This window comes from Aethalodelphis obliquidens, unplaced genomic scaffold (assembly GCF_003676395.1).
Source record: "Aethalodelphis obliquidens isolate GAN/ISIS:26980383/991018 unplaced genomic scaffold, ASM367639v1 scaffold28, whole genome shotgun sequence".
NCBI classification, from domain to species: domain Eukaryota; kingdom Metazoa; phylum Chordata; class Mammalia; order Artiodactyla; family Delphinidae; genus Aethalodelphis; species Aethalodelphis obliquidens.
The window spans coordinates 7,431,605-7,501,512 of record NW_020837972.1 but is presented as its reverse complement, the minus strand read 5'-3'; the positions used below and the strand labels follow the sequence as shown (position 1 = coordinate 7,501,512).

General features: G+C 49.4%; 3 protein-coding genes and 2 non-coding genes across 8 annotated transcripts; 2 read left to right on the top strand and 3 right to left on the bottom strand.

Annotated features, from left to right (window-relative positions):
- Nucleotides 1-13,573: 13,573 nt before the first annotated feature.
- TRNASTOP-UCA (transfer RNA opal suppressor (anticodon UCA)) lies at nt 13,574-13,646 on the top strand. The gene has a single exon. It is a non-coding gene; the product is annotated as a tRNA-Sec (tRNA).
- A 1,826-nt stretch (nt 13,647-15,472) lies between these two features.
- TRNAW-CCA (transfer RNA tryptophan (anticodon CCA)) lies at nt 15,473-15,545 on the bottom strand. Its single transcript has one exon. It is a non-coding gene; the product is annotated as a tRNA-Trp (tRNA).
- A 3,894-nt stretch (nt 15,546-19,439) lies between these two features.
- Nucleotides 19,440-45,966, bottom strand: CUNH12orf43 (chromosome unknown C12orf43 homolog). Of its 4 annotated transcripts, XR_003436691.1 has the most exons (9): nt 44,559-45,966; nt 42,391-42,433; nt 42,113-42,211; nt 39,275-39,348; nt 39,170-39,181; nt 38,643-38,733; nt 36,960-38,130; nt 29,182-29,365; nt 19,440-22,888 (listed from the first exon to the last, which is right to left on the bottom strand). XR_003436691.1 is itself a non-coding variant. In XM_027124546.1 (7 exons), exons 1-7 carry the CDS (start codon nt 44,680-44,682, stop codon nt 37,782-37,784), a joined length of 792 nt encoding a protein of 263 aa, XP_026980347.1. In that variant the 5' UTR covers nt 44,683-45,966; the 3' UTR covers nt 36,575-37,781. The 4 variants fall into 4 exon arrangements, 2 of the variants coding, with proteins under 2 accessions (XP_026980347.1, XP_026980348.1); XR_003436692.1 differs by lacking the exon at nt 29,182-29,365; XM_027124546.1 differs by lacking the exons at nt 19,440-22,888; nt 29,182-29,365 and having other exon boundaries at nt 36,575-38,130.
- HNF1A (HNF1 homeobox A) lies at nt 20,420-35,649 on the top strand. The gene is given in 10 exon segments (XM_027124548.1): nt 20,420-21,261; nt 27,833-28,032; nt 29,480-29,666; nt 30,108-30,349; nt 31,277-31,428; nt 31,560-31,761; nt 32,527-32,718; nt 33,855-34,004; nt 34,007-34,204; nt 35,522-35,649. Coding segments are annotated over 10 exon segments (1,980 nt in total). The 5' UTR covers nt 20,420-20,932.
- Nucleotides 45,967-46,710: 744 nt separating the features above from the next.
- On the bottom strand, nt 46,711-64,533 carry OASL (2'-5'-oligoadenylate synthetase like). The gene is made up of 6 exons (XM_027124540.1): nt 64,243-64,533; nt 58,463-58,745; nt 56,865-57,040; nt 52,675-52,916; nt 50,290-50,437; nt 46,711-47,717 (listed from the first exon to the last, which is right to left on the bottom strand). The coding sequence occupies exons 1-6, from the start codon at nt 64,438-64,440 to the stop codon at nt 47,166-47,168; spliced, it is 1,599 nt and encodes a 532-aa protein (XP_026980341.1). The 5' UTR covers nt 64,441-64,533; the 3' UTR covers nt 46,711-47,165.
- Between the last annotated feature and the right edge of the window lie 5,375 nt (nt 64,534-69,908).

Genomic DNA, 69,908 nt, shown 5'->3' with positions numbered 1-69,908 from the left:
CCCCTCTATCTGGGGAGGGGAAGCTGGGGGCGGTGAGATGTAAATCATACACATTCAAAAGGCAAGATACTTGGGGCTTCCCTGGTGGCGCAGTGGTTGAGGGTCCGCCTGCCGATGCAGGGGACGCGGGTTCGTGCCCCGGTCCGGGAAGATCCCACATGCCACGGAGCGGCTGGGCCCATGAGCCATGACCACTGAGCCTGCGCATCCGGAGCCTGTGCTGCACAACGGGAGAGGCCACAGCAGTGAGAGGCCCACGTACCGCAAAATAAAAATAAAATAAAATTTTAAAAATGGCGAGACACTTAAGAAAATACACATGGGGGAATTCCCTGGTAGTCCAGTGGTTAGGACTCGGTGCTTTCACTACTGGGGCCCAGGTTCGATCCCTGGTCAGGGAACTAAGATCCTGCAAGCTGCCCAGTGTGGCCAATAAATACGTTAATTAATTAATTAAAATGATTGGGTTTTTTTAAAAGACATATGCTTATGTCACAGGATCACTTGAAGGTCTGAGCCCAATAGTTGCCGACAAGAGCATCCAATTCTAGGTAACTTAGGCAGAAAGGAGTTTGTTGGAAGGACGTCTGGAGGCTTAGAGAATTGATGGGTGGGACAGGATCTGAGAATTGGCAGAAACCCTCAGGAGCAGGATGGCTGGAACCACAGCTAAGGATTTCCCCACAAACAGCCTGCTGCCTCTTCTGGACACTGGCGGCCACCTGAAGTCCAGACCACCTCTCCTCCTGTGTAGCCTTCAGCCTGTGCTTCGAGGGGTTCCCTCCAAATGATCCAGCTTGGTGAGAACAGTATTTGATATTTTTGTTCCACACAAAATCTGATTTGATCTACAAGTTGGATCCTCCAAACACAGGAATGAGGTTCCCGTGCTGGAAAGACAAAGACACACACACACACACACACACAAGGTCCAATCCATGGTCTAAGCTGGAAGGGGTCTTGAAGAGCCTCTTATCTTTCAGTTTCAGAATGGAGAAACTGAGGCACAGGCCAATGACTTGCTCAAGGTCACAGAGAGAGCTTGTGGTCAATCCACATGTTGAACACAGACCTCCTGACTCAGGTTTTCCAACTGAGCTGTAAACCACTTCAGAACTCATGAGAAAGGAGACAAATGTGAGGTATGGCAGACAGGAAGCCCTCTTGACAGAGGAGGATGGAGAAAGATGGAGAGATCTCTTTTTTTTTTTTCTTCAGGCTGCACCTTGCAGCATGCAGGATCTTATTTCCCTGACCAGGGATTGAACCTGCACCCCCTGCAGTGGAAGCGCGAAGTCTTAACCACTGGACCACCAGGGAAGTCCAGGAGAGACCTCTTAAGATGGCTAAAGCTGGGATAGGCCATAATAAAGAAATGAAAATAATAATATGAAAGCCATATCTTTGTTGTTGGAAATGCAAAGCCTGAGGCCTGGCTTCCATTTCGACCAGATTACCAGGGGATTCCAGAGCACATTAAAGTTTGAAAAGCAATGTCTATTCAGTGTGGGGAAAGCAATGCAAAAAAAAATAAAAACAAAAATAATAGCTTCACAAGAGATAATGTTCTAGGTCATAAATTAGGAGGTGGGTTCCCGGAAGATGTTTATTTTGTGATTAAGTTTTATAACATATTTCAGGGTTTTGCTCAAAAATTACCTCCTCAGTGAAGCTTTTAAAGGTCATGCTCTGTAAAATTATACCCCCTATCGCCCGCTCTGTGCTCCTTTACTTCGTCCCTACTTAATATTTTTCTGGAACGCTTATTACCATGTGAGAGATGAAAATGTTAGTTGTTGTTTGTATATCATCTATAGCTCTTCCTACAAAGTAAGCTCTGCAAAAGCAGCAATGAAATCTCAGTCCCTGCTGTACCCCCAGCATCTACAACAGGGTCTGGTACCCAGCAGGTCCTTCATAAATGGTTTCGGAATAAATATGTTATATGGTATGTGTTGAATATTATATAGTAAACAGTTACTGGGGTTGCTGTGTACCATGTTGTGTGTTGAACACTTTATGTACAGTAAGATCTCCTTGAATCCTCACACGTCCTCGTTATGCAGATGGTGAAACCGGGGTTCGAGAGCCTGGTCTTTGCCCAAGCTCATAGCTAGGACGCGGCAGAAGTGGGATTTGAACACAGCAACAAAGACAAGGGCCTGGAGTAATCTGGAGGTGGACTGGGGACAAACCTGGGCTCAAGAAGCTGTGGAGCTGAGGTGAGGTCCTGGAGGGGGAAAACGCTCTCCTAACGCGAGCTCTGTTGTTTAAGAGCTGGGGTTGGCCAGGCGAGCTCAGGTATTTACCTGGGGACTCTGAAGCCACTCGGAGGAGGCAGGCGGTGGCGTGGGGACTCCTGCCATTGTCAGCACAGCCTGGGGCTTGTCATGATGCGCTCAGAGTACAACGTGCTGCGTAATGCTGAGAAGGCAGCTCAGAGCCTCACAGCCTCATCTCCTGCAGTCCATCCAGAGGCTCAGAGGCCCAGAGAGGGCAAGCTATATGCAGAAGGATACACAGCCAATAAGCCATTGAGGGGAGGCATCAAAATCTGAGTCCCAACGCTGCAAGGTCTCTCCATACCCCAAGCAGCTCACACTGGGGAGCGAGCGACTCTGCTACAGGCTCTACAGTTGCGGCTGCTTCTGCTTTGCTCCCAATAACAGTTTTTTTTTAATAAATAAATTTATTTATTTATTTATGGCTGCATTGGGTCTTCACTGCTGCGTGCGGGCTTTCTCTAGTTGCGGAGAGCGGGGGCTACTCTTCGTTGCGGTGCACGGGCTTCTCACTGCGGTGGCTTCTCTTGTTGTGGAGCACAGGCTCTAGGTGCACGGGCTTCAGTAGTTGTAGCGCATGGGCTCAGTAGTTGTGGCGCACAGGCTTAGTTGCTCCACGGCATGTGGGATCTTCCCAGACCAGGGCCTGAACCCGTGTCCCCTGCATTGGCAGGCGGATTCTTAACCACTGCACCACCAGGGAAGCCCCCCAATAACAGTTTGAGGGAAGCAGGGACTCATACAGGGCCATCCCCTGCTCTTCCCTGTCCCCCTAAGTCACCTATCTTCAAAATACAACCCCAATTCAACCACTGTCCTCTGTTGGGTCCTCCATTAGCTTTCTGCATCATGTCCACAGTTCTTTGGTTTCTAGAATGTGCCTTGCTCCTGTGTGCCTCTGGGTTTTCCACTCTGCCTTCCACTCCACCGCCCCACCCCCTTCCTTTGCTCACCAGCACTTCCTCAGGAAAGTCCCTTTCTCTGACTCCCCAAACGTAGACAGGGTTCCACTTCCCTAGGTTTGCATAACTCCCCAAGCTTTTCCTCCACGGAGATGATAGAAATTTGTAATTTGATATCAGTCTCTCTCACCAGACTGTCAGCTCAGGAGGGTTGCTTTATTTTTCTCATCTATAAAATGCAGATGGGAACTGCTATGGGCCGAATGTTTGTGCTCCCCCCCACCACTACCACCAAATTCACTTGTTGAAGCCTTAACTCCCAATGGATGGTATTTGGAGATAGGGCCTTTATGGAAATAATTAAGGTTAAACCAGGTCATGAGGGTGGGGCTCTGATCCAATAGGATTAGTGACCTTAAAAGGAGAGACAACTGAGAGCTCACCTTCTCTGTCTCCCAGAACACGAAGAGGTCCTATGCGCACACAGTAAGAAGGCAGCCACTTCTAAGCCAAGAAAAGGGATCTGAGAATGAAATCTACCTTGTTGACACCTTGATCTTGGACTCCCAGCCTCCAGAACTATGAGAAATAAAATTCCTGTTGTTTAAGTCACTCAGTCAATGGTTATTTTGTTATGGAAGGCCAAACGGACTAAGGCATAACAGAATCCAGCAAAATAATTGTTTTTTCAGGACTAATTTTTTTTTTTTTTTTTTTTTGCGGTACGTGGGCCTCTCACTGTTGTGGCCTCTCCCGTTGCGGAGCACAGGCTCCAGACGCGCAGGCTCAGCGGCCATGGCTCACGGGCCTAGCCTCTCCACGGCATGTGGGATCTTCCCGGACTGGGGCACGAACTCGTGTCCCCTGCATCGGCAGGCGGACTCTCAACCACTGCGCCACCAGGGAAGCCCCCAGGACTAATTTTTAACACCTGTAAAGCACTTAAAACTGAGCCTGGCACGTAGTTAGCCCATCAGCTGTTAAGATTGTCACACACCAGGTGTATTTGCAGAATGAATAAACAAGTCTATTTTGCAGTTTACATTCTTACATAATGGTTTTGGGTTTTTTGGGGGGGGAATCCTATCCTTTTGTGTGATGAATGGTGCTATAATCGGTATGTTCGTGGGCCCCTCAAATGCACATGTTGGAAATCCTAACATCCAATAGGATGATGTTAGGAGATGGGGCCTTTGGGAGGCAGAGCTCTCATGAGTAGGATTAATACCCTTAAGTTTCTCCTTCCAGTTTTCTTGAGATATAATTGACACAAAGCACTGTACAAGTTTAAGGTGTACAGCACAATGATTTGACTTACATACATCATGAAATGATGACCACAATAAGTACAGTGAACATCCATCATCTCCTATAGATACAAGAGTAAAGAAATAGAAAAAGGGACTTCCCTGGTGGCACAGTGGTTAAGAATCCGCCTGCCAAGGCAAGAGGCACGGGTTCGAGCCCTGGTCAGGGAAGATCCCACATGCCACGGAACAACTAAGCCTGTGTGCCAAACTACTGAACCTGTGCTCTAGAGCCCACGAGCCACAACTACTGAGCCCACGTGCCACAACTACTGAAGCCCACGCGCCTGGAGCCTGTGCTCCGCAGCAAGAGAAGCCACCACAATGAGAAGCCTGCACACTGCAGCAAAGAGTAGCCCCTGCTCACCGCAACTAGAGAAAGCCCGCACGCAGCAATGAAGACTCATCACAGCCAAAAATAAATAAATTAAATAAAAATAAATTTTAAAAAAGAAATAGAAAAAAAAATTTTTTTATTGTGATGAGAACTCTTAGGACGTACTCTCTTAACAACTTTCATATGTAACATACAGCAGTGTTAATCATATTTATTGTATTGTACATTATATCCCTAGTACTTATTTATCTTATAACTGAGGTTTGTACCTCTTTTTTTTTTTTTTGGCCATGCCCTGTGACTTGAAGGATCCTAGTTCTGCCACCAGGGTTCTGGGTCCTCAGCAGTGAAAGCGTGGAGTCCTAACCACTGAACCGCCAGGGAATTCCCTGAGGTTTGTACCTTATAACTGCCTTCATCCAACTCCTCCTCTCCCTACCCCCACCTCTGATAATCACAAATATGATCTCTTTTTCTATGAGTTTGTTTTTGCAGTGTAATTGACCTACAACACTATGTTAGTTCCTGTTACACAACTTAATGATTCAATGTTTCTATACATTTAAAAATGATCACAATGATAAGTCTGGGTACCTGGCTCCATATAAAGATATTACATAATTACTGACCATATATAATAGTTTTCTTAAAGTGAACTTACCTGCATTATATCCTAGGATATTCACAGATGAACTCCTTATAAAAAGAGTTTATTTTAAAAAAAAAAAATTGGGAGTCGTAACAGGCAGTGCGTTTTCAACTCTTTTTTTCCTGGAACGTCCACCAGAGGGCTTCTTGAGCTCTTTCTCCTTCCAAAATATCCTCAGCCCCTGAGGTGACCACCATGGGAAGGAAGAGACAGTGGAGTTTCATCCACAGGAGTAAACAAAGCTAATACAATCATAGTTGTAGCTGGGTGGGGAAAAAACTCAGGCTGGGGTGAGACGCAGCAAGGGGGTGTCTTAGTTTCACTGGCCCTGGGTGGGAGTCTTGGTGACTTCTCTGAACATCAGTTTCCTCATCTAGAAGTGGAGATAATCCTCTCGAACATACAGCGTTGTCAGGAGGACCAAATATTGATAAAAGCATTTTGTAAGATGTCACCTGTTGCTATGGAATCACTAAATTTCATGGACCTACTGGACCTGAGGTATCTTGTCTTAGGGATAGTGCAGGGACTGCCCCCCCAACCCCAAACTTGCCCAGTTCAGCCCACCAATGTCTGTTGTTTAACACTTAGAACTTGGATGCATTTGGACTGGACATAAATTATTTTTGCCATGGTCTCTGCCATATATGCTTGTCTCACTCCTGCTTTAACTCACCTGCCTGGCCCCTAAAGTTCTCTGAGTGTGCAACTTCTGGTCTAAATAGAGAATTCTGTGCCGGTCAGATGATACCTGGAATGCTACATTAATAATTCCAATCACTGCTATTTATTGAGCCAGGAACCAGGCTTTCTGCGTAATATATGTAAACCAAATATACCCAGGGCTTCTGGTGGCCTTGTCTCTGCATGGTGACTTATTTGTCAGAAAAATGGAATTAAAATCTTCTCCCAATCTCTCAAAGAATGCAAAGGGGTGAGTCCATTTTAACAAAAGCTTTGTTGCAGTATAATTGACATACAATAAACTGCACATATTTAAAGTGTATAATTTGACAAGTTTTGACATAAGTATACACCTGTGAAATATACACAGGCAAGATAATGAATATACCTGTAACATCCAAAAGTTTCCTCCTGTGCTTTGTAATCCTTTCCTCTTGCCTCTGCCACTCTCCCTCCATACCCGATAACCACTAGATTGTCTTCTATCACTGTGGATTACCTTGCATTTTCTAGACTTTTATCTAAGTGAAATCACACAGTATGTTCTCTTTTTTTTTTTTTTTTTTGGCCGCGCTGTGCAGCATGCAGGATCTTAGTTCCCCAATCAGGGATCGAACCCGTGGCCCCTGCATTGGGTTCGATCCCTCGTCAGGGAACTAAGATCCTGCATGCCCCACAGCCAAAAAAAGAAAGAAAGAAAAGAAACTACAAACTCCAAAGTATTTGCACCACTTTACATTTCTTGTGTGTGTGTGTGTGTGTGTGTGTGTGTGTGTGTGTTTGGCCGCGCAGGGTCCCTGGCAGTGGAAGCACAGATCCCTAACTACAGGACACCAGGGAATTCCCCCACTTTACATTTCTAACAGCAGGGCATGAGAGTTCCACTTGCTTCACATCCTTGCCAGGGCTTGATTAGGTTAGTCTTTTTCATTGTAGCCATTCTTATAGGTGTGGTTTTGGAAGGAGCTCATTTTCGATGCAGAGTAAGACTTCTCCAAAACACTCCTTCTTCCCTTACAGAGGTCTCCCTGGGAAAAGCAGTCCCTTGGACCCATACTCAGATCTCAAACTCCCTGACCACTTTTCTCCCAGGCTGTAAACCGTGGCTGGGATCTTGCAAAACAAAGGGACGGTATCATGGAGCTGAGTTGGCAAGAATCCTCTCCCCTTAGAGGGTGGGGAGGGAAAGAGTATGAATAATCACACCTAGATAAAAATAAGTTAGCTCATCTGATCCTCATATTAATCCCAAGAGATTATAAAGATCCTTAATCAAATTGTAGAGATGAGGAAACAGGCTCAGAGAGAAAATGACCTGCCCGAGGTCACATGGCCACATCCTGGATTTGCATCCTGGCACACCTGATTCTAAAACTTGTGTTCACTCTCCTCTCCTGCAGAATCCTCCATTCTGGATGCCACAATCTTAGAAGATCTCCTCTAGGCTCCAGGAGTAACACTGGGCAAGTGGACTGTCTGAAATGCGTCAGCTGAGGAGTGGACAAAGGAATTAGGGCCATTTAGCCAGGAAGAGAGAACTCTCAGCAGTGGCATGAAATAGTCTTCAGACATTTGAATAATTGTACTCGACCCAGAATAGACCGTCTTTAACACTCTCCTCCTCTAGGTGATAAAAATATTTTTCAATATTAATCATGTAACAATCAATCATCATCATCATTTTCTTGATTCATTCTTTCATTTTAAAACCACTAACAATTAGGAAGTAGGTATATATTTCAATTTTAAAGATATTATTGATGGGCTTCCCTGGTGGTGCAGTTGTTGAGAGTCCGCCTGCCGATGCAGGGGACACGGGTTCGTGCCCCGGTCTGGGAAGATCCCACATGCCGCGGCGCGGCTGGGCCCATGAGCCATGGCCGCTGAGCCTGCGCGTCCGGAACCTGTGCTCCGCAGCGAAAGGCCACAGCAGTGAGAGGCCCGTGTACCGCAAAAAAACAAACAAAACAAACACACAAACAAAAAGGTATTATTGAAATTCAGTAAAATATTTCATGCATGAACCACAATTAGCATTGACTGACCGAAAGTATGACACTTTGTCACTTACATGCTGTTTCACTGTTTTAAATTTTAAACACAAATAAAAACTCCAAGTGGCCATATAGATTGATAGAATTGAAGTAGGCTAGGTTCTGTTTCTTCATCTTTACAATCACTGTATTATTATTTGTTTTTAATCTACTGTTTAAATGAGGAATATGAAGTACCATAGGGCTTGGAGTCATAAACCAGGTCCAGTGATTTCATATTATTATAAACTTGCTTTTGAAACCAAGATAATTGAGACCAGCTGTGTCAGGGACCAGCTGTATAACTGGGAATTCTCTGAATTAACTTCTTACATGGAGACTACAATGTTTATTAAAAGAGGAGTTATTAAAAAGTGCTCGTTTTTAATTTGTATTATTTGTGTTATATTTTAACTTCTATCATTATATCATCTTTTTTTCTTCTTTCTTTCTTTTTTTCTTGCCACGCGGCTTGTGGGATCTTAGTTCCCCGACCAGGGATTGGACCCCGGCCCTAGGCAGTGAGATTGTGGAGTCCTAATCACTGGACCACCAGGGAATTCCCTATGTCATCATTTCTATTATTAAAACTCAACAGCAACCACAGAAATTATTTAGAACCCAAATTGTTTAGAACCCAAACCAACTCAGGGGAGAGAGTCTTGTCACTGTCATTGTTTAGAATTGCTATTGCATTTTTTTTTGCTTTTATTATTTTTCCCCAGTTTTATTGAGAAATAATTAGAATTGCTATTGCATTTTGATCTTTAAAATTGCCATTACACTTTCACAATAAAGGACTTTTAGCCTGTTTTATTACTGTTTTAAAATTCTCTACACAAAATATTCCCCTTTGCTGCCTGACCGCTCCCACTGCCCCGCCATTGTTACATCACACGGACAAGAGATTGGACATCTCACGTAGAATGAGTGGCTGTGTGTAGCCATGTAGCAGCGACTTCCCTGAACCTCAATTTCCTCATCATTAAATGAGAATTTAATAATATCCCTTCTAGAGGATAGCAGAGAGGTCAAATGACATAATATGCATGTAGATTTTTGGGGTTTTTTCCTGTCCGTTGGGCTTTTCCTTTTCCGCTGGGGTGGGGGGTGGTGGTCTTAAGAGGAGACTTTAGTCTTGCTGTCTCCTTACTGCAGATGAGGACTCCTGGGTCCACTTTGTCCCTGTCATCACACTGTCGACAGCGGGAGCTGCACTGCCCACTGAAGAGGGTATTCTTCCCATCCCCCACCCTCAGCCCTCCTCACCTACCTTCGTCCAAAGTCATCCTCACGCACAGACCTTGAGAGCAGTTTAAGAAGACCTTTACCTAAGGCAGGGGTTCGTGCATCAGAATCCCCGGAGAGCTTGTGAAAATCCAGCCCGCTGGGTCCCACCCCTAGCGTTTGTGATCCAGCACGTGTGAGATGAAGCTGAAGGACCTGAAGTTCTAACAAGTTCCCAGGTGACGCTGGTCCTGGGACCACACTGAGAACAGCTGGCCTAACTTAACCACGGCAATTCCATCTTGCTTTGCTAGTGAGTGATTCAGAGTGGGCCTGAACTGGTGGACCAATGAGATACAAGGAGGGGCGTGGTCTGAGCTAATGGGCGTGAGCAGCTCCTCCCTCTCCTCCCCGCCGCCCTCCGCAAAACCAAGATGCCTCAGTGAGTGGTGGCAGCCACTCTGCGACCATCAGGGGAGTTGGCCTTCAGGGAAGCTGATGCTGTGGACTGCTGAGAGGGAGGATGGAGAGAACCTGGGATCCTAATGTTATCTCAAGCCCACCCAACTTTGTGATTGATGATGATGATGATTGGAATCTGTGAACATCACTTAAGTTTTCTGAAATCAAATTATTCCTGACCCAAGACTTCCACGTGTTAGGGGGGGTGGTATTTAGGCTTAGTTGTAACTCAGGGCTTCCTATTTCTTGTCTTGTACAGGGGTGGTAGGATTCCTATCCAGGCAAAAAGATTTGGGGGAAGCCTTCTGGCCTTTGGTCTACACTGGTTACCTTGATGTGCTCTCTGATCAAGCCTGTGGATCCCCTGGAGGCTGGTAACATCGCTATTTCTGTGCCAAGTATTGGCACAGGGGTCTTCGTTCAGACTGACTACTCGTATTTCAGATCCAGTCTCCCCAGGTGCTCAGGAACCCCAAACCTGTCTCTAGTCCTGGGGTATCTCCCACTACTTCAGCCTCTAACCCTCCAACTGTTCTTCTAAGCCCCTGCCCCCACCCCCTAGGTCCTGTGGAGGAATCTCCTTTCAATAAGCCTTTAGAACCACTGTCGTCCTCTCTTCTCTGTGGGTGGGTGTTACCCTGGAGTTGTGCAAAATGGCAGCCCTGTGATGCTCCCTTCCTCTCTGAACTGCCTACTTCTGTCTCTGACCTTTTCACTACTCGTGAAACATCACCCTTCTCTGTAAAAATGTCAAAGTCCCCATGAAGCCCCTTTTTGTAAATTGCTAAGTACACAGTTCCCGGAGTCTGCTGACTGTTAAAAGTCTTTCTTCTCCGAGTTTCTGCTGACGCGCAGAGGGGGACAGAGGGACTTTGGTCTCATCGTTTGTTGACTCCTCTGGGGGCAGGTGTGGGGAGGATGGGCTGGGCTGGAGGAGAGGGGGTTTCCATTGCCGGGTAGTGGCTGGTTCTCTCTCGATGTATTTAAAATCAAACACGTCTCAAACCACAAAGATTAATTTCCTTTTGAAAACATCCCTCCCCCCTATCTTTTACATGGAACACTCATATTCTTCCTGGTACAGATTTTGATTTAATTTCATGAGAACCAGTAATCCTGACCTTATTATGCTAAGGGAATATTACCCCTCCCTCTCTGCTGGGTCACAAAGACTTCTCACATCAATGGCTCACAGTGAAGGGGCCATGTCCAAGAGGCGTGTGTGTGTGTGTGTGTGTGTGTGTGTGTGTGTGTGTGTGTCTTCCTGGCTACAAGAGGGCAATCTTGTTTGACCAGACCACACTTATTAAGTGCTCAGCACTGGGTCTGCCACATAGTAAGTGCTCAATGAGATGCTATTATTATCATTTGTAGCCAGTTACATTCCTAATATACATTCTTCCCATGTTTTCTTTAGTAGAACCCAGCTCTCATTGCCTAGAATAAAGACACTTCCCAGCCTCTCTCAAACCTAGCCAAGGCCATGTGACTGCACTTAGTTCAATGAACCGTAGGTAGAAGTATTGCATGAGACTTTTTTTTTGGCTGCGCTGTGCAGCTTGTGGGATCTTAGTTCCCCGACCAGGGATCGAACCCAGGCCACAGCAGTGAAAGCGCCGATTCCTAACCATTGGACAGCCAGGGAACACCCTGCATGAGACTTTTAGAAGCCTCAGCCTTTAATTCAGTTCTGACACTAACCCCCGGGGTTCACGCAGACCCAACAGGTTCGGGGTTTCATATCACAAGATGGTCCCCAGCTCAGACGCCAGTCACAAGTGTTGGGTTCACAGGTACTGGGGCATTGATGCTTCTGTGCAACTTGGCTACAAATCAGGGTCTCCCCTGACCCCCTCCTCACATTGGATGATCTGCTATAACAGCTCACAGAACTCAGGGAAACACTTTACGTACTGTTACCGGTTTATTGTTGTTGTCGTTATTTTTGGCTGCATCTCGCGGCATGCAGGATCTTAGTTGCCTGACCAGGGATCGAACCCGCTCCCTCTGCAACAGAAGTGAGGAGTCTTAACCACTGGACTGCCAGGGAAGTCCCAATTACCAGTTTATTATAAAGGATATTATAAAGGGCACAAATGACCAGCCAGAGGAAGGGGTACATAGGTGAGTTCCAGAAGAGTTCCACGTGCAGGAGTTTCTATCCCCGTGGAGTAGGGGTGTACCACCCTCCGGGCTCATGAATATATTCCCAAGTGCAAGGAATGCCAACCCTTTCATTTAGGATTTTCATGGAGATTTCATTACATAGGCACGATTGATTAAATCACTGGCAATAGGTGATTAACTCAACCTCTAGCCCCTCTACCCTCCCCAGAGGTCGTAGAGGTTAGAGGTTCTAACACTCTAATCATGCCTCAGTCTTTCTGGTTCTGGTGAGGACTCCCTGCAGCCCCCAGTCATCAATGGCCTCCTTAACAAACAGAAAGACGCTCTTAATCACTCTGGGGGTTCGAAGGTCTTAGGAGCTCTATGTGAGGAATGGTGACTGAGATCAAATGGTATAACAGAAGAGGCTCTGCTCTCACTCAATTTTACAAGAGTTTAGGAGCTCTATGAAGACCAAATATATATTTCTCATTACATCCCCATATCTCCATAACTATGCCTACTGCTCAGTGGTCTGGTCTGCTCCACAGAGGTGCTCTCTGCCCGTCTCCACCCTGCTCCGTGCCTGCGGAGTACCCCACCCCCACCCCCCATCTCTGCCTGGTGGTTGGGTTCAGCAAGTGGAGAGGCCAGCAGGAGACTGGAGGGTTGGACTGGAGCCAGGCAGAGGTGGAGGTGTGTATTGCCCTTCCCCGCCTCCAGGCTTTGAGTCACCTGTCCTCCCAGGGCAGCCCTTTTCACGGCACTGGTAGCCATCCCAGCCCTCACCCAGCCAGGCCCAGGCCTGCCAAGAGTTCCCCACTGTTACTGGCCCCAGCCCCACCCCGGACACTCCATCCCTTGGGTCTCCCTACATCTGCTCCCACTTTGGTAAAGAGCCCCGGCAGGAAAGCTTGGCTGCATCATTTCATTTGAGAGAGTGCCAGCTGTATCCTGCCAGGACCCTGACCAACTCGCTCAGGGTGTAAAAACGAAGCTGCACAAAAGCGAAGCCTTCATCCCACCCTGTCCTCCAGGCTCTGGTTTCCCATCCCCAGAAAGTGTTCCCAGGCTCCTTTGCATCTCTCCATCCAGAAACATGATTGCCTGGTTTCTGTTAGCTTGTTTGGGATTATCAATAACTTGTGAGTCAAGCCACGCACGTGAGTGGACATGACCCCAATGCCAGGTACCGAGGACACTAGTTCAGCTTGATTTCCCTCTTGTCCCTTTGTATCCTCACAAAAGCCTTGTTTCCAGTGGGTGGTGTCCAGAAGCCACAACTTTCTGGAATTACCCATGTCCTATGTTGAGGCTACAACTGATTGACACTAGTCCAGGAGTGAGTCGGAAGTCCTCCAACGGGGACCAGCTTTAGCAAGACCAAGCACTTCCTGGTCCCATGAATTCAGATGTGCGTAAGCCAATCTGAGAAAAGTTGTAGGACTAGGAATCCCAGCCGGCAGCCTGCACCTGTATTTGGCCCCTCAGCTAATTTTTGGACTCACTCATCTGGGTGGTCTACTTTTCCCCAAGGAAGCCAAGGGTCAATTTTCATGATTCCTAAAAGATGTTGTCGGGACTTCCCTGGTGGTCCAGTGGTTAAGACTCTGCCCTTCAAATGCAGGGGTCGCAGGTTCGACCCCTGGTCGGGGAACTAAGATCCTGTGTGCCACGTGGCACGGCCACAAACAACAAAAACAAACAAAAAAACCAAAGATGTTATAGTTTTGTTCCCATGGGGCTAGTTCATCCTGCGGCTTGGAGCCAGGCTTCTTGGGTTCAAATTCCAGTTCTGTCACTTCCTAGCTGGGAGACAATGGGCAAGTTGCTTAACCTCTCTGTGCCTCAGTTTCCTCATCTGTGAAATGGGGAGAATAACAGACCTTTCCTCATAGGGTTCCTGCAAGGGTTAAAGGAGCAAATAAATGTAAGACACTTATGTAGGGCTTGGCAGGTAGTAGGTGCTCAAAAACTAGCTATTTTCACTAGCTATTTTCACATTTATCCAAATGCCTGCTTTCTGTACACAACTGCAGTTTATCTCACTGAATTCTCACAACAACCCATTCAGGCCCACGTTGTCCCTACTTTACAAATGAGGAACCAGGTTTAAAGTGGTTATGGGACTTGTTCAGAGTCAACAGCAAAGCTTGTAATAGTTTGCCTTCTGGGCAGCACCATCACCTAGCCCTGGGGCGGAAGTGTGACATCCTGGCTAAAGAATTTGTTTGCTCACTTTGATTCACACCCTTGTAAGTCTCTCTGGGCTTTCTGCTTATCAAAACCACAAAACCACATTTTTTAATCCTGTAAACACCTAGAGGGCTGTGTGAGACAGAGTTTCTGCAACTTGCTTGATCCTGAGAAAACTGCCTGAGGTGTTTGTTCAAAGGAGGGATCCTCCGGTATTTCTGCTAAGAAGGCAGATTCAGAAAATGGGGGTGGGGCCTTGGATTTGTTTTTTGTTTGTTTTTTTTGGTGGTGGTGTTTGTTTGTTTGCCCTGGTGACCCGGAGTTCTAAAGATAAGTCAGATTTGGAAACTTTTGCTGCGTGGAATTAGAGTGCCCTCTGCTGTCGATGAAGAGGATGACAATAAAACGGACGAAGGCACTCCCAGGCTGTCTGGTCCCTTCCTCCTTCAGGTGTTTTTCCTGCCTCGAGTCTTTGTTCTTCCCTTCGGGGTCACTATGTGCCCAGATCAGAGCTGGGCAGGGCCAAGGGGAGTAAAAGGAAGGCCAAGGCTCTCCATGATCTCACAGAATTTACAATCTAATTGAACTGACAAGACATCTTCAGGAAATCATGAGAAATGCATTCAGAAACACTGGATGGGGCTCCATCCGGCAACTATTTCCTGAGCATGAGCTGTGTCTGGAGCTCCACTAGCATAGGTAATAGCACTTGGGAGCCCTGGGCGCCCAGGGATAGAGATACCATGGTTCTTGCCATCTGTGGCTCACAGCCAGGTGGGGGTCCAGGGACAAACACCTGAGATGGGGGACAGAACTGTGGGCATCACGATAGCCTGGGGAATCTGGCTCATTGGGGGGGTGGGGAGGAGGTACCATTCAAATAAAAATAATGTTATTGTTTTTCTATTTTATATCTATGAAAATAAATATTCATGTTAAACTATTCAAATAATACAGACAAGGATAGTCAAGAAAGTAAAAATCACCTGAAATCTTACCACCTAGCAATAACTGCAAATATACCTTTGAAGATCATCTTTCCACATGGCTCACTGTGGTTTATACTGATACACGTATACACACCCAGTCATTTCATTATACATGCAATATTTTGTCAAGGTTTCTTTTCTTTCTTTCTTTTTTTTAAGCTTGGGAAGGTCCATTGTTTTTTAGTGTTTTTTAAATTAATATATCTATTTATTTATTTAGGCTGCGCCGGGTCTTAGTTGCGGTATCTTTAGTTGTGCCATGTGGACTTCTTAGTTGCAGCACGCATGAGGGATCTATTTCCCCGACCAGGGATCGAACCTGGGCCCCCTGCATTGGGAGCATGGAGTCTTACCCACTGGACCACCGGGGAAGTCCCCTTTTCTTTTTTATTAAGATCTTTACTGAGATATAATACATACGCCATATGGCACCCATTTAAAGTGTCAGTTCAATGGTTTTAGTATATTATCATAGTTGGGCAACCATCATCATAAACTAATTTTTTCCCAATTTTATTGAGATATAGTTGACTTATAACATCGTATTAGTTTAAGGTGTACAACATGATTTGATATACGTCCATATATACTGTGAAATGATTACCACAATAAGTTTAGTTAATATCTATTACCTTGTAGATATTGTAGAGTTACAATTTTTTTGAGGTTTCTTTTATTTCTCTTCCTCTCCTCCTGCTATTGTTTTTGTTTTTCTTTATGCATTCCTCTCTGCCAAAGAGAACTGATATTGACAGCTTGGAGTATGTCCTTTCACATCTTTCTCAAACACATACATACAACCACACTTATTGTTGATCTGCAGAGAACACTATTCAGTTCTCTGCCCTTTGATGCAAGGAGTGTGCACACTTTGGGCTTCACCCCAGATCTACTAAAGGAACCCTTTGAGTGTGGAGTCAGGAATCTGAGTTTCTAATCCTCAACCCAAGGCTTTCTGTTGCTGCTGGTCCTGCTCCAGTGAGTTAGGGAAGGGTGGCTAGTGAAGGTTCATGTTGCTGTGAGAAGGAGAAGGGATCAGGAGGAGACCCAGGAGGATCTTGAGGTTCACAGGTGAGGGTCTCCAGAAAAACAGCTTGTGCAAAAGTCATAGATGGGACACAGTTTCAGGTATGCTCTGGAGATGGCAAATAGTGTGACTGGATAGACAGTAGGCGGGGCTTAAGAGTCAAATAAAGTGGGTGGCAGGGACTCTTATGTGGAGAACTTTTGCAAACGAAGAAAACTCAGCCTGGGTAATGGGAGTGGAACGGCTGTTTTAGTAATCAGGTAATGATTATCATTCAGTAGTGGGGAGTGCTTACAATGTGCCAGGCACAGTGCTTTCTGTGTATTACTTCATTAATCCTCCTAACAAATCATGAGGCAGATAGCATTTTCATTATCATTGTACAGAAGAGCAAACGGAGGCACAGAGAGGTTAAGCAAGTTGCCCAAGGTCACAAAGCTGGTAAATGTCAGAGCCAGGCTCAAACCCAGGCAGTCTGGCTTTTAATCACTTTTATTCCCTCAGCACCTCAGTCTCCTCATCTGTAAAACCGACACAAAGGTGACAAGTCCAATGAGCAGAGTTACGCTTAACCAGAACAACAAAACAACGATGACAACAAAATAATAGTAACAAGTATTTAGTGAGAGTGAACTGCCTCACCGAAAGAGGTAGTGTGGAATAGTGGTCAAGGGCTTGGATTCTGGCATCAGGGAGATCGGGATTCAAATCCTAGCTCTGCCAAGCACTAGCTGAGCAGTTTACATAGCCTCCTAGAGCCTCAGTTTCCTCATCTGTAAAATGGGGATAAAAGTACCTACCTCATGAGGCTGTTGAGATGTTAAATGAGAAAAAGCATGAAAATTGCATATACCAGCGACTGCTCAATAAATGTTAAACGGTTAAAAGGTTAAAGGTAGTGGGGCTGGGAGGAAGAATAGTCCAAGTATGAATACAGGTGGGCCCCAAGGTGGGGGTGGTGGGGTGGTAGGGTTGGCGATTAAATTCCAAGAGAGCCCTGAGATTGGCTGACGGGGTACCCCTCTTGCGCCGCTTCCTAAGGCCAAGGAGAAGACTTGTGCCTTGCCAGAACTTCGGTTTTGCAAACATTTGCTCACTCAGTAGGCGAGAATGGTGATAAAGTTCACAACTACGTTTTACTGAACACCCTCTGTGTCCAAGACCATCCCTTAGGTCCGCAGTTCCCAAACTACGCCTCGAGGTGCCCCTGGGAGCCGCAGAATATTTTCGAGGATTTTTGAAAGGAACACAGCGACATCTGTCGGCCACCTTGCGCTAGCTCAAGGTAGTTTGCAGTTTGAATGTTAGATGATGTCACAACTTTGTGAAGCTGGGTTTATGGCAGTTGTTCTAATAAAAAAAAAAGTGGTATCATGCAAAAATGATTGTGGAACAGGAAATGAAGGTGGTCATGTCCAATCTAATTCCAAAGTTTGAGCAGTTGTGTAGAGCCCAACAAATCTCTGCATTAGGTGTACAAAGTTGTCTCAAGCAACCCTAGGAGATTTACACCTCTGTTTTATAAATAAGTCATGAAAGGCGAACTCAGTGCCTGAGGCCACCCAGTGCGGGGCTGGAGTGTGTTTGCGGGGGGCCCGTGAAACGCACACTAGGTCCTGAGTGATTCTCAAGAAGGCAAAATGCCTCTCCCAACCTCTGAGTCTGTTTAGTTGTGTCCCCTGATTGTGGGGAAGGGCAGGCTGGGGGCTGGAATTGCCGTTTCCATTGTCTGTTGCCAAGTATCAATAACCGACACCCTTCTCATTTTCAGAGGGAGCCCTAGTCGGGGTGGGGTGGGGGGCCAGGACAATAGCCTCTGTGTGTACTGGAGCTGAAGTTGGACCCTGAGGGTCTCTCTCCTTAGACACCCTAGAGGCTCCCCCTGCCCCACACCACTGTTCTCCTCCCAACTAAATCCACCTTCAGTCCCGGAGTCACCAGTTCAGCCACCTGGCTGCCGGGCGGGGGTGGGGGTGGGGGACCCAGGAGTCAAGGAGCCCAAAAGTTGTGCAAAGTACCCAGGCCCCACCCTGTCTGGCTCCGTCTTCTAGAGGAAGGTCTCCGAGGGCAGCTGCAGGCAGCAAGCAGTCTCCTGGACAGGGTAGCAAGGAGGAGAGCCATGAACTGCGAAGGGACAGCATGCAGCATCTTCCCTGTCCTTTAGCTGGACTTGAGAATTCTGCCCCCAGTAGTGAGCTGCCTGACCCCAAAGCTACTTGTGCTAGAGGAGAAGGGAAGCACTGAGAGCAATGTGGGGGGCCCACTTCCTCATGGGGCAACTGCCAGCATCATCCTGTGCAGAGGGCCGGGCTCTGGGAATAACAGTGCCTACTTCATAGAGTGGTTCTGAGCATTTCATACATTACTAAAGCCTGGTGTGGAGCTAAGTATATGTTGGGCAGTGTGCAATGAAATTTATTCATTCCACAAATATTACTGAGCACCTACTAAGTACGGATGAGGCAACGTACTAAACACTGCGAATACAGCAGTGAACAAGACAGACAAAAGCCCTGCCCTGGAGCGGGGGTGGGGGACCCGACACTCTAGCAGAGGCAGACAGACCATAAATAATAAACATCATACGTGTAAGTAAATTACAGAGCAGCGCTGTCCAATAGAGATAGAATGTGAGGCGCGAATGTAATTCAAAAGTTTCCAGTGGCGCCATTATAAGAGTAAAAAGAAACAGGTGAAATTAGGTTTTCTAATTTTAAAGTATTTAGTTTTAAAATTAAAAACTTTCACTCAATAGATCCAAAATATTATCATTTCAGCCAGAGGCATCAGCCACATTTCAAGTGCTCAGTGGCCGCACGGGCCTCACAGCTGCTGAGTGTGTCAGGTGAGTGCAAAAATGAAGAAGCCCCTTTCCCCCTGCTGGACTAGCCTGGCCTGCAGGGAGGGCCTTCTGGCCAACGGCGCCTTCTCCCTTCCACCATTGCCAAGCATGACCCTGCCTCTGCAGACCCCTGAGAGATGCCCCAGCCTGGGGGCAGCCCCTCAGCACCACCCTGCCTACTCCAGGCAATGGTGCACACCCCTTGTTCTGGGAGCTTAGGGCCACCCCAGGGGACAGACAGCAGGAATTTTTGTGCAGGCTCTTACCGGAAGAGGGAAGGGTGGGGGTTAGGGATGAGTTTTTGCCTAGGACTGGCATTAGTAGGAGGTGAGTGAGGGTTGGAACCTGCCTTTATTTAACATTTTGATATTTTTTGTTCATCACAGATTTTTGGCATTAATTTTTCAAACTAATAAAAAGTATATTTTATTGATTCATAGATCATAAAATTTGCCCTTTTAAACTGCAAATTTCAGTGGTTTTTAGTAAATTCACAGAGTTGTGTAACATCACCCCATCAATATTAGAACATTTCCACCATCTCCAAAGAAACCCTGACCCATTAAGCAGCCATTCCCTGTGCCCACCCCCACCTCCCCAGCCCCCAGCAACCACGCATCTACTTTCTGTCTGTATGGATTTGCCTGCTCTGGACGTTTCCTACACATGGAATCATACAATAGGTGGCCTTTTGTGTCTGGCTTCTTTCACTTAGCATGATGTCTTCAAGATTCATGCCTACTGTAGCATGAATCAGGACTTCATTCCTTTTTATGGCCAAATAACATGCCATTGCACGGAGAGACCACATTTCTTCTATCCATTCATCCACTGATGGATATTTATGTTTTTTCTATTTTTTAGCTCTTGTGAATCACGCTGCTGAGAACATTCGCAGGCAAATTTTTGTGTGGACATTTCTTTTAAGTTCTTCTGGGTTTTGCATTAATTTTGAATTTTTAATAGAGTATATAAAAATATTTTTTCATCTTGATTTCATCTTGAGTTTTTTGACATCCCCTTAAAATTTGCACCTGCACCAAGTGCTTGACTGGCCACACCCTGCTCCCACTCCACAAATCTTGTCCCTGCTAGCTGTGTGACTTTGAGCGAGTTGCTTACCCTCTCAGAGCCTCAGTTTCCTCCTCTGTAAAATGGGCACAATCCCCGTACCTACTCTGTTAGGGGGCTACACTGAGGTAATGACGCACGTTACAGACCCAGCCCACAGTAGACTTAGTTGACGCGTTTTCCCTCCTGGGAGGCCAGACTTTGGGGCTGGCAGTGGGGGGTCCTCAGATGGATGTGTCCTAGTCTTGCCCTTGAGGAGAGTTGACCCGACAGCCTAGAACTCTGCTGCTTCTGTTCCCAAGGCTGTTGTTCTCTTGCCTCAGCCTGGCCCCCTACAAGGTTGCTGGGGGAGGGACCCAATGCTGGTCACCCGAAGGCCTCCCTGGCTCCCAGTACCTTCCATCCCAGCTGTCCTGGGCCCCCCACCGCTGCCTCCCCCGCCCTCCGCTCTGCCCACTCCCATGGAAGGCCACGGCTCCCTGTCCCTCTGTGCTGCCATGAGGCCTGCACTTTGCAGGGTGAAGTCCAAAGTTCAGTCCCTTCGCTAAGCACATGGATAAATATGAACCTTGGAGAATTTCCCCAGCTCCAATGTAAACAGAGCGGGCAGGGGCCCTGATTCACTGGCCACTGGGGCCAGGGTTGGGGGTTGGGGGTGCCCACAGGGCTTGGCTAGTGGGGTTTGGGGGGGCAGCGGGCGCAAGGAGCCTGGTTTGGGCCTGCCTGCTGGCCGGCCAGCACGGAGCCAGCCCACGCCGGGGGGGCGGGAGGCGGCCGGCTCAGTGGCCCTGGGTCGCGTGGCCCGCGCTAGTGGAGCCATGGTTTCTAAACTGAGCCAGCTGCAGACGGAGCTCCTGGCGGCCTTGCTCGAGTCAGGCCTGAGCAAAGAGGCGCTGATCCAGGCGTTGGGTGAGCCGGGGCCCTACCTGCTGGCCGGAGACGGTCCCCCGGACAAGGGGGAGTCCTGTGGTGGCGGCGGTCGAGGGGAGCTGGCCGAGTTGCCCAATGGGCTGGGGGAGACGAGGGGCTCCGAGGACGAGACGGACGACGAGGGGGAAGACTTCACGCCGCCCATTCTCAGAGAGCTGGAGAACCTCAGCCCCGAGGAGGCAGCCCACCAGAAAGCCGTGGTGGAGACCCTGCTGCAGTAAGGACCCCTCCCCTGTCCCCAGCTCCCAAGGAGCCCGGAGGGGCCCAGCCTCGGCTCCTGACCAGCCCTTGCCAGTCCAGAGTCCCATGGGCTGGTTGTCGGCAAGGGCGACAGGGCCCATTAGAGCTTGGAAGCGGGGGTGGGGTGGGGTCCTAGCTCGGAGGTTGGAGCCTGCAGCCCCTGACCCGGCCCTCTGCAGGGTCCCGAGTCTCTATGAGCCAAGGCTTTCAGCCCGGTGCTTGGGAAGTGGGGCATGCCCCAGGGGAGCCCCAAGATGGGGACAAAGCACGAGAGTCCACGATTCTAGTCCCTGGACAACGGGGGTGGGGAGGCAGGGAATTTTTAGCTACCATGCCCATTTCTACTCCCCCAATCCCAACTTCCCTGCTAGGCACCCAGATGCACCAGTGGGGAGGGGGAGCCCAGGCTGGGGTTTTGGGGGCCCCGCTTGGCCTCCCCGGAACTTAAGCATTCAGCCAGCAGAACCCAGGTCTTTCTTACCTGAGGGAAATGGAGCCTTAGGAAGGGAGCTGCTCCCCTTTCCGGCACAGCCTCAGGCCATGCCCCTCACCAGTGGGTACCGTTAGAAGCCTCCCCACTCTGTACCCCACCCACTGGCTGGCTCCCCATCTCCCGGAGAACTGGGTGGGTCTGAGCCCGATGCCTCCCCTCTCCTCAGCAGAGCTGACCTGGTTACTAATTACCCACGGGCTTTATTATTTCTCTTTTGTTTTATAAATTTATAAATGGCAAAAGGCTCTGATAAGGCCTGTGATCATTAACTTGGAGGGCTGGTAGCCTGGGGAAGCCTGAGCCAACCAACTTCACACGGAGCAGGGGTGGGGGAGGTTGGAGGTGAGGGAAGGGGAACCTGGGGGCTGCAGGGACTGCCCCTCCCCTAAGGCTCTGTAACGTCTATCCTAACAGCCAGATGGGCACGTGCTGAGGTTTCACAGGTATCATTTCGGGTACTGTTGAGATGAATTCTGGAGGCACCTGGGGACAACTGCTCCGCAGATGAGGGAACTGAGGCTCAGAGGGGGACAGAGCTGGACTAAGGCCACCCAGCTGGGGCTCCACACCCACTCTCTTTGGTGCCCTCAGTCACCATGACCGGGGCCAGGGGCCAGCTGGGGGTGGCTGGGGGTTCTGAGCAAGAGTCCCAAAGACCACCTCTTTTCTGTCCAAGGTCCTGATCCCAGCTTGGGGTTGGGGAGGGCTGGATCCCTGCCTCAGGGAGCTCTCAGGGCCTGCCAGGCCTTGTGAGGGCCTGGGCAGGAGGCAGGGGAGTAGCCAGGGCCCCCTGACTTGGCAGGAAGAGGAGGGCAAAGGGCCCTGCCGCGTTGCAGGGGAGGGGCAGAGTCTGGCATCTCCAGACCCAGGGCGAGGGCAACCCGGACAAGGGTGGGGCAGGGCCAGACCTGCTCAGCGCCCCAGATGGGACTGGGGGCTTTCGGGGGGGAGTGGGGGCAGGGAGTGCCAAAGGCCTTACCTGGCTGGGTGGGGCCTCTTGATCAGCAGCCCCTTTGGTGGGATGATGGGTGGAGGGAAAGGCTTGATCCACAGCACTCGAGCGGGAAGCAGGGGTCAAAGTGCTCCCTGGGGACCAGCAGAGACCTGGAAGCTGAGGGAGAGAGGGGAGACATGGAGGAAGAGACAGGGCGTCAGGGGAGATGGAGAGAGAGGCCTGGAGAAGCAGAGTGGAGCGGACCAGCAGAGCCGGGAGGGAAGAGGGGCTGACACGCAGCTGGGAGAATGGGCTGGGGAGAGAGCGAGGCGCCCCAAGCTGCAAGGAGGCTGGAGTGCTTGCCTCCCGCCCCGATTGGGTTTTCTTTAATGCTAACAGCATGCTATTTACTTTCCATTTAAATTTGAGATGTTGCTATAAATTATCAACCAGCTCCTTGTTCCTGCGGGGTTTATAACTAACTACCTGGGTTACTTATTGTTCAGGTAACAAAAGGGATCTGAAAACGCCCCAAGGGGAAAAAGTGGGGCCTTGAGCCTCAGGGCACAGGCTGCAGAGGGGTGGGGGACCCCCATGAAGCCCTGGCCAGTGGGGGAGGTTGAGGCTGGAAAGGATGGTGAAGAGGCAGGGCTTCCCGTGGAAGCCAAGTGTGACCAAGTGTGACCTTGGGCAAGTCTCTTCTCCTCCTGCCTCCGTTTCCCTACCCGGACAATGAGTACAATTCAAACTCCCTGTCTTGATCCCCTGATCTCTTCCTGAGGGACCTCCCTCCCTCCCTCACTTTCCTCCAGTTACACTACACTTTGCTGATTCCCACCTCAGGGCCTTTGCATGTGTTGTACCTTCTCCCCGAAACCCTCTTTCCAGATCTTCCTACGGTCAATTCCTTCTCTTTTTGCTCAAATGCCACCACAGTCACTCCCTCTTCCACTACTTCCATTGACTTTCCCCTGAAACTTATCATTACCTATTATTACCTTGTCTGTTTTCTATCTCCTGCTATGACAACAGAAGCTCTTCCAGAGGCTTGTTCACCACTCAGACCCCTGATATACACCCCAGTGCTGACACACAGCATGAATGAATGAGGGACTAGGCTTCTCTGAGCCCCGGGGATGTCTGCTGTAATGGCCAAGGGAGTAACACGTTCCCAGGGCTCCTTCCTCAGTGTCCTCCTGGGCCCTCCTGTCCCTGAGCAGCTCAAACTCAATCTTGAGGGTCTCTGGTCCTCTCCATTGGGCAGCACCAAGGCACTGAGACCCAGGAAGACAGTGGCCAAGGTGGGGCAATCTGACATCCCTAACTGAGGCCAGCCTGCCTGGGCTTGAACCCCAGCTCTGCTCAGGCAGGCAATTTCACTTTTCTGAGTCCCAGTGTTCTCTGCAAGGCAGAGCTGATCATAACGCTTACCCACAGGGTAAGCATGTGAGTGCAACGAACAGTTGCTATTATCAGTGGTCCCATTTTACAGATGAGCAAACTAAAGCTCAGAGAGGCAAAGTGACCTGCCCAAAGTAACTCTTACAAAGCAGTAAGGCCAGGACTTGGACCCAGGTCCTCCTAATCCCACACTTTGCACAGCACCCTGAGGTGGCATGCCTGTCCTTGATACATTTATCTCCCTCTTTACCCTCCTGGGTCATTCTTGCTGTTAATGTCACCATCGACCACTTCCGCGTAGTGCTCGAGGACTCACGAAGCGCTTACAAGTGCATTAAGCTTGTTTTCTCCTCCTGGCAACCTATGAAATATTATTAGCTCCCTATCACAGTTGAGGAAGCTGAGGCACAGAAGTTAAGAAACTTCCCAGGGCCACCCGGAGAGTGAGTGGCAGAGCTGGGATTCACACTGAGAACTCAGCTCCCCCTCCGGATGAGTGGCCTTCAGGCTGGTCTCCCAGCTCTGAAGCCTTGGATCCACTGAAACCCCACGGGCCAGGGAGCAAGAGGCCCAAAGCCTCGAACCTCTGATTGACCCTAGAACTGGCAGGAGGCGGGAGGAGGGGGTTGTGGGCAGACCTTCACCTTTCCCGGGCCCTCTTCCCTCTGCTGTGGGGCTGGAGGTCCCAGGACTAGGTTGCTGCTGATGATGATGATGGTAACAATATTGTTCCACTTACTGAGCACTTACTGTGTGCCTGGCCCTGTCCTCAGCATTTCAGTCCTATTAGACACTCATTCAGTTCTCCCAATAGAGAACAGGGAGGCAGGCGTGAATTTCCCGCTGTGTTACAGGGGAGATGCGGGCCACATGCACATTGGGCGCGAGGCCGCAGTGGTGGGATTTGAACCCAGGTTGGTTCGACTCTCAAACCCATTAGAGTGAAAGCAGGAGATGCCTGGAGACCTGGCCTCTTAGTTCTGCGTTGGGGAAAATGTCCTACAAAGAGCCATATTCTTGGAGACTGTGCGTGTGTGTGGGGAGGGGGGGAGAGAAAGAGAGCAGAAAACAGAGAGACACAGAGACAGAAGGAGAGAGAGTGAGAGAAACAGAGACAGATAGAGACACATGGGGTCAGAAGGACAGAGACAGACAGTAAATCTTTAGTTTGAGCCAGGAGAGGCCCTGTTGAAGGAAGACTGGGCTCCTTCTCTCTGGAGAACAGACAGAGGGAGGGAGGATCTCTCAGGAGGGTGATGACTGCAGTTGGGGGAGGAGAGAGGCCATCGGGTAGCCCAGCCCTGGAGTCAGATAAACATGTTTGCCATGGAGCACAAGGCTGGACTTTGTCCTGCCCTTCCCTCCCAGCTCTGACTGGCACCCGGGGACCGGGGGAGGTGAGGCTCCTATGAAAGCAGGGAGATAGGGCTTGGGGAGAGTTTGGGGGGTTCAGGAAAGTGAAATATTCTTGAGTCCCAGCGAAGTCACCTTGGACAAGTGTTCACCTTTCTGAGCCTCAGTCTTCTCACCTGTGAAATGGGCATACTTCCTAGGGTTATTGTAAGATTTAAATGACCAGCCCTTACCTGGCTCACCATAAGTACTCAAGAAACATGAATTCTCACGGCTATCATTTCTACACAAATGGGACTTTGCTGGACCGACTGCTGATCAACTACATCTGTCCCCACCTTCCATTCCTCCCTGCCTGTATGGGAACTGCTGATAAAAAAAGGAGGAAGTCAGAGGGCCAAAGTGGATGAAAGGCTCTGTGCCCTCATGTCTCGGAAGGGCATTGCCAAGGACGCAGGCGAGACTGGTTCTTTGAGGAAAGAGAGAAGGGCCAGGGGAGAAGGCAGTGTGGGGTGGGCTTCAGAGCACTGGGGGGTTTCTTTTCTTTTCTTTTTTTCACAATTCACTTTTAAACATTATATATGCATATGTAGCATATTATATGATACTATATTATTGATACATAATTTATGAAGTACAGAAGAGTAACAGAGAAAACCCTCCCCTCTCACCCTGTCCCCAGCAACCGATCCGTGACTCCAGTTCATTCTGTATACTTCTGGTATTTCATGTGAACCAAGCAAATAGGTAGCAATCTTCTTTTATCCCACTCAAAATTTTACACACATAGCACAACAGGCCTACCACACAAACTGTTCCATCTGGGCTTGTACAGAGCTTTCTCAGTGGGTTTTTATGGCTGCATTGTACAGAGGCATGCAATTTGGTTAATCAGCATCCTTTTGCTGGACGCTTAGGTTGTTTCCAATCTTTGGCTGTGGCAAACGACATGGAGATGAATCACTTCCTACACATGCCATTTGTCACATATGCCTCAATTCTAGAAGCAAACTGCTGCATCAAGGCTGTGGGGACACAGGCTTAGGATCACACAGACCTGGGTTTAAATCCCAGCTCTGCCTGTTTCAGCACTGTTGTATCTGACACATGGTTGTAATAGAAGCTCAAGGGAGGATGAAGGGAAGAGAGGAGGGTTGAGACAGAGCAGAAGAGGGAGAGAGAAGAATTTCTATCGTACAGGCAACCTGACCCCTTCCATTCCCCACAGTGAGCGGAGAACAGGAGATTGAGCCACAGGTGGCCTCAGGTCCCCTTGAATCCCTCGAGTGAGAGAACTGAGCCCACAGAGTGGGATTCCGTGCTCAGACATGCTCATTTTTCTTACAAGGCCTTGGGATGCCAGCCCCTAACCCCTTCACCTGGGACTCTGTTGAGAAATTAGCCACCCGCCTCAGTGCTGTGGGGAGACTGGCTGCGTCACCATCTAGGGTTTAGTGCAGATTTTCAGGAGGCGTTTTGATGCTATGTGATTTTTATCTGACAGACTGACTTAGAACCAAATCCTTTAAGCTGGGGTGGGACACTACTGGGCTAACCCTGTGACCTTCGGCAAGAGATACAAGTGACACAGTGCTCTGAGCCTCAGTGGCCCTGGATGTAATGTGGGAGAATCATGTTTCTCTCATTTTCAGACCCAAATTTTTTTCCAGTAGATCTCTCTCATCTATCCATCCATCCACTCACCCATCCACCCATCCATCTAACATCTACCCATCAACATCCCATCTATCCATCCATCCATCCATCCTCTCACCCACCATCCACCATCAATGCACTGACCATCCCATTACCCACCCATCCATCCATCCATCCACACATCCACTCATTCATTCATGCCTTCACCAAGGGCACACTCTATGTCAGGCCTATTTTGGGTGCTGAGAACCAGACAGTTCCTGCCCTCCAGGTGTTATAGTCTATCACAGTGGTTAAGACACAGCCACAAATAACATTTCTAGGTAGAATTGCGGGGGGGAATCTTTAAAGGAGACACGAAGATGAGTGCCCTCCCCATCTGGCTTGTGCAGCTTCCCGGGGGAGTCTGTTCTTGTCTACATCTGTATCCATGTCTCTGTGTTTCGAAACCTTTATCTGTTCCTATGTCTGTGTGGGACTGGTTGGGGCCTGTGTCCACATGTCTGCCATGTGTATGTGTCTGCAAGTCTCTGTCCCCATGTCCTTGTGTCCTGGCATGAGTGCCCATACCTCCTGTCCCTGAGTCTAGGTACAGGCTCCTGGGCTCCGCGCCTGCTTCCATCTACCATCCTCACCCCCCAGGCAGACAGGGCTCCCAGCACACACCCTGGGCTGAGCAGGCTGTCCTTGTCCCCCTGCCTCCACCCCCAGGGAGGACCCATGGCGTGTGGCTAAGATGGTCAAGTCCTACCTGCAGCAGCACAACATCCCGCAGCGGGAGGTGGTCGACACCACCGGCCTCAACCAATCTCACCTGTCCCAGCACCTCAACAAGGGCACCCCCATGAAGACACAGAAGCGAGCCGCCCTGTACACCTGGTATGTCCGCAAGCAGCGAGAGGTGGCCCAGCGTAAGTAATAACCGACTGCAGCCCTGTCTTCCCGGCAGGGCCTGGGACTACCCGCAGCTCGAGGGTGGAAGCTGGAAGCCTCCCACCCCATTCCTCGGACAGGCAGACTGAGAGGAAGTCGGGAGGATTCAACCAGCATGTATCAGCTGTTCTGCGCAAGGCGCTCTGGGGGAGGGGAGGAGGGTTGGTCTGGGCATCCTCTTTGGGTGGGTGAACTGGGCCCCTGCCTTCCAAGAGCTCCCTGCGTAGAGGGGAAGCAGGAGTACAAATCATTATGATTCGGTGAGACAAGTATTATAATGTGATAACGCCAGCAACAAAAGCTAGAGTTTATGGAGCAGTCACCGTGCGCCAGGCCCAGGGCAGGGCACTACAGAAAGTGCTTCCAAGGTTGAGCTGGTGGAGGAGGAGAGAATAACCTCTTCCTCAGGGAGGCAGGGGCATCAGGAAGGATCAACTAGAAGTATGATCTTTTGACTAAGTCTTAAAGTGTGAGTTGAATTTTGACCCATGAAGATGCAGGGATGGGGTTTCAGGCAGAAGGAAGGGCAGTAGAGGCTCCGAGGTGAGGTGTGTGCTTAGGGAACCCGGTCCTCATACCCCACAAAATCCTAAGTGCACTTCCACACTTTTGAGCCTAAGTGTAAAAAAAAAAATCTTTTTGATGTTTCTTTTATAATTATCCAGGTTTTCAAGGTAATACACACTGAATTTATAAAAAAATAGAAGTAAAGATTTTACAACAAAAATTAGGTGTCCTTCTCCTAAGGCAGCCACTGGCATTCCTGGTCTCATACGTAACCTTCCAGGGGTACTGTATGTATATACTGGCCATATACATATTTCCCCTGCTCTTTGAAGGGCTACTAGCTGTTCTGTTATTTGGAGGCGCCATTAACTGGCCTCCTGCCAAAGAACCAGCTGAGAAAGTGTCTGGGTCTCTTCTCTCCTGGCTAATACTTATACTTTAAGCTTGATTTTCAAGTCTGCAATGTTGAAAATAGCGCGGAATCTACTCGGGAGATACAGTTCAAGTTTCTGCTCTACTGTGCGACCCTGGAAACATATTTAACCTCCCTGATCCTCAGATGCCTCATCTATAAAATGGGATGGCATATGTGTCAAATGTGAACAAATGCTGATGCTTACCTGGAGCCTTGTATTGAGGACTGTGAGATTATATCTTGGCCCGGTAGCAAAGTACGCAGGGGTTGATTAGTGATGTCTCCCTTGGACACAGGTTAGGAAAGGGGTGGTGTGTGTGCTGTGTGTCTGTCATCACTGGATTAGATGATTTCTAAGTTCTAGCTGTAAGCTCCTCTGGCTCAGCATCCTAGGAATGAGAAAGAACCACGGGCATGGTTAGGTGAACCAATTCCAGCATGGTGAACCAATGCTGGAAGGTGGGATTGGCCAGTGTTTTGCTAATGGCTCTCTGTGCCCACAGAGTTCACCCACGCAGGGCAGGGTGGGCTGATTGAAGAGCCCACGGGCGATGAGCTACCAACCAAGAAGGGTCGGAGAAACCGTTTCAAATGGGGCCCAGCATCCCAGCAGATCCTGTTCCAGGCCTATGAGAGGCAGAAGAACCCCAGCAAGGAGGAGCGGGAGGCGCTGGTGGAGGAGTGTAACAGGTAGAATGGCTGGTGGTCAGCAGGGCTGGTTTGGTCTGGGCTGGGGGAAGGCGAGGGGGGCTCTGGGTCCTGAGGGAGGCTCCCCAGGTTTTGAGAGCTCCTGCTGTTGGCCCAGGAGTTCTCAGCTCCTGTTCAGTGTCTGACACCTAGCTCCATTCCTGGCACCCACCCCGCCACCGACCCAAGCAGCCCTTGAGTGGCTGCTCGTCTCACTCATCCTCACTACAACCCTACACTTACTGGGCTCACTCTATAACTGAAGAGATTAAGAGAGGCTAAGTCACTTGCTCAAGGTTGCACAGCAGACTGGGCTCGGAACCCAGGTCTGCCAGCCTCAGCAAATACTCAGGTAGAGCCCTACTTCTCAGAACTCTCCCCCCAGCCCCAGGGGAGGGTTCTTCTGTGCCTGATCCAGAGGCTCATGAGTGGCCATTTCTGCAGGGCGGAGTGCATCCAGAGGGGGGTGTCACCCTCACAGGCGCAGGGGCTGGGCTCCAACCTCGTCACAGAGGTGCGCGTCTACAACTGGTTTGCCAATCGGCGCAAGGAAGAAGCCTTTCGGCACAAGCTGGCTATGGACACGTACAGCGGGCCGCCACCAGGGCCAGGCCCAGGCCCTGCGCTGCCTGCCCACGGCTCCCCTGGCCTGCCCCCACCGGCCCTCTCCCCTGGTAAGGTCCACGGTGAGTGCCATGTGGGCAGGGGGATTGGGACGGTGGGTAGAGGGAATATGGGGGTGGGTGGGAGAGTTGGGGAGCACCACCCCAGTGGCAGCAGCCACCCAAACCTCTTAGCACTTCCTTACAGCTCCAACCCCACTCTATTTGCACTGTTCTCTCCACTCCACTCCTCTCCATTCCATTGACCACTCAGCTTCGCCCACTGTACTCCATTCCATCCACTCCACCCTCACTTGCTTTCAGTTACTTCAACTCATTCCAGATCAAACCAACTCAATTCATTTCAGCTCAGTTCAATTCAATTCAATTCAGTTCAACTCATTATAATCTAATTTAGTTCATTTAAATTTGGAATAGTTTGATCCAATCCAATTCCCAATTGATTCAGTTTAACTAAATGCATTTCAAGGAAATTCAGTGAATTTTCTATCAGTTCAATTTCAATCCAATTCGATTCAATTTGACTCAATCAAACTCAATTCATTTCTGGTTTGATTCAATGATACTCAGTTTCATTCAACTAATTCCAAATCATTCTATTCAACTCAAGTTTGCTGTGGTTTAATTTCATTACCGTCAATTCAGTTTGGCTCAGTTGTCTTTTTTTTTGGCCACACTGCACTGCATGGCATGCGGAATCTTACCCCGACCAGGGATCAAACCCCGTGACCCCTGCAGTGGGAGCGCAGAGTCTTAACCACTGGACTGCCAGGGAAGTCCCTGGCTCAGTTGTCTTTTATTGAGCACCTACTTGTGTTCAAGGAGTTGGAAGCAACCAGCACAGGGCCTGGCAGGAAGTGGACACTCAAGCAAAGTCTGCATAAAGATGGGGTGGGGGGTCTGCGCAAACCAACGCAGTTTGGAATGATGGGGGCCATGGAGGCGGGCAGGGAAGTGGGGTGCTGAGGCTGGACACTGCTCCCGCTCCAGGAGTGCGCTATGGACAGCCTGCAACCAGTGAGGGGGCGGAAGTGCCCTCAAGCAGTGGTGGTCCCTTGGTGACAGTGTCTGCACCCCTGCATCAAGTGTCCCCCACGGGTCTGGAGCCCAGTCACAGTCTGCTGAGCACAGAAGCCAAATTGGTGAGTGTCCCGCCCCATCTCTCCCCCACCCCCCCCCCCCCGCCAATCTCCCCTTGGCTGGAAGATTCTGGAGCAGTCCCCAGGGAGGTAGGGTGGGACCCCACCTGACTCAGTTTGGCTTCCCCTCCAAGGTCTCGGCCACTGGGGGCCCCCTGCCCCCTGTCAGCACCCTGACAGCACTGCACAGCTTGGAGCAGACATCCCCGGGCCTCAACCAGCAGCCCCAGAACCTCATCATGGCCTCGCTTCCCGGGGTCATGGCCATAGGGCCTGGTGAGCCTGCCTCCCTGGGCCCCACGTTTACCAACACGGGCGCCTCCACCCTGGTCATTGGTAAGCTGGTGGGGTGGACGGGGGTATCTGGGTGAGGGGCTCATGGGGCTCCCACAGAATCCAGGAGCAGGATGAACCACTGGGACTCATTCCTTCATGTATTTATTGAGTGCCCACTCCGTGCTCCACCGGTGATACACAAGTGGACCGAACAGCCCCAAATCTCAGCCACCCAAGTGGGGAGGCAGACAATAAGCAGAATATGGGTTGGCCAAAAAGTTGGTTCAGGTTTTTCCCAACAGCTTACAGAAAGCCCCGAACGAACTTTTTGGCCAATCCAATACATAAGTTATATAGTACCTTAAAAGGGAAAACAGCTATGGGAAAACAGAGCAGAGCAAGGGGAACTGAAGTTTTCTAGGTTTTAGGTTTTAGTTTGTTTTAAAAAAGCCCAGAAAAACTTTATTCAGAACCATTATGCAGAAACTCAATATATAAGACAGACAGGGAGCTGCTGGGAGCCGGGTACAGAGAGTTAAGCCCCAGGGCCTTTGCATCGTTGTGGAACCCCAGGGCTCCAGGGACCCTAGTTTGACACACCCCCTGCCCTTATGACGAGCTAGCAGCTCAGAGAGGGAGTTAACTTGCCAGGGCTGTAACTTAGTGAAGGTTCCTAGTACAAGGCTGTTACCTGGTTACCTTGTCCCCCCCTCCTACCCACTGGCCCTAGGAGGGAGGGATGGTGCCCTTGGGGGTCAGGGCTGGGCCTGGGGAGGCCATGGAGGCGGCAGGAGGTCTGGCTGACTCCTGCCCCTCCCGCTCCAGGCCTGGCCTCCACGCAGGCACAGAGCGTGCCGGTCATCAACAGCATGGGCAGCAGCCTGACTACCCTGCAGCCCGTCCAGTTCTCGCAGCCTCTGCACCCTTCCTACCAGCAGCCGCTCATGCCCTCCGTGCAGAGCCACGTGGCCCAGAGCCCCTTCATGGCCACCATGGCCCAGCTGCAGAGCCCCCATGGTGAGCACCCCTCAGCCCCCCTGCTGGGGGAGGCGGTGGGAGAGACTGGCTGTCGTTGAGCCCAGGGGAAGAGGACGTCTTAGCAGATGCTGTGGTCTGTGTGTGTGTCTGATTCAAGTGTGAATGCTTCTGTGACGGGGGCTCTGCGGGTGCTCAGGTGAGCGTCTGTGGGCTGGAATACGTTTCAGTGTGTGAACCCATGTGGCTGCGTGTGCACGCACATGGGTTTGTGTGAGTGGGTGTTTGTATGTGCACACGCACGTGTGCCCTTGGGGCCATATGTATTTCTCAGCTTTTAGAAAGGTGCATACACCATGAATGACACAACACTCCCAGCAGGGCTTGGGGCAACACCCTGTCATCAAACACCATGATTCCTGCAGCAAAAGGTAGAATTCCACGAAGTGGGTTAATAAAGACTCAGCCTCACATCAGGTTCAGGTCAGATTTTGCCACCAAATGAGCTCTAGTGCCAACCAGACAAAAACCTGTTGGCTCTCAGACCTTTCTGGAACTTGGGCTCTTGGATGAGGGCCTGTGGACTTGAACATCTGTGTATTTGGTTGAGGGCACCATTTATGCGTGTATGTGGGTGGTTGTGTTTTCATCTGAGTCCATGTGAGAATACGTGATTTATGTTGTTTTCTACTGGCATGTGTGTCTGTATTTGTGGGGCTGGAGACTGCAGGTGAAATTCTGGGTTAGACTGTGGAGAGGGGTCCTGGAGATGCAGAAATGCTGCCCCCTCCTCAACCCCTAACAGGAGCCCTGGCCTTTCCCTCCAAGGCCGGTACTTAGTGCCCTAACAGCACCTGTGCCTCCCGTTGCCCTTCACACCTGTCCTCTCGAGGTGACCGCAGGAGCTGGGTTTGGGTTCCCGGCCTCGCCCAGGCTCCTCTCCACCGAGACAGGTGGAGCAGGCCCCTGCGGTTGGGGAGAACGTCCAACCCCTCTACCTGGAGCTCCCAGTTTTGGAAATCAGCCCTGAGTCCCCAGCCACTGCCCCACTGGGCTGCTCACCAGGCCCACACCCCAATTTCCCCGAGCCCCCCACCTTGAGGCCCTCCTGGGAGGGGTCCAGCCCAGCCCAGGTGCCAAGTCTGTGTCCTCCTCTCTTCTCCCTCCCTCCCGGCCAGCCCTCTACAGCCACAAGCCCGAGGTGGCCCAGTACACCCACACGGGCCTGCTTCCGCAGACCATGCTCATCACCGACACCACCAACCTGAGCGCCCTGGCCAGCCTCACGCCCACCAAGCAGGTAAGGCCCAGGCCTGCCCCGGCCCCTCCCTGGGTCCTGCCCCAGCGCACACCCTGGGGGCTCAAGAGCTGCCCTTCTGCCAGGTCTTCACCTCAGACGCTGAGGCCTCCAGTGAGTCCGGGCTTCACACACCAGCGTCCCAGGCTGCCACCATCCACATCCCCAGCCAGGACCCTGCTGGCATCCAGCACCTGCAGCCCACCCATCGGCTCAGCGCCAGCCCCACTGGTGAGTGGCCTTTCCCTGCCCCCCCCCCCACCGTCCCCATAGCTGGGGAGGAAGTCGTGGGCAGCAGATGGGGGGCAGGGAAGGGGTAAATGCGAGGGGGCACCTGTGCTCCCCTGAAGTGAGCCGAGGGGGGTGTGAAACCACAGGAAATGGGCCTGTCTCACAAGAACATCTATTAACTCAGTTGAGGAAAAAGATAACCGGAAGAGGTGGTAGGGGGTAATCAGGAGGTAAGAACTGGGCTTGCTGGGGACCAGAAGTGACTCATGGATGTGTTGCTTTAGCTCAGGGTTTAGCATTTTTTTGAATTCGTTGCCAACAGCTAAAAATTAAGAGCTTTCATAGACTTCTGGCTCCTCTTGCAAAGTCGGAAGGACTCGTGTTGCCCCGTGGCAACCACAGAGTGCGGGCTCTCCAGCCCACCACGTCCCACCCAACCCACACATTTCCATTCCCTGAAGACCTGAGTCTGCAGCCCACAACGTCAGGGTGAAGAGCAGGCACTTTGGAGTCAGGCTGCCGGGCTTTGAGACCCAGGGCAGCCACTTGCTAAGTGTGAGCTTCAGCATCCTCCATCCAGCCCTGGTGGCTATAGGGACAGTCACTGAGGGCTCCACGGTCCAGGCTCTGTGCTCTACCCATGAGATGTGTGTTGGCATCCCCGTTTTACAGATGAGAAAGCACTCAAGGAGGAGAGGGACTTGGTAGCGCTTCCAACAGCCACTAGGTAGTGGGGCCAGGACCTGAACCCAGGTCCAAACTCAAAGCCCATTCATGCTCTCTTGAGGGTTCTCCTGAGACGCAGAACCAATAGGAATACACACACACACACACATATATTTAAGGAACTGGCTGATACGACTGTGAGCCTTTGCTCTTGAGGCCTTCAACTGATTGGATGAGGGCCACCCACATTATCAAGGGAACTCTCCTTTACTTAAAGTCAACTGACGTAGGTGTTAACCACATTACAAAATACCTGCACAGCAACGCCTGCGCTGGGGTTTGGCTCAATGACTGGGTACTAAAAGGCAGGCGAGCTAACGCATAAAACTAACCACAACACCAGCTCACCAGCGCTTCTGTGATGTTCCCACTAAAATGTGCTGGGAAGGCCACTCCCTCGCGGCCCTGGAGCCTGGCAGGGGGTTAACAAGGCCCGAGGGCAGAGGTGTGACTCTGGGGTCCGGTCACCTGCTGAGATTCAGGAGGTGGCGAGGTGCCACTTTCCCATCCCGAGCACCCCTTAGGGATGGTGGGCGGGGAGGGGTCGGGACGGGCGTGGCAGGCAGCCAGCGGCCTCCTCTGCTTCTGCAGTGTCCTCCAGCAGCCTGGTGTTGTACCAGAGCTCCGACTCCACCAACGGCCATAGCCACCTGCTGCCATCCAACCACAGCGTCATTGAGACCTTCATCTCCACGCAGATGGCCTCTTCCTCCCAGTAACCATGGACACGGCCTCCCAGGGGATGGGCCCTGGAGCCTACACAGCCTGCTGGAGGGGTGACCAAGACATTTGAGCCTGCAAAACTTTCACTGCCCCCAGGCTGCTGCTCTTCCCTGGAAAACTGTGCCTCAGTCCCCACCCTGTTCCCCTCAGAAAAAGGGGGTGCTCCGAGGCGCCCCAACCCGAGGAGGGCTGCTTCAGTGCACAAGAGGGAACCGTGCAGAGCTTGGAAGCAGAGCTTGTTCCTGGTGGGACTCGGGAGGGACTGTCCCTGCTGCTCAGGGTAAATCTTGTCACTTGGAACGGAAGGGGGCAGCCTTGGACGCTGGTACCCCCAGGCCGGGCCTGTGGAGATCCCTGGCACCCCGCAGGGAACTGCCGGCCACACTTCTCAGGACACCAGCCTGTGTAGCTGGGAGAGAGGTCACAGGTCAATGTGGCCCCATTCTGTCACCTGTGCCCCAATCAGGCCACTCCACCCAGCCCCCCTTCCTGCTTTTAACCCGCACACGCATTTGGACCCACCTGTCCCCCCTCACATAAGCATCGCCTGAGTGGCTCCTCTGTGCCAGGGCCTGGGGCAAGCAGGCCTCCCCAGCTTCCCTCATCCTGAGCCATCCCTCTCCCCGGCTGCCATGACCTCCCGTTTTCTTGGACATCTGTCCCCCTGCGCATCACACCTTCTGATGTCAGCCTGACATCTCACCTCTACTGGAAAGCCCCCCACTCCCGCAGGCCTAGGTGTTGTCCCTGCTCCTATGGGAGACTCATGACTCTATGCCTGGTGCCAAGTCAAGGTCGGGGGGCAGCAGACCCTTCCCTGCTTTGGGGGAGAAGCTGCTGAGCTCAGAAGGCGGTAAGGCCGGGGCAGCTGGCAGAGCTGAGGGGCCCAGAGGGAGAAGAGAGGCGAGACCAGAGGAGAGGTTGCCGCCTGGAAGCTTGGCGCCCAGCTGAGGGGAGGCGTTCACAGACCCCCACCCCGGGGAGGCTGAGGTCCTGAGGGACAAGGGAGCCATGCCAACCAAGGGCTCATCTCCCTGGGGCTGCTGCAGACAACCCAGCCCTAGTGGACTGCCTCCATCCTGGATTGAGGAAGGAGCCGGTGGGAACTGGCATCCCCTGCAGCTTGCAGCTGGCTAAGGGCGAGCCTGTACATTTATTTAACTCTTAGTAAAGTAAATGAGGAACATGTTGAAACGTCTTGCTTGTCCACACATTGCCCAGATGGGATTGGGCAGGCTCGGGGGGACGGAAGGAGACCAGGAGCCCAAGGAGGGATGGGGCCGGCACACATGCTCTCACATCCCACCTCTGTCTTCCTTGCTTTGCCGAATCTCCAAGGCCAGGCAACGAAGCCAGCACTTCACCTTCACCTTGAACTTCTGCTCCTTCTTGCAGGATACATGGGTCCACGAATCCCCCAGGCCACGAGTGCTGTGACACTTCCTGAAGTCTTGACGCTGGGGTAGGGGAACACTTCTGGGGGTGTAGGCAGGACCCCTCCTGTGTGATGCTTACTTATAGTGGCTCATCAGGATTCAGCACAGACACGAGGGCGGCACCCAAATCCCTCTGTTACATTCTGGGTCCCTCGACAATTTATTTTCAATTATCCAGTTGGCTCAGAGACATGATCATGCATGGTGTATTCACAATGTGAAGAAAGAAAATTCTGGAAAACCAGGTGGAGGCAGGGATCTCTCTCCTTTTCCAGACAATGTTATATCAGGTCTGTGTGGCTTGGAGGGAGATGCACAAAACTCCTCCTGGGGCTTGGCATCTCGGAGACACCCTCCCTCGTTTTCTTCAGGTCATGTCCCACACCAGGCTGAGGAGGCGGAAGCTCTACCACTTGGCCATCAGCCTTCAATGACTGGGAGGCTCCTCCTTCTTCCTGAGACCACAGAATGTTCTGGTACCACGGGTCTGCCCCAGCCCCAGTGGGAGCACAGAAGGGCAGGCCTTGCTCGCCCTACAACCGCTTCTTTGCCCCGACCCTTGGGCCAGCCCCAGTCATGGGCGACGTCTAGACTTGCTAGCCAAGTCCTTGCACTTGGAGAGGGAGGCGGAGCTTGGACATGCCTTGTCCCCCGTAGCTGCCTGAGCTGGGCCCCGTGCTCACAGGCGGGGCTCAGTTTGCAGGCACAGCTGCTGCGCTTTTTGCTGGCGGGGACGGGGAGGTCTCACTGGCCCTCTTTGCCTTTTTCTTCCTTTTCTTCTTTTTGGTCCCAAACAGTGCCTGGTCTCCGTTGAGCCCGGCGGACTCCCTTCCCTGCTCCCCAGATGCGGTCTTGCTTGCGGTGGTGGCCGCTGGGGCGAGGTTGGTGTTGTCCTCCTTGGCTTTCTTTTTCCACTTCCTTTTCTTCTTCTTTGCCTTTTTCTCCATGTTGCCAGGGCCGTGGATGGCGGACTCCTGGATGATGTCAGAGGCTGACACAGCCGCCTCCCGGCAGCGCTGCAACTCGTCGCCGTCCTCGCTGCTGCAACGGGAGTGCAGGCCGGGTCAGCTGGAGTCAGGACGGGGCCCCAAAGCCACCTCTCGCTGCCTCTGTCCAAGCCACCAGAGAGTGGCCACAGACAGAGGGTGGCAGTTGGAGAACTCAGGCTTGGCAGTGAGGCAGAGCTGGGTTCCAATACTGGCTTCTCTGCTTCACGGCTGTGTGACCTCACATTGTGACTTAACCTCTCTGACCCTCAGTGTCTTCATCTATAAATTGGGGATCTTAACAGAGCCCAGGCCTCACAGGGATGTCCCAGGAGTGCAGTGTCCGGCACAAGACGGGTGCTCGAAAAGCAGTAAACATCCAAAGCCAACGGCCAGTGGAAACTCTTCCCCCGCCCACTGAGGTACTATTTCCCCAGCTACTGACAGGGCTCCTTCTGGGCCTGGACCTTACTGGAGTTGGCCTGGTTATTTCGGGGGCAGGGGGACTGGCCAAGACAGAACACAGGCAACAACGAGGGAACTGGAGGAGTGGGTGTGCCATCTCACCTGGAGCTGGAAGGCAACCGTTTCCGGCGGGGCTGGGGAGGAGCTTCCTTCTCAGGGCCTCCAGGGATGGACGTGAAGAAAAGGCGGAAGCCTGCAACCCACAGGGGCGGAGTCAGCACCGCCCGGGGCACCCCAGGGGCCGAGGCTGCCCCGTCTCTGCCCTCAAGGAGCTCCCAGTCCAGCGGGCATCGCTCCTGTCTAACTACAAAACGGTGCCTCGTGGGATGAGAGGCACACTTGCTACCTGCTGCAGTGAGAGGATGGGGTGCTTGAGGGGATGCCGGCTGCCGAATCAAGTCAGCAAGCCCTCAGAGGCTTCAGGGAATCAGCAGCTGAGCCTCCCGCCTAAGGCAGCTCGCAGAGTGGCTAATGAGCTGGGCAGGGGACAGAGACCCATGTGGGAGAGGCTGCAGGGTGCAGTGGCTAGGCGCTCCTGCTTAGGGTCACCTCGGGCCAGTGTCTGCATTCCTCAGAGATCCAGTCCCCTCACGATTCCCCCCTGTGAACAGGATCACCATAATACATGCCTCGGACAGGGGCTGCAGGGATGAAAGAAGATAAAATGCCAAAAACGTATTTCCCAGCTCCAGACTCACGGGAGGCGCTTAATAAAGGAAAGCATAACCGCTCACCATCATCCTCCAGGACGCCTCTCGGTACCTCAGCCTTTCTTGGCTCCTTCACTACTTCTGAGATGGTAATGGAGCTAAGGGAAGAGATGGTGGATTTAAGATGAGATTCTAGGTAACAATGAAAATTCTTTTTAATTAAAACTTGCCTTTCTCCCTTTAAGTGGAGGGGGTAGGGTAATGTGATACTAAGTGCAAAGGCGGAGAGCACCCCGGCCTGATGGGGACACAAATGTCCATAGTGCCAGCTCAAACTGCGATGCCTCACTGGTTTAAACCCTACTTTATTCCATAAAGTGCTGAAGAAGTTTTGAAGATACTCACAGTACAACAAAATGAGTGCAATTTCAAATAAGGCAAAGAGAAAACAAGAGCAGGAAGGACAGAAAGAGCCAGACGTGTGGCCAGGAAGCCCTACACACTTGCTAGACAGAGGGTACACATTTTGTTCTGAACTTCCTGGCAGCAAGCACGAAAAGGGAAATATGACCAGTCTAGAAAAAAACAGTTCAGAGGTCAGCTCCTAGAGCAGGGCAGACCTGTTTTTTTTGTTGTTGTTTGTTTTTTTTAAATTTTTAAAAACTTGAGCTAATTGTAGATTGACTTACAGTGCCAAGAAATAATACGGGGAGATCCACGGACTCCCCCCAACCCCGTTTCTCCCTCTGGTGACACTGCGTGTAACTAGGGTCCATTATCACAACTGGGAAACTGACTTTGCTACAACCCACCGACCTTTTCCAGACTTCAGACCTGGGTTTTGAATCCTGATTTTGTCACTTACTAACAAGGGACTTCATCTCTCTGAGCCTTTGTTACCCGTCTCTACACTGCGAGTAATAAGAGTCTCCGCCTCCGAGGGCTGTCACAAGAATTAAATGAGACAGTGGATACCAAGCCCTGAGCACAGAGCCTGGCTGCAAGCCAGTGCTCAGTAAACAGCAGCTACAACGATGCTGAAGATGACTACTGTTGTCAAGATAAGCAATGAGCTTCACAGGACCCCCTTTCTCTACAAGCACAGCGAGAGTGGGAAGAACTGATGAGACCAGGAAGCAGGTCTTGGGGGAATGCTGTCGGGGCAGTCACCTCACACGCACCGCAGAGACCGACACTCTCAGCAACATCCTCGCAGCGAACACAGCAGTGCACTGGGTGCTTCTCCTAACTGCCTTCTGTAGGTGCCAGAGGCCTCCCCGAAGTCCTGTGTGGGACGCGGTCTGGGGAGAGGGAGCGGAGACGCGGTCTGGCCCAACTGGGCACCGCCCCTGACCTGGGTAGTATCTAACCCAGTGGTTCAACGTTGGTCTGCAGGGGACACCAGGCAATGACTGGAGACACAGTTGGTTGTCACAGCTGGTGGAGAGACGCTACTAGGATCACATGGGTAGAGGCCAAGGATGCTGCGAACCATCCTACATGCACGGTATAGCCCTGCACAACCACGGACGATCCAGTCCAAAATGTCCATAGTGCCAAGATGAGAAACCCTGATCTAACACAAGGGACCAAGTGGAGTATCATTTCTTTGGAGAGAAATATGGGAACACTGCAGGGAATATCCTGACCGCGTGTAACCCGCATCCTGTTGGATTTCCACCTAGGGAAGCATCCATTGTGGATCACTGCAATGCCAGGCAGGCCCTGGTCACCCTGAAGCCGAACCATCATGGAGAAAAACCGCTCTCGTGGGTTGAGATGCTAATTGACCTTCCTAAACATGTTTAACACGTTCCCAGGTTGGAGGACTGGCACTAACGCCATGAGGGTGCAGGCTGCTGAGGCCTGGCCCAACATTCTGTCTGGGAAGAGCAGCTGGTGTGCACTTTGGGAAGGCTAATTTGTCCTTTTTCAATGACTACTTCAAATTGAAGGACTATGGCCTGAACACCCTCAATCTCCTTTTCAAAACCTGCTAGGCTGGGGACTTCACTGGTGGCACAGTGGATAAGACGCCGCGTTCCCAATGAAGGGGGCCCGGGTTCGATCCCTGGTCAGGAAACTAGATCCCACATGCATGCTGCAACTAAGAGTTTGCATGTCACAACTAAGGAGCCCTGGAGTGGCAACTAAGACCCGGTGCCACCAAATAAATATTAAACAACAACAACAACAACAAAAACCCTGCTAGGGCTCTGTCAAGTGGGGATGTAGACCAGCGTATCCCAGAACACGTCCCATGACACGCCATCAGTCATCCATGGAACAGAGGCATTGTGGCCAAATGAATTCACAAGATGCTGGGCTAAACAAAGTTACACAGGTCTCTTTACTGCAGGACTTCTCAGGGCCTTGAACACACTATTAGGAATCTAAATCTCCCAGGCATGGGGGTATGCAGAGTGCAGCGTTTCTCCACCTCTTTGCTGTTGGACCCCTTTTGTCAAGAGCCACACTCTGGACTCGCATTTCTAGGCACCTATTTTGGGAATGCTGCCCTGGATCTTTACAGATTGTATTCTCACAGTGCCTGGCATACAGAAAGCACCCAAGAAATAGGAATTCAGTCGGTCCCTTGCCCTCTTGCAGAGGGAATGAGCTCGGGTTCCCCTCTTCCTCTCGTGGTAGCAGGATTGCACAGTGGTTAAGAGCAGGGCCTTTGGAGTCAAAGCCACTCTGCTCCTTCCTCCCTGTGACTTCAAGCAAATGCTTCCTCTCACAGAGGGGAGCCTGTTGCCACATCTAGAGAAGAAGGACAACGATAGGACCTTCATGGTAGAGTGATTATGAAGCGATGAGGTGACAGATGCCACATGCTTGCCGCGATGCCGACTTACACACTCTGAGCTTCCAGGCCATGGGAGCCCTTACTCTTCGTATTAATGAATAAGGGCAGGTTACCTGTCCAGCAGGGCTCCCAGCATCTTAGCTACGTGCGCTCGGAATTCAGGGGTGGTCTGCAGCTCGTTGCCGTCTTGTTCGTGCTCATCCACCTTGTGCCTACAACACACACAAAAAGGACCTCACTTCCTGCCAGCTCAGAAGCTGCCCCTATGAGGGTGGGGAAGACATGTGTCTGGTTCGCACCGACATCCCAGGGTCTAATAGCCTCTGGCACACAGCAGGGGAGCAATATCAATGAATGAATGCGTGAAATGTGAACCCAAAGTGCACAGTACCTGAGGCTCGGTTGGGTGGTTGGCAACTGAGTATTTGCAGCACCTGTGAAAATAACGAACACCAAAGCATTTATAGAAGAAATGACTATAGCATCAGTTGTGTGCCGAGCACTATTTTATGGGATTTACATGTATAACTCATTGAATCTTTCCAATGACCCCATGGGGTGGGGGTTACCATTATCCCCATTTTGCAGAAGAGGAAACTGAGGCAAGGAGATGTAAAATAGCTTAGCCAGGGTCAAACAGCTAATAAGCGACAGATTTGGGATGAGGACCCAGGCCATCTGGCTCCAGAGGCCCCCCCCTTAACCACCATGCTGGACAAGCAAGTGTAATTTGATTCCAGCATTTATTGAGTGCCTACTATGTGCTTGGCTGTGTGCTAAGTGCTGTGGAAGAGAGAGAAGAAGGGGGCTCAGTTATGTTGATCACTGGACTGGGAGTCTTGCTGTGGTCTCAGCCTCCACATTCATTAGAGGTGCCTTTCCGGCAAGTTCATTTATTTAAGAACTATTTTCCTGACCACTGTGTAGGCCCTGGGGATACCATGGTGAAGGGATACCAGCCCTCGTGAAGTTCACATCATGTAACCTCTCGCTCAATAAATATTTGTGGATCAAGTACAGGCCAGAGTTGACTCTAGGTGCTGGGGATGCAGGGATGAAAGGAAAAAAGACAGGATAAAGAAAGAGGCAATTGTAGAAGAAAGGAAAGCATTATATACGAAGGGAATCACACAAATTATGATGATGGTGGAGAGAAGGCATGTAACCCCGCTTTCCCGAAGAGATGGTATCTCAGCTGTATTATTAAAGGATGAATGGGAGTCAGACAGGAGGGGGAAAGCAGTCCATGAAAAGAGACCGATCACACAATTGCTGCTATTTATTGGGCCTTTAATGTGCGCCAAGCACTGCACATACATCATCTCAGTTCCTTCTCAACCTTACGGGCTAGGTACTACCTTTACCCCCACTTTACAGATGAGGAAATTTAAGTACAGTGAGATTTAAGTACCTTGCCCAAATTTCTTACTGCTAGTAAGTGATGGGGATGGAAAGGCATTTCTGCCTATAGAAAATGAAAAGAAAACTGCAGAGTTGTGGTGCCCACAGTATGGTCTGGAGCCTACCTACGGGAAGTGTGCAGTATGGCAGGAAGGCAAAAAGGGACAGGCAGGCAGGGAATGGATTACCAAAGGGCTTGTAAGTCCTTTTCAACAAAAGCAGGGGCTCTTTGCCATGGCCTGCTCTGGCAGTCTGGTAAAGCCTGGATCCCTTCTCAGAATGTTTTAGATGCAAAAAATGTCACACATAGGATTACAAAGAAAACCAATGATACTGAAATTCAGTTATCATTAATAGTAAAAAGCCAAATTTGGGATAGTATTAATATATGTGCTTCTTCGTTAATGTATTAAATAAGATCTACTGATGGGTCTAAAAATTACTGTAATTTTAAAAGCAGGGATGAGTGGAAATAATTTTTTTCAACATTTTATTATGAATAAAATATTTCTGATGTATCTGCAAAGACTGTAATGGGATTTGAAAATCTGCGACTTTTGTTAAGACAAAGTAACAGGTATTGCCAAAACTACTGTGGCTTGTTGTTCACATGCATGATGGAAAGAGATGCTAAATTTCAAACAGAGATTAATGAAAGTAAAGATGAAATATTTTTCCCATTCAGATTCACGGACCCTCTGGATTTTGTCCGGGATTAGGTACCCTTAAGTTAAGGGGTTTGGGATTTATTTCCAAGGCACTAGGGAGTCACGGTCAGAGAGACGTGTAGGACACAGCTCGCTGGCAGCCCCAGGGAGTGAGAAAGTGTTGGAGGCGGGGAAAGGCTGGACGCGAAAACCCAGTAAGGGTCGCAGGCACCTCGGAGAGGTGGTGGGCTGCCCAGAGTGCGACAGTTAAGATGGACCCAGGGAAGCAAAGTCAAGAGACATTCAGGTGACTTGGTTTCTCTGACGGGGATAATGGAACAACCCTCCCTGCTGAACTTGTCCGCGCTTTGACTCTGAACCCCACCCAGGCCCTGGAGCCTCCTCGCGGAAAGAAGTCTAATTCCAGGGACTCCCTCTTCACCATCCATCCTCAGGCCGCAGGGGAAGATCCTGCGCCCTTCGGCCAGACTCCCCGAACATAGTCCCCTACCGGCTCTTGGCTTCTCCGGGCCCCTCGGGCGCTGCTCCAAGCCCCAGGCCGGCATCGCCGCCTCGCGGCACCGGTCCAGCTCCTCCGCATCGCTGCTGCTGCTGCTGCTCTCCAGATCGCTCATGGCGCCAGTGGGCGCCGCCACCTTGAAGCACCGCAAAGGATTGTGGGGAGTGCCTCCAGGAGCGATCCTCTTTCAAGATCCCACAAGGGAGCGGAGCAGCACAGCGCATTGTGGGGATTGTAGTTCTCAGACTCAGGCCGCCATTGGTCCTAAACTGTTATGGAGGTTTCCTTAAACGTGAGAGCTGGAAGGGCCTAAGAAATCAACTTATCTATCCTTGAGGAGGAAAATGAGACCTCTAGAGAGGAAAGAATTGCTTAAGGTCACACAAGGGGTTAATGAGCCAGGATTGGTTCCCAGGTTTTGGTAAATCCGTCTGGGCATCAAGAGCACCTTAGGGAACTTTTTAAAATGCAGATTGTTGAGTCTCACTAAAAACTAGGCGAATCAGAATCCCCGAGAGTGGGACTCAGGAATCTGTATTTCCTCCAACATCCTAGGGCCTTGCTGCTACTCAGTGTATAATCCGTGAACCAGCAGCACCGGCAAACTCCAGAGCTTGTTAGAAAATGCAGAATCTTGGCTTCAGCCCAGACCTCCTGAATCAGAACTTGCATTTAAACAGGATCTCCAAGTGATTTGTGTGCACATTAAAGTTTGAGAGGCACTATCCTAGGTGATTCTGTTGCACAATATGGTTTGGGAAACATTCTGCGTTTTTCTAGCTCAGGACTTCACTCAACCTGCACATCGGAAACATTTGGGAAACTTTAAAATACTGACTCGTAAGATCCCCCCAGGACCGACACATTAGAATCTCCACAGTTAAGATACTCCAATATAAAATATGAACAAAATCACTTTTGTCTTTGGAATGCTTTTCTTTGTGTTTTATCTTTGAAGCTAAGTGTGTCAAAATTTTTTAAAAATAAACTCTCTGGCCTCAGCTTTCCTATCATGAAAGAGAGGAAGGTAACTTATTCATCATTCTATTAAACAAGAATTGGTCCACTACCTACAATGTGGGCTATACTGGGCTTTATAAAGGATACAGAGGGTGTGGGATGGACTCACCTGTCTGCTCCATGGAAAGGAGGCACTCTTTCCGCCCCTGAAGGCAAAAAGAGGTGGGAAACAGGCTGCTATTGATAAATTGCCCAGAGACTATTGAGAACCAATTATAAAGTACATTTTTCCCCCCTACGGTGAGTAGTCCCTTAGAAAGTGGGGCAAAGGGGAGGGGGGAAAAAGCAAACTTTTTAATGGGTTGATTGGAGTAAACCTGATCACATGATGTCCTTTGATGCTAAAGATGCTATTACTTTCCTTACATCCTTGGACAATTAGGTACTGTTTGTGTGTGTATTGCAGGAGTTGAGGGAATTTGTTTGTTTGTTTTTATATTGGAGTATAGTTGATTTATAATGTTGTGTTAGTTTCAGCTGTATAGCAAAGTGAATCAGTTATACATATACATATATCCACTCTTTTTTTTTCATTTTAGATTATTTTCCCATATAGGCCATTACAGAGTATTGAGAAGAATTCCCTGTGCTATACAGCAGGTTCTTATTAGTCATCTATTTTATATATAGTAGTGTGTATATGTCAGTCCCAATCTCCCAATTTATCCCTCACCACCCTACCTGCCTTCCTCTGGTAACCATAAGTTTGTTTTCTACATCCGTGACTCTACTTCTGTTTTGTAAATAAGTTGAGGGGATTTTTAAAAATTTATATTTTTACTTTTGGTTGTGTTGGGTCTTTGTTGCGGTGTGCAGGCTTCTCATCGTGGTGGCTTCTCTTGTTGTGGCGCACGGGTTTAGGTGCTCCGTGGCATGTGGGATATTCCCAGACCAGAGCTCGAACCCGTGTCCCCTGCATTGGCAGACAGATTCTTAACCACCGTGCCACCAGGGAAGTCCAAGGGGACTTTTAACACCACATCATCCTCGCTCTCCCAGACTTTGCTTTTCTTCATCTCAGTTTCCCTACAGTCCTCACTTTCCAGAGTTGAGAGGCTCAAATGTTTAAGCAATAATGCCAGGACAGCCTTAGCATCTGTGGAAAGAAATGAAGACCATCCGAAAGAGAACAAACAAAGATTATTTATTCCCAACTTGCTATAGCCAGGGAATCAGCCACCATCTGTTGCCTTTGGCAGAGACTCCAATGCAAGCAGGGCGGTGGGACAGCTTTATAGTGGGAAAAAGGGAAGGCTTCAGGCATACCCTGACTGAGGCTGTTTGCACAGGAAAGCTGGAGGCGGGCTAAGCAGAAGCAGGCTGTCCTATGTGATTGGTTAGGGAGCTTGTTTGGCTTTCTTTCATCGATCCTAAATTGGAAGGGAGGGAATAAGGAAGCTGGCAGTTATTGACCAAATCCTGATGGTTTGGGCTTGATTGATGCAGGCATTGTGGTTTGGCTTCGGGCTGGTGGCTGCAGAGCTTGTGGGTCAGAGTTCTATTGTCGAATATGGTCTGGCCATTGTTCGTTTGTATATCTAGTCTCTCATGTCCCTCGTCATCCGTCTACTGGCAAGGTTAGGTGGAACTGATGGGGTCTGGATTAAATGGCAGAAATGCACAGAGAGGTCTTTCAGAGGAACTAGCTGGGTTCTTCTTTCCTTCTTTCTTCAGCGTGAGGGTGGTGCTGTCTTGGACACCATAGCTCATCAAACTCCACCCATCCTGCAGGACTTGGCCTTGGAACTCTAGCTGTTGCTCCTCTCTGAGCAGCCCCTCCTTGACTTCAATCTGCAGCTTCAGGCTCAGGACAAGGCTATTAGGGTAAATGGCATAGGCGTGGCTCCCACCACTGGGATTCTTCACAAAGACCTGGATCTCAGGGGAGATGGTCTGCAGCAGACAGATGCGAGTGTCGGAGAAAACCCCGTAATCGGCCAAGGAGTACTGGCTACTGAGGAGCTGTCGCTCCCCACCGGGCTCCTGGAAGGACAGACGCTGTAGGGATGTGGAGCCCAGGTTCCACTGGATCTTCCTTTTAACCTTCTTTATGGAGTCATAAGGGTTCACCATGATGATGAAATCCGAGGAACCCCACTCCTCCACTGTCAGTTGGATGTCTCGTGCCCCCTGGAAGGGAGAGGACAAAGAGGGGTTAAGTCCACACCTCTCTGTCTGAGTACAAAAGTGCCCTTTACCTGTCCTCATCTTTACAACGACAGCAGCAGCTGCAAACATTTAGGGGGTTCCAATCACCTTCCAGGCCCTGTGCTGGGTGCCGTTCATCCTCTTCTTAATGTATTTTATTCTCACAGCAGCCCTATGAGGTTGGTTCTGCTATTAGCCCATTTTACAGATGAGGAAACTGTGGCTGAGCAGGGTTATGCCATTTATTGACCATCACAAAAGTAGTGAGGAGCAGAGCAGGTATTTGTTTGTTTGTTTTTCTTCCACATCTTTATTGGAGTATAATTGCTTTACAATGTTGTGTTAGTTTCCGCTGTACAACAAAGTGAATCAGCTATATGTATACATATATCCCCATATCCCCTCCCTCTTGAGCCTCTCTCCCACCCTCCCTATCCCACCCCTCTAGGTGGTCACAAAGCATCGAGTTGATCTCCCTTTGCTATGCAGCAGCTTCCCACTAGCCATCCATTTTACATTTGGTAGTGAATATATGTCAATGCTACTCTCTCGCTTCATCCCAGCTTCCCCTTCCCCACCCCCCATGTCCTCAAGTCCGTTTTCTACGTCTGCGTCTTTATTCCTGCCCTGCCACTAGGTTCATCAATACTGCTTTTTCATATTCCATATATATGCGTTAGCATACAGTATTTGTTTTTCTCTTTCTGACTTACTTCACTCTGTATGACGGACTCTAGGTCCATCCGCCTCACTACAAATAACTCGATTTCGTTCCTTTTTATGGCTTAGCAATATTCCACTGTACATATGTGACACATCTTCTTTATGCACTCATCTGTTGGTGGACATTTAGGTTGCTTCCATGTCCTGGCTATTGTAAATAGTGCTGCAGTGAACATTATAGTACATGTATCTTTTTGAATTATGGTTTTCTCAGGGCATATGCCCAGTAGTGGGATTGCTGGGTCATATGGTAGTTCTATTTTTAGTTTTTTAAGGAACTTCCATACAGTTCTCCATAGTAGCTCTATCAATTCACATTCCCACCGACAGTGCAGGAGGGTTCCCTTTTCTCCACACCCTCTCCAGCATCTATTGTTTCTAGATTTTTTGATGATGGCCATTCTGACCGGCGTGAGGTTTGTGGTTTTGATTTGCATTTCTCTAATGATTAGTGATGTTGAGCATCTTTTCATGTATTTGTTGGCCATCTGTATGTCTTCTTTGGAGAAATGTCTATTTAGGTCTTCTGCCCACACGAGCGGGTATTTGAACTGAGGTCAGCCAGACTCCAAAGTCTGTTCTTCACCACCGGAGGCCACACTCAAGGGCCTGAGAGCCCCAGATGTCTGAAGAGCAACATCTGGAAGGTGCTGGGGGAGGGGAATGGTGGGCCGACCTCTAGCTGATCCTTTTAAGAAGGAATATAGGCCCAGCATTGCCAAGTCTTCTGATTTGTCAAGATAAAAATCTTTTCGTGATGGTTTTTATATTCAGGAAAAATCCAAAAGCATATACTTTTCAGCCCATCTGTGGGCCTCATATGGCTGGTGGGTCCCCAGTTTGTAATCTCTGCTCCTTATTAGGGAGCCCCTGATTCTGCTTCTGCCTTCTGCTCTAAGCACCTCAGTCTTTTGCACACAACTGTAGTCCTTTGCCCCTCATCCCCTACCCTGACCCTCTCCCTGGATGGAGTACCCTTTGTCCTGAGTGTCTACATCCGTCCTTGGCTTTTAGGGCCCACCTCATGCCTTAATTTTTTCAAGGAATCTTCCTTGGTGACTTATGATGATGACATTTATTTTCCGATTCCGCAGCCCCACAAAGACCTGGGTGTGAGTTCTGGCTCTGCTGCTTCTTAGCAGTGTGACCTTGGTTAATTCACTTTACCTCTCTGAGCCTCAATCTCCTCATCTGTAAAATGGGGATAGTAACGATAAAGATAATAATACTACTTGACCTTTCTATTTTATAGACTTGTCCCTGAACAAGTGCTATGCAAATCATAAAGCAAAGCATAATAGATTATTATGTTCTTTACCTGTACTGTGGGTTTGGCATCACATTATAATATTATATGGCAGTTTTTTGTTTTCTGAGTATCTTCTCTGGTGATTCTATTTAGCAGTTTTGTGCAAGTTTGCTTCCATCTGGCAAGTTTCTTAAGGGTTGTGGCCATGTCTTATTTCTGAACCATTGTTGCCCCCTTGGTCACCCCCCATCAACCCCAAGCCTGGTGCTGGCACAAAACACCTGATTGAATTGACTTGCCTGGGCTCAGCTTATGCAGAGAATGACTGAGAGCCAAGAATCCCAGTGATTCTTTGGTAGGTTATGGGAAGAAGAAAAAACAGGAAAACAAGAATTTGACGATAAGGAACCTGAAGCTCAGACAGTTGAATAATTTCCCCAAGTTCACAGAGCTGGTAGGTGGTGCAGCCAGGCCTCAAACTGACACTAAAGTCCTCTTGGCTCCATCGACACAGAATTAAATACTATGCAGTTATCTCATTCTGAGCTTCAAGCTCCTGGCATCCCAGAGAGGAGCCATTACCTTCACGTTCCATCTGGGGACTGGGTTATCGTAGTTGTCATAGCAACAGTCCTGTTTCAGGCACTGGCAGGCCCTCTGAGCGACTATGTCCCATCTGTAGCCTTTTGCCACATTGTGGGTGGGGTCAGCCGGATCCAGGATGATAGGCCTGCAACACAGAGAGAAGGCGCCCAGGTTCTTTCTGGTTTGGAGGCCCGCAAGCCAGAAAGAAACCTTCTTGGCAATCATCTGAGCATCTGCTATGTCCAGGGCCCAGGATTGTCAGTCTAGGAGGGCCCAAAAACATTGCCGGAGAGTAACAGAATGGAGAGGATTCTGTTTCCAAGAATTCCTCTTGGGTAGAGTGCTTTAGGTGTTTGCAAGGAATTTTTGAGGTGTACGGAGGGTGGGAGCTCCAAAGGCATGCTGGAACAGTAACAGTGGCCCACTCAGGCAGGTGGGCCTCAAGTTCAGAGCCTTCATTTTGCTGAACAGGCTACATAAGTGAGTTCAAGGCTAGAGCTGCTGAATTGCTTTGGATGACAGTAACACCACCACCACTATTTACTGATGTTTATTGAGGCATGGGCTCAAACCCTATGTGAATTAACCTATTTTAATCCCTACAGCAATTCTATAAGGTAGGGCCTATGATGATGATGATGGTGATGATGATTTTCCCCCATTTTACAGATGAGGAAACTGAGGCACAGACCTCCCTAGGTTATCCCTAGGGATTCTTACCCATCTCCTCTGCCTCAACAGAGGAGAGGTTGGGCTGTCTCCAAGCATCTCTCCTCTAGGTAAATGTTGAATAAATACTTTAAAGAATATTGGCTTGAAGGGGGTCTAATAGCCTATTTGGGTTGCTTGGGGTGACCACATGTGCTGGATGGCAAGCCCATGATCAAGACCTGGCCCTTGTACTCCAGGAGCTTTTGACTTAGGTGGGAGCTGAGATTTTTATCTAAGTGACACAACATGATAGCAGGCTACTGACATGAACTAGACACCTTAGGCTCCATGTTCTCAACTCCCAACATCCCTGACTCCCTGAATGGTCCTGCCTCATTTAGAGTAATAACACGCTGACCTATGGGGTGGGGTCATCTGACCCAAAGTGACCCACCAGGTGACCTGATATGCAGGCCCTGTGCCCAGAGATCAGACTTGTTCCCTCTGGAGTTTGGACCAGGAATGATGGAGGTTCCTCATCAACTAGGAGTAAGAGGGGAGCCGAACAGGTGTGGAGAGAGAAGCAGTGAGAGGAAAGGGAGCACGTGGGCAATAAGAGTGAGCAACAGAGAGAAGGGGAGTCTATAGATTTGCCTCAGGTCCCAGTGGTTTTCCAAGGTCAATTTTCTGGGCATCCTTACAATAAATCCTCTTTTCATTAGGAGGCCAGGTTTTTCTCCGTTGTAAAAAAAGACCCGACACTCACATAAGGGAATAATAAACAACCTTGCGATATTGCTTGCATTGACCTAAAACTTCTAATGTAAAGAGATGTCCCAGGCTGGGTTCCCCCAGAAGCAGATCCTAAGATCAGGATTTGAGTGCAAGTCATTTATTTGGAAGGAGATACCAGGAAGCACCAATAAGAGAGTGGGAAAGTGAGACAGGGAAGGGAAGGATGCCAGTAAAGGGTATGTGTCAAGGTGATTACCACTGTGAGCAACTGGGGGCTAGTCCCCCAGGCTGGACTCTGGGAAGTAGTAGAGAACATGTGTCCCAAAGAGAGTCCCTCCATCTGAGATGGGAGGGAGCTGGGGTATTTATACACCAACTTCCACCAGTCACTGGGGGAAGCTGAAAACCCACAGGCAAAGGGACGCAGGTGCTGACAGCTGGAGGTTGAACCAGCCTTCCTGGAAACAGTAAAGGCCCAGGGGATACGAATGGGTACAGGCAGCATGTGCTACAACATTTATCTGGCATCTACCATAGGCTAGATACTGTAGGCCCTTTACAAATATTTTGTCTGACTCTCCCAACAGTCCTGCATGTTTGGTGCCAATTACTCCTGTTTTACAGATGAGGAATAGAGATGAGAAAATGGTGGAGCTGGGCTTACACTTGGGTCTCCCTGGTTCTTTCCAGTTTCCCGTGCTGTCACGAAAAAGCTAAGGTAGCTTAGCTTTTCTGAAATGTTTTTCTGAAATGGTCTTCTGAGGGCAAGAGGGCTAAGGTAGGGTGGGGTGGTGGCTCGAGGAACAAGGAAAAGGCTTATAGCCCCTAAGGTCCTTGCAATTTTGAAAGGCAGTCAACTTGAGATGTCAAGTGTGTCAGGGTGAGATATCAGCTTTCCTACTTAATAAAGCCCACCCAGAAAACTCGATACCACCTTTCCCTTAATTCTCTTTCTTTTTCTCTTTGAGATGTGGTTGGCATGCAGTGATCTAGTACCTCTCTTTTTTGAGCTGTTTTCTGACAAAGTCCTCAATGATCGGGTTCTGGAACGTGTAGTAGTTGGTCCAGTAGATACAGAGTAACTTATACTGCTGAAGTAGTCTCATCACGGTGGCCAGGCCGTTGTCCAACCCGAAACATGCCTCCTCCTGAGTACCCACTTCCCAGGCATAGATGGTCAGTAGCTCGAGGGCATAGAGAGGGGGTAGCTTGGCCCTAAGGCACCAGGATTTCACGCACTGTTGAAAGACATGGGAAGAGAGAGCGAGACCCCAAGATTCCTTATAAGGATGACATTGAACCAGAAACTAGAAAAATCCAAGTTGTGGTCCCAGCTCTGCTACCTAATGGCTGCGTAGTCTTGGCCAAGTCACTTTCCCTCTCTGGCCCTAAATGGGTTTCTCCATTTTAGAATTAAGCAGCTAGGTTACTCCAGTTGGTTTCAAACTGTGCTTGACATAACTCCCGGAAATTGAGTGATAAAGGGGTGTCCCAAGGAGTGAGCAGGTTGGGCTCTGTCATCAGCACGCCAGCCTAAGCAGCTCCATTTTAATCTATTTAGGCTTCTGAAAGATTTCTTTTTTTTTTTTTTGCAGTATGCGGGCCTCTCACTGTTGTGGCCTCTCCTGCTGCGGAACACAGGCCCCGGGTGCGCAGGCTCGGCGGCCATGGCCCACGGGCCCAGCCGCTCCGCGGCACGTGGGATCCTCCCATACCGGGACACGAACCCGCGTCCCCTGCATCGGCAGGCGGACTCTCAACCACTGCGCCACCAGGGAAGCCTGGCCTTGTTTATAAAACTATTCAGAATGATGGCTTAATATTCACAAAGTGTCTTTATTAAGTTCCTTTTCAGGAATATGTAGCGTTTACATACGTTCAAAAAATCTGTCCTCCTTCCTACCAGGATAGAATTAGATAAATCAAGAATAAATCGGAACTTTCTTGGTGGCTCAGTGGTTAAGAATCCACCTGCCAATGCAGGGGACATGCGTAGGAGCCCTGGTCCAGGAAGATCCCACATGCCACACAGCAACTAAGCCTGTGCGCCACAACTACTGAGCCTGCGCCCTGGAGCCTGCGAGCCACAACTACTGAAGCCCGCGCGCCTAGAGCCCGTGCTCCGCAATGAGAGGCCACCGCAATGAGAAGACCGCGCACTGCAACGAAGAGTAGCCCCAGCTCGCTGCAACTAGAGAAAGCCCACGGGTAGCAACGAAGGCCCAACGCAGCCAAAAATAAATAAATAAATTTAGTTTTTTTGAAAAAAGAATAAATCAAAAGTATAAGTAAACTTGTATTCATGTCAGAAATTTCATCCAATTAGGTATGATAATCCCACGGTTAAGAATCAGACACAGGGAATTCCCTGGTGGTCCAGTGGGTAGGACTCATCCTTTCACTGCAGGGGGCACGGTTCCATCCCTGTCAGGGGAACTAAGATCCCGCATGCCGCGTGGCATGGCCAAAAAGGAAAAAAAGGATCAGACAGAAAAGGACAAATATTGTATGACTCCACTTATAAGAGGTCCCTAGAGCGGTCAAGTTCATAGAGATAGAAAGTAGAATAGAGATTACAGGGCTGGAGGGAGGGTAGAATGGGAGGTTATTGTTTAATGGGTATAGTTTCTGTTTTGGATGATAAAAAAAAGTTCTGGAAATAATGGTGATATTTACACAACATTGTGAATGTAATTAATGCCACTGACTTGTACACTTAAAATGGCCAAAGACAAAAAACCCTCCAAAACAAAACAAAAAAACAACCAAACAAAACACTTATGTCAAAAGCTCAGCCAAAACACTGGGGAAAGCCCCATCTTTTTCCCAAAATGGAACTGAATTAAATACTTCAAAAGATAGAACATAAACATCAGCTTGTTGGTAAATTAAAACACAAAAGAAATCAAGGACAGCTCTTCACATGCGGAAATGATGCTCAAAAGTCCCTCTTGGAAACTGATACTGTTGCAAGGCTTATGAAAGCCCAGAATTATAGATAGTCAAAGTAACACTTTTTAGTTTGTCATGAGCATGCACAAACTTGGGCATCTCTGAGATCAGTGATATTCTTACAGTTAAGATTTGGTGACTAGAACCCAGAGAAGCTCACTTACATGTTCCTTGGTCCCTGACCCCAGTAGATGAGTTGGTAAGAATCATAAAATAATTTTGAACCATGAAAGTGAACGACAACTCCTGTGATGTTACGTTTCCAGACAAAAATGAACTATCAACCTTTTTAGCATCACGGGATTCTAGTTTTGTTTAACATACAACATGAATTCTTTGTGTCCTTAAGTATTGATCAACAAACACATCTCGTAACACTTAGCTACATAAAAGTTCTCAAATAAAAGAAAACATCAAATTAATAATACTGAATCAGGGACTTTCCTGGTGGCACAGTGGTTAAGAATCCGCCTGCCAATGCAGGGGACACGGGTTCGAGCCCTGGTCAGGGAAGATCCCACATGCCGCGGAGCAACTAAGCCCACGCGCCGCAACTATTGAACCTGCGCTCTAGAGCCCATGAGCCACAACTACTGAAGCCCGCGCGCCTAGAGCCCGTGCTCTGCAACAAGAGAAGCCACTGCAAGGAGAAGCCCGCGCACCGCGACGAAGAGTAGCCCCCGCTCGTCTGCAACTAGAGAAAGCCTGGGCGCAGCAACAAAGAACCAACACAGCCAAAAATAAATAAATAATAATACTGAATCAAAAAACTGCTTCAAAAAACCATATGCAGACAAATTCTTGTCTTAGAGGCAGAAACTTTTGGGGTTTTTTTGTTTGCTTGTTTGTTTGTTTTTGGCCACATGGGGATCTTGGTTCCCTGACTAGGAATCAAACCTGTGCCTCCTGCAGTGGAAGCATGGAGTCTTAACTACTGGATCGCCGGGGAAGTCCCTTAGTGGCAGAGACTTGAACAAAGAAAGGGCTATAGAAGTAAAGCTGATACGTTGTTCTGTGGACATTACAATATGTGCAAGTCATATACAGGAAGAAAACACTTTGTACACTTAGACAGACAGACAAACAAAGCAAACAGATCATTTTGTTGAGTTCTAGCTCTCCAAATCCACAAAACCTTGGATCAATTCCTCAAAACCTTGGATCAATTCCTCTTAAGTGACTGACTGACCAAAAAAACCAATTTCATTCTTGGCTTCAGTGATGCTAACATCTGAAGATACATCACAACCTTGGTAGAAGTGATAATCATGTAAGAAAACGACTGCTTTTCCACCATAAACATACCAACTATAAACTAACTTTGGTAATATTCTGATTTTTATCTTTAAATACTTTTTTTTTCTTTTTGGACTGGACTGGTCTTTCTAAAAGCTGACCCTTACCATTTTTTAAAAAATAAGAAAGCATCTTTTTTCTTTCTTTCTCATTTTTTGTTTGTTTCTGAGTCTTCCTTTCATAAGTTCAGATGACATGTTCATCTGGGTAGTTTGAAATATACCTGGTACCATGCAGACATCATATGTGAAATCTAAAAAGTAGCTGCTGTGGATGTACTCACTCAGTAATGATCACGAGACTCAGGAACTCAATCATTTGGAGGGGGAATTGGTGCAGTGTGGAATTAAACGAATTTTTCCGCTTGTTAGTCCTTAATCAGCTGAGATTAATGTCCAGAGAGCCCAGAGAAGTTGGCCTTAGCCAGCACTGGACTTTAGCTGGACCATTACAAGCACTCGTTCTTCGAAATACAGTATGTTTCTCATTTCTCTCCTTCCTCCTCTGTTTCTTTCTCCTCCCCCTCCTCTCCTTCCTCCTTCTTCATCTTCATCTTCTGCCATGTTCACATTTTAAAAGGTGAGCCTTGGGCTTCCCTGGTGGCGCAGTGGTTGAGAGTCTGCCTGCCGATGCAGGGGACACGGGTTCGTGCCCCGGTCTGGAAAGATCCCACATGCCGCGGAGCGGCTGGGCCCGTGAGCCATGGCCGCTGAGCCTGCGCGTCCGGAGCCTGTGCTCCGAACGGGAGAGGCCACAACAGTGAGAGGCCCGCGTACCGCAAAAAAAAAAAAAAAAAAAAAAAAGGTGAGCCTTCTCTCGCACCCCACCTCCATTGCCTCTTGGTGCAGTTTCCCGAGATGACAGATATGGTTCCTGCCTTTTTCTTCCCCTCCCTCCTCCATCTTCCGCTCCTACCGCCAGCCTGGCAGCCTCCTCACCTCCAGGTACCAGTGTTTTACCAGCCGCAGGAGGCTCTTCAGCTTGGCGGGCCGGCGTTTCACGAAGTTTCTCTGCAGCTCGCTGAAGGATGGGGAGAAATGTCCAGGGGAACCGCAGGCCTTAATCAGACTCACATAGACCTCTGGGGAGGGATGAGAGTTGGGAACAGAAGGCCCTGAAGAGAGAGGAGGCGAAGGGGAGAGAGTGAGGGCTCAGGAAGCCCCAGGTTGCTGACTACTCCATGGGGCAGAGACTGGTAATTATTGGAGTATCTCTCCAGGGAGACCTGGGACCACATAGCTTAAGAGACTAACAGTTTGCCTTCTTGGTTGTCCTTCCGGAGAATCAAAAGTGAGTTTTCCAGAAACAGACTCACAGGCATAGAGAACAGACTTATGGTTACCAAAGGGGGAGGGTGGGTGGGGGAGGGATGGATTGGGAGTTTGGGATCAGTAGATGCAAACTATTATGCATAGGATGGAGAAACAACAAGGTCCTACTGTACAGCACAGGGAACTAGATTCAATATGCTGTGATAAAACATAATGGTGTATATTATGGATAACTGACTCACTTTGCTGTACAGCAGAAATTAACACAACATTGTAAATCAACTAGACTTCAATAAAATACACTTTTTTAAAGTGGGTTTTCTATTCCTCAGGCTACTCAAGGACTATTGTCCTCTCTTGATGTGCCCAACACCCTCAGTTTCCCTTAATGTCTGTTTTGGATCTCTCAGCGATTTATATGAAGCTTCCATCACCATAGGGAAGGACTAATTCCATATAAGAAAGCTGGGCTCAGAGAGCACGTTTGCTGAAGGGTGGGGCGTACATCACTAACACTTATGCCTCCCACTGTCTCTTTCTGGCTCAGATGGGACCCCAATTCTGACACTTCCTCCATGGAGCAACTCCCAGCAGCCACTCTAGTTAAGAGGAGCCAGTGCACCAGATGAAAGCTGGATCATCTGAGCTTGTAGCTGATACCGTTACTAGTGCCATCGGTGCTCCTGGGAAGCAGCTCTCAGCCAATGGCTGATGGGAAGCAGAAGCTGGTGGATGAAACACTCAACAACCCACTGGGGAGACGTGCTCTGCACTTTTCCCAGAGCTCTGCAGGGCACAAGCCCAGCTGCTCAGCACGGTGACTAGTTCAACCTGCATCTTGTCGTGCTCCCCGCCTTCCGTCTCACTCCCCTGCTTCCCCACCAGCATCTCCTGGGACTGCTTATCCTCACATGCCTGTCTCAGGCTCTGCTTCCGGGAAAGCACAGACAATGACAGGCCCCGCCCCCGGGGTAAATGTTTCAGAAGCTCCCAGGGTTGCTCTTACTCCTTCCCCTCCATGGCTCTCACTTCCTCTCCAATCATATATTTATCTGTGTGATTCTTTGATAAATCTGTTTCCTAAGTTGAGCCACAGGACAGCCAGAGTTGAGTCAGTCCCAGGCACTGTGGTCACCCAGCACCCAGCACAGGACATGGGTTGAATGGGTGAATACAGGTGTCTGCACGTGGCCACGAAGGAGAGGTGAGGAAGCTGCGGGTCCCCCGGGAGGGTGGTCGTGTGAGTCTGGTGGGCTTCCGCTTACCCAGGACCCTGTAGGCCGGCACGATGGTGACAGTGATGGGCTCCGCAGTCTCCCAGGACTGGATGGTGAAGGCGACAGCAGAGTGGACTCCCTGGACCAGCCTCAGGTCCTGGAGCTGGAGGCTCAGGAGGTCCTGGCAATACCTGAGCTTTTCACATAGCAGGCTCAGAACGTCGTCGTGGTGCCTGGCCTCCTCCTGGAAGCTGTGGAAACCACTCAGGAGCATCACCAGCTCCACCTCTGAGCTGTCCCTGAGCACTGTGCCGTTCCCGAAGGAGCCCACCTGCAGAACACAGAGTCCCGTCACCCCAAGGCCACTGCCTGGACCAGGCAATCCCTGAAGCTCTTTCCACAGATGATCGCCACCGCCCTGAGGGATGGGTGGGGAGTATTTCCTTTTTTAAAAATTATTTATTTATTTATTTTTGGCTGCATTGGGTCTTCTTTGATGCGTGCGCGGGCTTTCTCTAGCTGTGGTGAGCGGGGGCTACTCTTCATTGCGGTGCACGGGCTTCTCATTGCATTGGCTTCTCTTGTTGCGGAGCACGGGCTCTAGGCGTGCTGGTTTCAGTAGTTGTAGCACGCAGGCTCAGTAGTTGTGGCTCGGTGCCTCTAGAGCGCAGGCTCAGTAGCTGTGGCGCATGGGCTTAGTTGCTCCGCAGCATGTGGGATCTTCCCTGACCAGAGATCGAACCCGTGTCCCCTGCATTGGCAGGCAGATTCTTAACCACTGTGCCACCAGGGAAGTCCGGGTGGGGAGTATTAACATCCCTTCTTTACAGGAGACAAAGCGGGGATGTGGAGAGGCAAGCCTCTCGTCCAGGGTCACACAGTGGGTGCTTCCAACCAGGCAGCCAGACTCCACAGCCCACGCTTCTTATTTACTCCACTGCCTCGCTTCCAAGACTCAGCCTTATCTGCACAGTGATCCCCACTCCAAGGGAACAGTCATCCTCCACAGGGTGGTGGTTGGAGGATTCTGGCGGGGGCGGATGTCTGAATAATTTCATGACATTAAAAAGGAGGGCACAGGGGGCTTCCCTGGTGGCACAGTGGTTGAGAGTCTGCCTGCCCATGCAGGGGACACGGGTTCGTGCCCCGGTCCGGGAAGATCCCACATGCCACGGAGTGGTTGGGCCCGTGAGCCATGGCCGCTGAGCCTGCGTGTCCGGAGCCTGTGCTCCGCAATGGGAGAGGCCACAACAGTCAGAGGCCCGCGTACCGCAAAAAAAAATACAAACAAAAAGGGGGGCACAGGGACTTCCCTGGTGGTCCAGTGGGTAAGACTCCGCCCCCCCCCCCAATGCAGGGTGCCCAGGTTTGATCCCTGGTTGGGGAACTAGATCCTGCATGCATGCCGCAGCTAAGAAGTCTGCATGCCGCAACTAAGATCCCGCCTGCGGCAACTCAGACCTGGCACAGCCTAAATTAATAAATAAATGAAGAAATAAATATCTAAAACATAAAATAAAATAAAAATAAAAACGGGGGCACAGGATTGCCTGGTGGATGAGAACCGCGGGCTGGGGAACGGGGCCGCCTGACCTTTACCTCGCCCCGTGCCCCTGTTTCTCAGTTGCATCATCCTCTGAACGCTGCTCATCTGGAACCTCAGAGTAATGACGGCACATGAGTCACTGGCTGATTGGGAGGATTCGACGAGACAATGTGTGCCAAGGGCTTACCGTGGTGCCTGGCACACAGGAAGTCAGCAATATATCTCTCTTCCTTCTCCTGCTCTACTCGACTTAGATCATCTCCTCTGCTGCCTGGAGTTCAGCGTCCCCATCTGAATTGAAGGAGCCTGAGCTGGATGATTTTGAAAGGGTCTTTTTGATGTTCTGAGATCCTAAACTTGCTCTCCAGCGCTGTGGCCTCCGGTATACAAAGTCCCCCAACTCTCTGGCCTTCTCTCTTTCTCACTCCAGGTCGGGAGGTGGAATTGCCAGGGATGCCTCAGACCTCAGGTCGGCTACCTCTGGTGGTGGGTGGAGTCGAGGAGCATTGATGATGACCCAGCTGCCGCCAGTTGAGCCCTCGCTGTGCCTGGCACCACTGAAAGCCCTTTATACACACAATGTCTTTGAATCCTCACCCCCATTAATTGAGGTGGGGGGACTAGTATAATTATCCCCATTGTACACATGAGAAAAGGAGGGCAGTTGGGGGTTAATCAACTTGCCATGGGCTCACAGCCAGGACTGATAGTCACAGTCAGATAGAGGGTCAGAACACCAGGTGTGGTGGTTCTACCTCTTTCTTCCCTGTGACCCAAGTCTATGTGGCAGGCCCTGCTTCTGTGCAGGAGTCCGCCATCTTTTGTTTCCTCTTCCTTTCCCATTTTCTTTCTCCACCTGCGTTCGGACTCAGCGTTTCTGCCCTACGTGAGAGGGTTGGGAACGGCACTCTGGGTGCGGATGAAGAGCACATCCCGCTGAAAGCTGTGCCTGTGCTGCCCTTCCCACCTTTTCCAGTGGTAAGATACAGGCAGAGAGGGAAGAGCGTTCTATATAACAGGCTTCATGACTTGCTTCAGTCCAAACCTATTCAAACCCAAGGACAAGCATTGACTCTTGTGGACCAGCACAGCTTACCAGATTTTCAGGGGTGGGGGGAGGGTTTAAAGCCCAAATAAAGTGTTAATTTCTCGTTGGCCAGGGGGCACAAGCCGCCTACACAGGGTGGGCAGGTAGCTCCCTCAGCATCCAAACTCCCTCTGTGGGGAAATGAAACCCACGGGGTCATCTGGAGGAAAGGTGCAGTTTCATTACACCCATACAAAGGGAGTAGAGTCATAAGATTTATTACTTTCAAAAATAGATAACTGGGCTTCCCTGGTGGCGCAGTGGTTGAGAGTCTGCCTGCCCATGCAGGCGACACGGGTTCGTGCCCCGGTCCGGGAAGATCCCACATGCCGCGGAGCGGCTGGGCCCCGTGAGCCATGGCCGCTGAGCCTGCGCGTCCGGAGCCTGTGCTCCGCAACGGGAGAGGCCGCAACAGTGAGAGGCCCGCGTACCGCAACAGAAAAAAAAAAAAGAGAGAGATAACTAATGAGAACCTACTGTATAGCACAGGGAACTCTACTCAATGCTCTGTGGTGACCTAAATGAGAAAGAAATCTAAAAAGGAGGGGATATATGTATACGTACAACTGATTCACTTTGCCGTACAGCAGAGACTAACACAACATTGTAAAGCAGCTATACTCCAACCAAAATTAATTTAAAAAATTTTTTTAATGATTTATTACTTACAGATCCCAGAAGCAAGGGGACACAGTGAGCCGGGGGAAGGGCAGTCTTCCACCCCAGGTCACAAGCCAGCAGGAGATAGAGCAGGGTAGCAAGCACCTAGTACTTACAAAGTGATTGGGGCAGAGGTTACTAACTTTTCACAGGCTTAACTCTAAGTGGTTTTTTTTTTAACACCTCTATTGGAGTATAATTGCTTTACAATGGTGTGTTTCTGCTTTATAACAAAGTGAATCAGTTATACATATACATATGTTCCCATATCTCTTCCCTCTTGCGTCTCCCTCCCTCCCACCCTCCCTATCCCACCCCTCTAGGTGGTCACAAAGCACCGAGCTGATCTCCCTGTGCTATGCGGCTGCTTCCCACTAGCTATCTATTTTATGTTTGGTAGTGTATATATGTCCACGCCACTCTCTCACTTTGTCACAGCTTACCCTTCCCCCTCCCCATATCCTCAAGTCCATTCTCTAATAGGTCTGTGTCTCTATTCCCGTCTTACCCCTATGTTCTTCATGACCTCCTTTTTTTTTTATTTCTTAGATTCCATATATATGTGTTAGCATATGGTATTTGTGTTTCTCTTTTTGACTTACTTTACTCCGTATGACAGACTCTAGGTCCATCCACCTCGCTACAAATAACTCAATTTCGTTTCTTTTTATGGCTGAGTAATATTCCACTGTATATATGTGCCACATCTTCTTTATCCATTCATCTGTTGATGGACACTTAGGTTGCTTCCATGTCCTGGCTATTGTAAATAGAGCTGCAATGAACATTTTGGTACATGACTCTTTTTGAATTATGGTTTTCTCAGGGTATATGCCCAGTAGTGGGATTGCTGGGTCGTATGGTAATTCTATCTGTAGTTTTTTAAGGAACCTCCATACTGTTCTCCATAGTGGCTGTATCAATTTACATTAAAAAAAAATTTTTTTTAAACCCTCTTAGCTCTACATTTAAAAAAAGTTTTATTTATTTATGTTTTTTGGCCACACAGTGCAGCATGCAGAACTTCCCTGACCAGGGATCGAAACTGTGCCCGCTGCAGTGGAAGCTCAGAGTCTTAACCACTGGACCACCAGGGAAGCCCACTCAGTGGTTATATTAAAAGGTTCCACCGAAGAAGGCAAAGCAGGAACCTGTGGGGATACCCTAAACCTACCTAAAAGTCCAGACTCTGAACATTTGGTGTTAGTCGGGTCACCATACTGTAAAATGCCTAGGCAGCCACTCAGAAAAACAAAATCGTTTTCCTCAAAATTTGTTTTCCTCATCACACCTTTCTAGTTTTGACCTTCTTGCATTATTATCCTAGCTAGGACAGGAGGTGACATGATGCAGCTGCAGGAAGGGCTTGGGGAAAAAAAGCTCAGTGAGGGCAGCCTGGAGTGGAGTAAGATAGATCCTGGTTGAAATCCCAGCTTCACTACTAGCTGTGTGACCTTGGGCAAGTGACCTCACCTCTCTGAGCTTCCATTAAAAAAAATTTCCATTATCAAAAACTTTAAACAGAAAAATAGAAAGAGCATACAATGAACACTTATACATCCACCCAGATTCAACAAGTCTAAACTCTGCCATATTTCCTTCAACTAAGCCACTTTAAAGTAAATTACAGACGCTAAGGACCATCGTCCCTAAGTACTTTAGCATTTGTGTCCAACAAAAGAGAACATTTTTCCCCATAACCACAAAACTATTTAGCCTCACAGAAAAACAGTTCCCTGGGACTTCCCTGGTGGTCCGGTGGTAAAGAATCAACTTTCCAATGCAGGGAACTCGGGTTCGATCCCTGGTCAGGGAACGAAGATCCTTCATGCTGCAGGGCAACTAAGCCCGCGTGCACAACTACTGAGCTCCCACGCCTCAACGAGAGAGCCCGTGTGCCGCAAACTACAAAGCCCACACACCCTGGAGCCCACACGCCACAACTAGAAAGAGAAAACCCGCACGCCACAACTAGAGAGAAGCCCGAGCCCGCACGCTGCAACAAAAGATCCCGCATTGCCACAACTAAGACCTGACGCAGCCAAGAAAATAAATAAATAAAATAAATAAATATTAAAAAAAAATTCCCTTATATATATTATTTAACATTCTGGCCATATTGAAATTTCCCCAATTGTTCCCAAATTATATTTTACAGATGGTCCATTCACACCAAGATCCAATCAGAGACCTTGCATTGCATTTGGTCATTATGGATCTTAAATCACTGAGTTTCCATTCTGCTCATCTGTAAAATGGGAAAAGAACAGTACATACCTCACAGGGTACACAAATTAGACATAATACATGTTAAGGGGTTAGGCTAGTGCATCCAAAAAAGTACACTATTGTTATTAGCTTCCTTACTGGACTTGCTCTGGTCAAGGCAGCAGTGCATTGGGATGGAGTGTCTTGAGATGTCAGTAGCATGGGCTAGAGATAATGAGGCAACAGGTCCCAGCATCCTCAGGGATGTAGACCCACAAGCTGCATTTTGCCCAGCCCTGGCCTGGGGATGGAGGGAACCAGTCTCACCTTGACCACCTTCAGCACCCCCAATTCCTGGTCCAGCCCATGCTCCCCTTGGAAGCTCTGCTCCCTCAGGAACTGCTCCACGGTCTGCACAGTCTCCAGCACCTCTTTTTTCCACTTCTGGCTGGGATGCAGGCAGTCAGTTACGAAGGAGTTCAGCCTGGAAGCTGGGGTGACAAACAGCTCCGGGAGCACTGCCATCTCTGTCTTGAGAGTACCACTGGTGGCTAGATATATACCCACACACCTACCCAGCTCCTGGCACACACACTCTTCTTTAAGGGGACTCCTCCTCAGCTGTGGAACAAAGGACCAGAGTGGAGAGGAAACAAGGGGCGTCTGGCTGACCAGGGTATCCTCTTCCTGGAGGCCGTTCACTGCAGCTGGGGTACTGAGGGACACTGTGTGAAACCACCTTCACAGGCGGGGCTTTTAATCACCCTTTCTGCTGTAGGTTTCGTTTCTCACCTCTTAGTTTCCCTTTTACAATTTGGAAACTGAAACTGGCTTGAGGATGGCCCTGGGAAAGGCAACTCCCCCAGGAGATGGGAGTTGGATGGTATCCACCAATCCCATCCCCACAACCTTGTCACCCGAAACAGGCTCAGCAAGAGCAGTGACTCACTCGAGGTTGGGCTGAACAGTGGGAATTCTAGGGTTCCGCAGAACGAACTCTGGAATTCCTGTCTGCCCTTTGCCAGACTCGTAACCTCTCTGACCCTCACATAAATAATCCTTAAAATGGGTTTAAGAATAATACCTACCCCATAGGTTGTGTGGATTAAGCGTGAGAACATTTAGCAGAGAAAACATTAAGTAAATGCAAGTATTGTTATTCCTTCATTGTATATCTAGTGAGTGCTGGCTGGGTGCCAGACATTGTGCTAAGAAGACAAGGTAAGACGTGGTTCCTGCCCCAGGGGCTCCCAGAGCAGTGGGGGAGACAGAGGAGACACAGAGAGTCCAGTGTCCTGTGTACTAGGAGAAAAGAGGGCACAGAAACCTGGTGGAAATTCAGGCAGAAGAGTTTCTTTGGGGTCACCTGTGGTGTCAGCAAACACCTGCTTGAGATGACTCTTAAAAGACTGGGAATGTGGCTAGGAGACAAAGGGCACAAGACAGGATAAGGCTGAGAAGTGTGAATGTGCCAGGTATGTGCCAGCACTCGGCTGTCAGGTCCACGTTGGCTTGGAGGGCAGGGAGGGGAGAGGTGAGAGCTGTGCCTGGACAGGTGGGCAGGGATTGAAACTCGGAATGCCATTCATTCATTCATTCAACAAACATTTGTTGAGTGCCTGCTATGTGCCACGCAGGTGTCCTGGGGATACAGCAGTGAATAGGCAAAATTCTCGGACTGCAGAGGGCTTACACTCTAATGGTGGAGACAGATAATAAACAGGATAAATAAGTAACATTATAATAATTAAGACGGTGATAAGTGCTAATCAGGAAAATAAAGCAGGGAAAGAGGTTAAAAGGTACTGACTACGTGTGGGGGATGAGAAGTGGCAACGTTTAGGGGTTCAGTCTCAAAAAAGGTGGTTAGGGAAGGTCTGAAAAGGAGACATTTGAGCAAAGACATGAAGAAGGCGAAGAGTGAGCTGTATGTATGTCAGAGGGAAGAATGAGAGAAGGTAGGACTTCCCTGGTGGTCCAGTGGGTGAGACTCCACTCTCCCAATGCAGGGGGCCCAGGTTCGATCCCTGATCGGGAAACTAGATCCCACATGCATGCCACAACTAAGAGTCTGTATGCGGCAACTAAGAAGTTCACACGCTCCAATGAAAGATCCCGTGTGCCGCAACTAAGACCTGGCTCAGTCAAAAATAAAAAAACATTTTAAAAAGTTTAAAAAATAAAAATAAATTAAAAAGGAATGGGAGAAGGAACAGCAAGTGCAAAGGCCCTGTGGCAGCAGTATGCCTGGTGGGATTGAGGAATAGCAGTGTGACTGGAATGGAATGATCAAGGCAGGAGAGTGGGAGGGGATGAGGTTTGAGTACAAGGGTAGGGGGCAAATTGTGTAGGATCTTGAAGACCACTAAGACTTTGGCTTTTACTCTGATTGAAATGGGGAGCCACTGGGGAGTTCCAAGCAGAAGAGGGACATGGATGAACTTTCATTTTAAGAGTATCACACTGGCTGTTCATGGGAAGATTGGATTAAAAGCAGAGGGTGGGGAGTGGAGGTGAGAGCAGAAGCAGGAATTCAGTTAAGAAGCTACTACAACAGTCCAGGCAAGAGATGTGGCGCCTTGGATCAGAATGGTAGCAGTGAAAGGTAGGGAGAAGTGGTATGATTCAATTTTCTTATTATGGAAAATTTCAAACATGAACAAAAGTAGAATAATACAATGAACCTCCACGTACCATCCCCCATCTTCAACAATTATCAACCTGTAGACAGTTTTTTAAATGTTTATTCAGGTCTTCTGCCCATTTTTATTTTTATTGGCCGCCCGGCACGCGGGATCTTAGTTCCCCAACCAGGGATTGAACCCATGCCCCCTGCAGTAGAAGCACAGAGTCCTAACCACTGGACCACCAGGGAAGTCCCAACCTACAGACAATCTTGTTTCAATGATATCTCCATCCACATCTCCCCTCCTGTATTATTTGGAAGTGAATCCCAGACATCATATCATTTCACTGGCTATATTTTGAGTATAAACAGGTCTTGCTAATGGATAGAGTGTGATGTGAGAGAAAAGTTAGAGTCAAGGACCACTCTAAGGCTTTTGGCCTTAGCAACTGGAAGGATGGAATTGTCCTTAACTGAGAAGGAAAGACCGGGCCAGGGCACAGTGTAGCATGAAGGTTGGGAGCTCAGCTTTGGAAGCAAACTTGAGTGTCTAGTGAGATCCCAGTTGGCTAGGGAGTTGCATATTTGAGTCTGAGTTTCAGGGACGAAGTCTGGGGTTGAGATACAAATTACCAGCATAGACATATTTAAAGCCATGAGGCTGGATGAGATCACCAAGGGAGTGAGTATAGAGCAAGACAAGAAAAGGACCAACGACTGGGTCCTGAAACACTTAATAGTATTAAGTGATTGGGGAGAGGCAAGCATCCGGCAAACAAGACTGAGAAGGAGTAGCCAGGGAGGTGGAAGAAAAATCCGGAGTGTGTTTTGATAGCCAAGTGGAAACATTGTTCTAGGAAAGAGAAAGTGATGCACTGGGTCACATATCAGCTGAATCTGCGCTGACTTTGTCCTGAGGGCAGGTGGCAAATCAGAGGAGCGACCAGAGGTGAAATGACCATTCTGGAAAGACCGATCTGGCTGCTTCTGTGGGGAGGATGGATTGCAGGGGGCAGGGGTAGATATGTAGGGAGAGGTGTCAGGACACTGTACAGTGATCCAGGTGAGAGGGAAGGTGACCCGGACTTGGCTGGAGAAGGGATGGGATTCTAGGTCTACCTTGGGGGAAGGGTGAACAGGAGTTGGTGACTATAGGTAGGAGGTGAGGGAAAAGACAGGATGACTATCAGCTCTCCGGCTTGGGTACCTGGGTAATGGATGGAGGGTACTATTAACAAAGGGAGCAAGACACAAGGAGGAGTGGGAAGTGGGGAGGTCTAGAAGGGTAGCCGCTTAAGCCAGAGAGCTTAAAAAAGTTGTCCACATTGCCTAATGCTTCCGATAAGTTCAGGAATATAGATCTGAGAGGCACTCAAGAGGCTACTGGTGATCATTGCGGGTGAAATGTAAGGGACAGCTGGGAGCAGAAGCCAGATCTTAGGTGCGGGGTTGAAGAGTAAGTTGGGTGAGGAGGATGGAGACCAGGAGTGTAGATAACACTTTCAAGAACTTTGTCGTGAAAGGGAGGAGAGAGACCAGGTGTTAGCTGAGGAAGTGGTGGGGTGGAGGGTGTTTGTTGTCTTAAATACCATTTGGGGGAAAAAAAAAAAGCCTCAATCATGACACGTTTCAACTTAAACTTTCCAACTGGCTAAACCCAAACGGAAAGAATCATATTTTTAATTACATAAATTCTAAAAGTCTCCATATTTTCAAAGTTTGGTAGTGCCTGGTCCTTAAACAGTCCTATATTATAACAATTTAAAGAGCAGTGGCAATTTCGCAAACCAAAGTCAACAATAAAGTGAGATTCCAAACATTTGTCCTATGTTTATAATGACAGATAATGAGCTGCAAGGCAATATAAAAGTTATTCAGGGCTTCCCTGGTGGCGCAGTGGTTGAGAGTCCGCCTGCCGATGCAGGGGACACGAGTTCGTGCCCCGGTCCGGGAAGATCCCACATGCCGCGGAGCGGCTAGGCCCGCGAGCCATGGCCGCTGAGCCTGCGCGTCTGGAGCCTGTGCTCCGCAACGGGAGAGGCCACAACAGTGAGAGGTCCGCATACCACAAAAAAAAATTAAATAAATAAATAAACTACTGAAAGAAAAGAACTATCAACTCAGAATACTGATGTAGCCAAGATATCCTTAAAGATTGAAGGCAAAACAAAAATGAAAATAAAACAAAGGCTGATGAAGATGAAAGAAGACAAAAGAGTTAATTATCAGGTAGCTAGATAAAAAATGATGGGAAAAGAACTTCTTCAGGCTGAAGTGAAATGACACAAGAGTTCCTAAAGTTGGAACATCTTCAGGAAGAAAGAAAGAGCCACAGAAGGGGTAGCATCTGGATAAATGAGATAGCTTAGTTTTCTCCTCTTAAATTCTTTTACTATAAGTATGAATTTTGAAGGAAAAAATTATACCACAATCTCAGAAGGTGAAGTTCAATTCATGCTGAGGTATTAATATGACAACTATAACATAAAGAACAAAGGGTAAGGAAATCTATATTGCTGTAAGACTTCTGTAATACATTTTACATTCGTCAAAGCAAAAACTGCACCCAAGGACTTCCCTGGTGGCTCAGTGGTTAAGAATCTGCCTGCTAGTGCAGGGGACACGGGTTCAAGCCCTGGTCCGGGAAGATCCCACATGCCGCAGAGCAACTAAGCCCGTGCGCCACAACTATAGAGCCCGCATCTCCCAACTGCTGAAGCCCACGTCCCTAGAAGCCTGTGCTCTGCAAGGATAGAAGCCACTGTGGTGAGAAGCCCGCGTACTGCAAGGAAGAGTAGCCCCTGCTCTCCACAACTAGAAAAAGCCCAGGCACAGCAATGAAGACTCAGTGCAGCCAAAAATAAATAAGTTAATTAATTAATCTAAAAAATTGCACCCAAGAAAGTTAAATAGGGAAGGAAGATGATATTGAAGACTACAGTAATAAGGGAGAAAGGTCAGGACTCAGTCTGGGCTCAACTTCACTGAAACAAAAGGCAGGAGAGTTTCTCAGTGCTGAGGTGGGGTTGATCTATGGGGTGCTTCCAGAGCATTGAGTTATTCCTGAGTTTGCAATTGTTTTTCTCTGTGATTAGGACATCTCTATGTGCTATTTTGTACCCATCAAAGTTAGGCTCCTACTCTCCAACAGAGACTGGGAAATATATATGGTAGAATGAACGTAAAAGTCAAATGTAACCACTGTTTCTCAATGTTGGCATTTTATGTGTTTTGTACTTGCTTTCATTTGAAGTTTGGAAATGTCTGAAGATACACAAGAATAATGATAAGTGTGGTCTTTACTTCTCAGGAAATCACAAATAATTCATATATAATCTTAATATTTCCCCTTCTCATTGTTGTACCA

Bases quoted from the DNA above. Each gene is read 5' to 3' on its own strand.
- CUNH12orf43 (XM_027124546.1), bottom strand. From the start codon at position 44,682: ATGAGCGATCTGGAGAGCAGCAGCAGCAGCAGCGATGCGGAGGAGCTG. The intron at 39,349-42,112 runs GTAACCTGCCCT...CTCTTCCCTTAG, and splicing joins CTGGGAGCCCTGCTGGACAG to CTCCATTACCATCTCAGAAG. The intron at 38,131-38,642 runs GTGAGATGGCAC...CTCCCGTTGCAG, and splicing joins CGGTTGCCTTCCAGCTCCAG to CAGCGAGGACGGCGACGAGT.
- OASL (XM_027124540.1), bottom strand. From the start codon at position 64,440: ATGGCAGTGCTCCCGGAGCTGTTTGTCACCCCAGCTTCCAGGCTGAAC. The intron at 52,917-56,864 runs GTGAGGAGGCTG...GTCTTTCAACAG, and splicing joins TAAAACACTGGTACCTGGAG to TGCGTGAAATCCTGGTGCCT. The intron at 50,438-52,674 runs GTACTAGATCAC...TCTGTGTTGCAG, and splicing joins AAACAGCTCAAAAAAGAGAG to GCCTATCATCCTGGATCCGG.